At 47.2% G+C, this 72,089-nt stretch overlaps 2 protein-coding genes and 1 long non-coding RNA gene across 10 annotated transcripts in view; 1 reads left to right on the top strand and 2 right to left on the bottom strand.

Annotated features, from left to right (window-relative positions):
- LOC149340094 (uncharacterized) overlaps positions 1 to 28,086 on the bottom strand; it is a 95,955-nt gene extending 67,869 nt beyond the window's left edge. For 2 of the 8 annotated variants that reach the window (XM_089548849.1, XM_089548843.1), the window contains exon 1: positions 27,495 to 28,083. The gene's annotated coding sequence lies outside the window, so the exon portion shown is untranslated. Of the gene's footprint in view, positions 1 to 24,880; positions 25,539 to 27,494 lie in introns of those variants that run through there. The other 6 variants (XM_089548853.1, XM_089548850.1, XM_089548851.1 and 3 more) reach the window with 6 other exon arrangements.
- Positions 28,087 to 42,136: 14,050 nt separating this feature from the next.
- LOC149340093 (uncharacterized) lies at positions 42,137 to 43,621 on the bottom strand. Its single transcript, XR_016283834.1, has 2 exons — positions 43,288 to 43,621; positions 42,137 to 42,381 (listed from the first exon to the last, which is right to left on the bottom strand). It is a non-coding gene; the product is annotated as an uncharacterized LOC149340093 (long non-coding RNA).
- Positions 43,622 to 62,368: 18,747 nt separating this feature from the next.
- LOC149340092 (uncharacterized) lies at positions 62,369 to 71,132 on the top strand. The gene is made up of 2 exons (XM_089548833.1): positions 62,369 to 63,565; positions 63,656 to 71,132. The coding sequence occupies exons 1-2, from the start codon at positions 62,901 to 62,903 to the stop codon at positions 64,236 to 64,238; spliced, it is 1,248 nt and encodes a 415-aa protein (XP_089404959.1). The 5' UTR covers positions 62,369 to 62,900; the 3' UTR covers positions 64,239 to 71,132.
- The last annotated feature ends 957 nt before the right edge of the window (positions 71,133 to 72,089 follow it).

Here is a 72,089-nt window from a genome sequence, read left to right as displayed (position 1 = left end):
GATATTTTACACAGGTTCTCGAGTATGATAAATGCCGCCCTAATTCTTTCAGCGAATTGAAATTACTAGGCCCGACATTAAATGAAATGATGGAGCCGCGCAGTTTAGCGAAATATCTTAGATGCTCTTTTGCCCTTTTTGTCCTAACTTTTTAAAAGCGACATTGTTATTTAGTTCCTGCCGCAACCGTTTGGTTGTTATGTTTTCCTACGCAGTACTCTGTCTTTCAGCGGGACACCTACAACAAATTGTGTTACTGCGATCATTTGCTGATGATCGCTGCGTGCTATAGGTTAGGTTTTGTACCCACTGCGATGGACCTTTGTCAACGGCGTTCTGTTGCTACAGCGCGCGTCCATGATTATTGGCACCGAAGCGGGAAAGCGCGTCTGTATTGTGAGAGTGAGAGAGTGAGAAAAAAAAAAAACGTCATTTCGTGGCCCAGGTCAGGGTAGCTGTTTCAAGTTGATGGGTTGAGGCTGTCTGAGGTTTTATTTACGCGTATTAGTGAAATACGATCAGAATTAAAACGGCGCGTCCTGCCACGGAGGTATGGAGCGCAAAGCTGTATTTTTATGCGATGCGCAGCTGATTTACTGAAGTGCGATCTTTTACAACAGATTTCTGGTATCTGATTGAGGTGGAAACGCGAGATTTCCTTTGAAATCACTAACATTTATTGCCAGCACTGAACAGATCTAGCGTGTATAACAGTGGTTTCGTACTTGGACTGTAGCGCGCTATGCTATACATTGCTCGGCCGTAGGAGATTAGCCGCTAAAAACGACGACAGTTAACAACAAGAAAAAAAGAACTGCAGGCGCTCATAAAAATTATCACAATTCAATATCACACGTCTTTTACGCCTCATTTCTTTTTTATTCATTCACGTATTTATGATCTTCGATGAGGGCCCTGTTATGGATTTTTTTTTTATTCACCGACCAGTGCTTTGCCGATCCATTCTGCTGGGCACGAGTGCCGCCAGTACTAACGCCAAAACCAAAAGTCGACTCAACTGCTGCAGGAAAGATATTGCATGAATAAACATTCAACAACCCATCTACCAACTTGAGCCTGAGGTTACACTATCAACACCTGTGCATGCAAATTCCTTCCAGAACTGCATCCTCAAGCTCTACGCCTGCCTTTTGAGAAAACCACAGCTTCCAGCCTCGTGTAATGCGGCTGTCTTAGCCTATTTTGCTTTACAGGACTTACCATGGATCACTCTTCAAGACAATACTGCCTGGTTACAAGCACTCGACACGAAAACATTTCTTGGGCTTCCAAAGCAAGCGTGTTATCGTCGATCTGAAATAAAATTATCTTCATTCCCTCTGTTTACTTCTCCGGGTTCAGTGTTGCCTGTTCTTTTCCAGCGTATCCACCTCCCGCTGCCGATTATTATGTTTAATAATAAATCTGCCTTGCCTTATATTTTACAATTCCTCATGATACTTGTTAGAACAAGTAAAACCAATTACTGGGCTAGTTGCTGCATGCTGAATAAAGGAAGGGTTCCACAGCGCTAAAAAGGACGAGCACACAGAAGACGAGGGCAGAATCACCGCTGTGTGCTCGTTTTTTTTTTTTAGCTCAGTAGAACTCTTCCTTGCAAGAACATGTTTTCCTTGATAAAGATGCGAACGTCATTCGTAGCAATATCCTGGATAATGGCTCATGCAATAAAGTCGGGCATATGCAGAATGCCTCAAAGCTGAGTACTTTTATAGGAACCATCCTTCATGAAGTAGAATGCCACTACAAACAAGTAAGCACTCCTCATTTTGGTTTTCGTTAGGATTACAGCTTGTTTCATTCCAAACGTCTCATTTTTACACCAATTGTTTCTCCGTCGGGATCGTTTCGAACCTTAAAGGTAAGGAACATTAACAATCAGTGAAGTGCTCACCAGGACGCAAATAGCATGGCTCGTCCAGCCGCAACCTATGCTTTAAACGTAGTGTTCCGTTAAGGGTCACGTGTATTGCCATTATAGTTGTGAATAGATGTTCAGCTCTTCGAGGAAACAGTTGGTAAATCTCAAGGCACAGAGTATGTGTGCTTGGGCTCCATCCACTGTCAAGTTTCCCCTAAAGAACAGCGTCATTCATTGATCACTCCGCCGGTGTTGAATGAGACCCTTGTGACTGTTGTCCTTTATGTTATTGATAAGTAATATTGCTGTCAGAGGTGGGTTCTCACATTCGCTCCCGCTGCACAAAAACGTCAACGACAAGACACGCATACTGTCCCAGACCTTCACGCGCGTGCGACCTGTATATATTCATATTTATCATGTATATATGTAAATAGATTTATTGACAGTGTACCCCTCCCCCTGTCCTTTCTACTATCCCCTCACCTCTTTCTTTTCACTTCTACACACTGCCTGCTATCCTTTATTTCAGCTGCCCCAGCTCAGGTGCTTCCAGCCGCGATAGCAGATCCTCGGGTAGCAAAAATTCTTTTACCTTCCATATTCAATGCAAATAAAAGTCACTACTACTACTACTACTACACGCATCAAAAACATCATAAACCTTGGAGGACTACACCGAGTGCAAGATCTCTGCGGAAACGCGACGAGAATGAAGCTAAAATCTACACCTAAAGAATAAATCAGTTATATGCTCAGCTCAGAATAGAGCAACAAAAATATGGCGGGATTTCAACGCAGTTAAACCGAGTAGACGTGCTGAAGCATGTGCTTAGCCTGATTGGCTCAAGGTTTTGCTTTGCTGGGCCGTCAGTATGTCTGGCGGCGATATTACACTCATGCTAAGCTCCGATCGAGGTTAAGCTGATCTGATCTGTTCGCGCCGCGGATGGAAGCTGAAGTTGATGATGACGACGATGAGCGATGCAGCGCGTGCGAGTGTGCACGAGGCGTGGTCGACTTCTAACGGCTACAGTTAGCACAAAGCTAAGGCGTGCTGCCTCTCTACACGGGCCAACACAGCTGACACCAGCTCATGCAGCATGAATGGTCAGTGAATGCAAAGATGAGAATACGCAAAGACGGAGATGTGCACTCAACTCTACGTCGTTAGCACTCATGCTGAGCCCTCGAACATGAAGCCTTGAATATGTGATACTTCGCAGCGGGAAACCCACCATTCAACTGGTGACAGTGCTCCAACTCTCCAAAGCAGCTGATATCTTATGATTCAGTAGAAGCACGCTACTTCGCTTAAGGAATGAGCAAAGGAAAGAGAAAAGTATGGTCTCTTTTGACATTGTATCCATAGCTCTTCGTCGACCTCTGACGTGTGCACTCAGAACTATGGGCGAAATAAAGTATCATATGCATCGCTAAACGGCGAATTATTCAGAGCAGCAACAAGGCAGAAAAACTCGTTCCATTCGTAATGGTACTATGTCGATTATCATTAATGTAGTTACTCGTACCCGCGAAGTGAGAGGGTTCCCAATATTTTTATTGGCAAATCATATATTCACATGCACGTTACAGCCCAGCGCTACATGGCGGAAGGGATGCGTTCGCTTTTCGACTACCAGCTTTTGAAATGTTCCCCAAGAACAAAGCGTATACCCACAGCGCTGTGCTTTCCCTTTGTTCTCCATCCCTTGTATTTTGATGCGCCGTAAGTAAATGTAAATATGGACGAACAAACTCAAGTTCCGACCGACACAACTTCTCATCTTATGTCACGGTTGTCATTTAATACAGTACAACATAGCTCAAAGACTCGCATTGTCATTGCTGCCATCGATTTCTATTCGACCTTGGCACTACGCATTTCGTCCAGAAGACTCTGTAAGAAGTTTGCAATTATATATCCTCACAGTTGCTGACGGAGACGGTTGGTGAGAAGGTTCTAAGCTTTGGTATCCGTGTTACCTGATTAATGAATTTATTCAAATAAAAACGTCGCTCCACAATCTACACAGACCTCGCCTATATCTAGCCCAGTGAGATGCTAAATGTTGAATCCCTGCAAGGCAGGAGAGTGAGGCAGAAGGTTCTTCCTCTTTATTTCTTTTTTTAAGCTTTAATTTGTCGACATTCAAGGCAGACGACACGTCACCTTTTGAGCCAACCCAACGCTATTTTGCAAACAGTTCTTGTCTTTGTAATATTTTCAGTAGGGCCAACTAAACCGACATTAAAACAGTAACCTCCCTTCGCATACAAAAAACACCATTTCTCAACAAAAGTAACAATAAAAACTAGGTACAATTTTAAATGTACATAAAAAATTTAAGTGCCAAATTAAGTACAATGAAGTATAACTGGATCAAATTGTGACTGGCATCGATGAATAGAATAGGCTACACTGGAGGGTGCACTGAGGGATGGCGCTGGTTAAAGGTAAGAAACAGTGACTCAAGCTTAAAAGTTGCAATAGGAAAACGTCGTACATATATTCGCAAAAAGACATGTAGCACCGTGGTTCGTAGTGAACGCCCGAAATGCTTCATTTTAGCAAATGAATTCATTTGCGCCTTGCGCTCAACTCACAACAAATCTGGAGAATTTTGTGACCACAAACAAAGTCCTCTTTTTATAGTGTATCAGCAATGCAGGCAGGTATGAGCTGTCGAAGTGCTCCACGGGTTCCTCTTTCCTTTTACGCTGCCGCTCCTTATTGCATGCACTTCCTGGGCACAAAGTGTACTAAAGCCGTGAAAACTCTTCCATGATGCCAATGATGCCGTTACTACTTCTCATATGTTTTTTTTTTTTTTTACAGTGGCGAAACGATAACTCTCTAGTTCAATAGCTGTTGCCAACACCTCACCACTGCGCCTACCCACGTTTACGAAGCCCCTCGATGCAGTTTGCTCATATTTTCACTGCCCCCCCCCCTCCCTCCCCCCCCCCCCCCCAAAAAAAAAAAGCCCTCTACCCCGGACTTGAGCACAGGACCATGTTTGTACTGTATTATGTTGGGTTTAGTGGCGCACAAGCATCTAAAGCTATCATGCGCCAAGCTCACAGGACGATGAAAAACTAAGATAACTCTTCCAGCCGTATACTGAACGGGTGCCGAGCAGGCAGCCATGTGAAGAGGTACTACTCAAAGTAGCAAACCGACTGCTAAAATTCATTGTTCTTTCAGCGCCTAGCAATCAGGAGCACTATACTCCAAAAGGTAAGCTATAGATCTGTGTGTTTAAATCTGTCTCGGAACTCCCATGGCGAGCTTCGGTGTGGGCTCAGCGCCACACGAAGGGTCACACAGGACGTCCTCCAGAAGCGGCGACTGCATAAGGGTCCAGATACAGACATCAAACGGCCTTTCCCGCAGTCGCCCCCTCACTATTCGAGTAAATGACTTCTCCACGGAACGCATATAAAGCGTGGGCGTACGCAACGGGCAACATGCAAGTATCCTGCACACATTGAGCGCGGCCAAGGAAGGAGGAATTCGACTCGGCGGGCGGATGGGTCGTCTCCTCCTTGGACATCCGCGCGGCCGGTGGCCAGGATCCCGCTGCTCCGGATGCACGCGCGGTTCGCGTGAGTTTCCCAGAACGCGCCAAGCAGTGGGTCTCCGCCAGTGAGCGTGGTTATCGAGTCGTCGTCGTCGTGGGCAAGTGCTCGCGCGCGCGCCCCTCCGAACAATGGTCACTCACGACGTAATGGAAGGGTGCACGCAGCGGCGGCTCCGGCGGCCAGCTGCCTGCCCTCGCCACACTACGCGAGCACCACCGCCCTGAAACTCATTCATGCGGTGGCGGATGTCCACGCGCTCGTATTCTCCGCCGCTGATGGAGAGATAGGGCATTCCTGCCAGCCGCCGCTACACCTCTGGCCCTTTTCTTTGTGTGTGTTTGCATTCCGTCGATTCTAGAGAGAGAAAGCAGGCACTGAGGATCTGCATATCTCGGCATCAGGTGTAGACGCTGAGGCTGGGACTAAGACCATGTTTCATTTGAATACTAGGGTTGTTTTTTTGTTTTGTTTTGTTTTTGAAAGCCTCTGGTTTTCTTACTTAGGCGAGAACTGCCAGGAAAACGGTAAGAAACGTTTTTATGGGGCTTCGGTTTGGTTTGGTTTGGTTTATGGGGTTTAACGTCCCAAAGCGACTAAGGCTATGAGAGACGCCGTAGTGGAGGGCTCCGGAAATTTCGACCACCTGGGGTTCTTTAACGTGCACTGACATCGCACAGTACATGGGCCTCGAATTTCTCCTCCAAAGAAATTCAACCGCCGCGGCCGGGATCGAACCCGCGTCTTTCGGGACAGCAGCCGAGCACCATAGCCACTGAGCCACCGCGGCGGCATTTTTTTTATGGGGCTTCGTTCATATGGCCAGGGAAAGCGTGCATGGAGTGTCTTGAGGCTGAGATATGACTGCAAGGCATCGTTTCAAATGGATATTTTGAGGTCTTTCGGGAAAGTTTCTGACGCGCCTGCTTTTGACGACAACAGTTAGAAAAGGGGCGAGAAACACGTTCATACGGTCGCTGAGATCTCAGGTGCATTTACCGTTCACTCCTGGAGGGGTCGGTGCCATGTGAACCACGTATTTCTTGGACGTTTTTCGGAGAAAAAAGTGGGGTTCAACATGGCTTTCCTCTGTACAATGTCTAGCTTGCGGGGGGGGGGGGGGGGGGGGGGGGGGGGTGCTCTCCAACTGAAGGTGCTCTCCAACTTTACTGTTCACATCTGCAGGCTAAAGTTATTATTTATGCATTTAGAAAAATTATCATAATTACTACTCAATTATAGCAATACAAAAAAATTGACTAGATGCTCAAGCCGGCGGGTAGCTAGCTGTATGTAAGTGATTTCCCTGGTTTACCTCAAACATCTTACTTTTTGACCCTTGGCTAAAGTTATAACCTGGACACTATATGATACTAAAGAGCAGAAAGTGCAGAGGGATAAACTTAGATGAGGCCAATACAATTGCTCAGACGCAAGTTCACAAAAGAAGGATGCATGATATAGAATGAATAGTACATGCTAATTAACATTTAAAATGTCGACACTGCTGCGCTGTAAACTTCTATGGGCATAAAACATGTAATACCAACGCGAAGTAACGTGTATAATGCACATAAATCGCTTAAAACAGGTGCATATATCGGGAAAACGCTGCAGAGAAGAAGGCCCAAACCTGTCTAGTCGATGAGCTCAAATGTAGCTTCCTAAGTCGTCGTTTATATTTGTGTATTTCGCTTAGAGTGACTGCACTCTAAGAACAAACTCTACCATGCAAATACGTATTGCCCGCATAAGCCCATGCACACACACAAGAAACAAAGCAACTAGAGTATCAAAAAAGCGCAAGAACGCCAACGAGGGCGAATAAATCACTTACAAGATGTTATCACCTAAACGCGGTTACAATTTCAGCACAGCTGTTTCATTATGCATCAAGCGCAGGCTATCTGCATTCTAGGTCACGTAAACTTAAACAGACCTTAAGGCGAGCCGGGTCAACGGTTTAACCTTCACCGCGAAAGTCGCTACGCTTCGGTACGCAAACAAGTAATGCACCTACCCCGCACACTGCATGAATATTTCGACCAGCAATAAATAGAAAAGGAGAAAAAAGGGCCGTCACTGCGCGCAGAAACGGTACCGTGCGTGGGTAGCGGATGCCATTGCGGCACAGGAAATGCGCGCCACGCCGAATCTCGTTAATGGCGGTTTGAATGGACGCTCGTGTTTCTAGGCTCGATCAAGAGTCGCGGCAAAAATAACAGGAAAAAAGAAAAGAAAGGTCCGAAGGGGTTGTATATTTCAGCAAATAACACGAAGCGTTAGCAAATAAGAAAAAGAAGCCTGCGGGAACTGCCATTTAGGGCCCCATTTTTTTTCCGTCGCCGCTGACGCCGAAAAGAGCAGGGGTTTTCGAACCTGCAAGATATTATTGCACACACCCGCCTCAGACTCGCAGACCGCGTAAATGGTCTTCGCTAGCGCTGAGCGTGTCTGGAGCGATTCGAAGCGAGCAGGTCACGCCGCCGTTATCCACTGCTCGTTCGCGCTTTAAGCGAACGTTAATTCTGCGGGGTAAAAGCGCGATGTGGATGTCCGCACCGCCTGTTTAAACATTAAGTTAGCCCGCTCTGGATGTGTACGCAGGCCGTCGAGAAAATGGAGAGGTCGTTTTCGTCGTGCTCAGCGCAGATGCTCGTACGTGTCGTGAGCACGTCTGTACTTGTCCGCCGGTGCCTCCTGACTTGTCTGCTGGCCACAATTGCATCGAGCGTACTTTATCTCCAACCGTAAGAGGCCAACAGTCACTGAAAACAATGAAAGCACAGAGGAATTTTTTTATTTTATATTTAATGGTGGTGCCGATCTAAGTGAAGAACTAGTACCATAATCATATTTCAGGTGAAAGATAATCAAACAGACAGTAGCAGAAAAGATAACTGCAAGCCACCGATAGTTATCAAACCAACGACCCCGAGTGTCGCGTACGGTTCGCTACCATGCATACGAGTTTTAGAGACTTCAGCGGCATTCAGCGGCATGCGCCTGTATTTTCGGCAACCTTCTGTAAAATTATCTTCGATATAATAGATGATGGCGGTAACTCATCGTGGCACAAAAGATCGCCACCACACGTCCCAGACGCAGCTGGCCAAGACACCTGTTGAGGGCCCGCACGTGGGAACTGGCGAGGAATTAGCTAAGTCCGCATTCCTATAGCATTGTGTCCTGTTCACGTCACAGCCGCAGCTGCGCAGGCTTCCTCTGATTCGTTCCGGGTTTTTTTTTTTAGACGAGGGACACCGTTTTTTTTTTTTCCTGTCGTCGGTTGCTTCTCGAAGGGGAGGTCGTTTTCGCCGAGCCGAGTGTGGGAAGAGCCTCATATCGGCCACTTCCCAGAAAGTCACCCTTTTCTGTGAGGTCATCGTGGGGTCAAGTTGAAGTCAAACGACCCGTCAAAATCGCCGCTACGTTGAATCTCCCTCCGTTTCATCTCGGGTCTCAAGATGGGTCGTAAGAAAAAAAAGAATCCCCTATGCTTTCCTTGGTTGCATTACCCTGCTGGCATCCTTATATGCCCGTGAAAGAGAACTTCGTGCACCGTGCGTTCTTCAAATACCGTTTCCTCTTCGTCACATGTGCATAGAAATGTGTACGTAGGCGCGTAAAACTAGAAGCAGCGGCGTCTAAAATATCGTTCGCTCCCCTCGAATATGTACCGCTGTTCGAGATTACTGCGTGTATTTCTTCCATGGGCTAGCAAATATGATCTTGAAAAATATAATAGTCATATCTGACAAGGCCAGAGCATCTGTAAAACTGAAGTTCGAGTTAGGCGAGTTTGAATTAAAGTTCAAGCTCAAGGCAGTTAAAGAACCATGCCGTTAGTATGGTCTGTTAACTGACTTAGTTATGGAAACTGTTATTATTTAGCTATCGGAGGCCGATATCACGCGGTGAACCATGTGTTCTAATGTCTAAAGCACTATTTGAAAGAATAAAACGTGCAACTAAAATTAGGAGTGTGTGGTCCTTTTAATCGGGGTTTACAGCGGCTCAGAGGCAGCACGGAATAAGCGCCAGTGTACACACTCCCGACATTTTTAAGCTGTCACCCTTTGCGCCTTAAGCTACTTCCCGGGCAAGACAAAAAAAAAAAAAAAGGCTATCTGATCATCAGAGCACCCGGTCGCAGACATATGCGACTAGTTTTTCTACGCTATTATGAGCACAAGGCAAAACCAGAGCACAGCAATTGCTAAAAACGCGGCTGGCCATTTCATTGATATGATATTTCCGCCGTGCTTCACTTTTTTGTGAACGTGATATCGACTTCTTGCGGCCAACAGAGAGCTTATTGCTACCAAAGCCGAGGTTCTTTAAAATAATATCAGTTACACGAAGTATGCCCCCTCTGAGTCCTAGCGATGTAGCTATAGTTTACACTGCGCTGCAGTGCTCGAATTGTTTCTTGGGATAAATCTGAGGGGCGTTACAGTGTTTTCGTGCTGCAGAACCAGAAAAAAAAATGAATCCATCTTAATTTCTTGCTATTCTGTCTGACCACATACACCTTATATTCTTTGCAACTTCTACGATTATGACGGTTGGTGATTATAGGTTTCGGTGAACTGAAAACTTTTCATTCCAAGTCACTGTGAAGTCTTGGGTTGGGATTTTCGAAAACCACTTCGTGCTCAGAAGCTTCATTTTTTCGGTCAGTTGCAGTGCGATAGCTTATGAAAACTCAATGCAAACTACTGTGCAGCGCAAAACGTTTGATACGTGACTACTTTTGTGAAACAAAGAATAACACCAGCCTATCACAAAGCGACCTCCATGGTTAAGCCACCAAAGGAAAGAGCAGTAACTTCATACTGTTATTCCATTCACTTGACCATATTTCCATTTCTCATCAGTGGTTCAATATGGGGCTGATAAAACTAGCAAGTGTCATCACTCTGTGCCCGTTCGGACTGCAATAAACTGAATGAATCAAGTGTTCCTGCAAATCTGCTGATCTGACCTGGTCGGCAAAGTTTTATGCTTTCATGCATCGCTTCGGAGGCTGAAAAACTGGCGCAACGGTGTCGAACCGAGCTGGTGACTGGGCTCGGTGGTGTATACCCCAATCTAAAAGACACCGGACGATGATATAGTATACGACGACGTGAATAGAGTCTACCGGGGTATTATGGTGTTATGAGTTCAGGTCACAGTGAAGGCTTTAGCTTAAGCTGAGAGAAAATTGGCTTCCGATTAAAGGCAGAGGGGTAGGCGTTAGCCATGAGCTTCTGGCGGGCTGATCTGCACTGATGAAAGGACAGGACGGGAGTAAAAGAGTATTATCATTGGTAAAGGTATGATCCGAATAGAGGTACGAATATACATAACTGCATGACCAGGGTGGAGCTGATGACAGCCAACAGACGGAACCTGCCCTTCGTAAACACTCGTAACGTGTTGAAGTTAAAATGGCCATCATTAACGGCAGGGAATGAAGTGAGACAGTAGTTGCAGTGGCAAGGCAAAAAAAAAAAACACGAAAAAACGACTTCAGGAGGCAGCGAAATTGAAGGTATAGCAAAGAAAGCATTAAATTAGTGAGTAGTGTATCTGTGGTTGTAGCACCCTTTTCACTGCATCCGAAAGGTCACAATGAATGCATTAAGTAATGAGCCAGTCAGCAGAGCAGGAACACGATAACGGCGGGCGCAGCGATGATAAATATGAATGAATAGATGGATGCTCGGGCTCTTCCCATGGTAACAGGTTAGTGAGAGCTGGCTGTCACATTGTCTATAAGCATGAATCGGCACGTCACGTCACCCCGCCCCCTCTCCCCAACGTTAAGCTGCTGCCATCATATCCTTGAGCGATTCATTCTTCTCCCTATCTGCCAACATCCGCTTATATGCGGATGTATTATAGGCCTTATGTCTATTCTTGCACCTTAATTTGTTGTCGTCGCAAAGCGGGTCTGCTGATATATATGGAAAAGTGACGGGCATCCTATAACATATGCCAAGCAGCAAAGCCTCTGCAGCCTGGCACTTCGAAGTTTGTTTGCCTGAAGAAAATTTATCTTCGCGGGCCAATAATTTTTTAAATTCCGCTCTCTTCGGTAGATTCTAAACACGAATACGCCTATATGGGAGTAGAAATGGAGTAAGTTGTCCCCTAGTGCACACCCTTTTGTAAAAGGGTGGTCGCTAGAGGATATTTTACTCCATTTTTACTGCCTTCTGCTTAGAATGCGCAGTAAATTTATAAAAGAGTGGCAAAGTGGCATATTATGTAAGATTCTCACATACACATCGCGGCTTACTGTCAACGATTCCTTAGCTGTATTGTGAGCGACTATCTTAACATACAGTTGCGTTGTGATCATACTCTGAACATACGCTAATAGCAGCTGACAGAACTGCTGCTCGCACGGTGTGGGAGTTTCCCCCGACTGGGCAATCGCAGTTCATTTGATGAGCGAACAGTTTCGTCCTTTCTAAGGCGTTACGTCATTCAGTTTCATCTTCGCTGTTGGGAAATGACAGGCAAAAACGCAACACACGGATTAGCAAGAAATTGGCGCCAACAGTTCGGCGCTGTCAGACTGCCTTCTTCTCCGCCCCCGGCGGCGTCTGGCGGCGCGTCCGGCGCCAAGACATTGGACGCCGGCGCGGCGCCGCGATGCCAAGTTCGATAGACGCCGAATGGGCGGCCCTCGATGTAAGCTCCGTAAAACGAACGGCGCCGAGGCGACGAATCAGAGGGAGGGCCCCGACGTTCACCATCAATCACCCGCAGCGCGGCTACTCGAGCTGCCGCGTAACGGGGAAAAATCTCGTCTACGGCGCTTCTCGCACACGCTAGCATATCCTGAATATACTATAGAGACACTGCGCTCGCGCGCGCGGTGGCCCGAACAACGTGTGTAGCTAGCTTCTCAGTCGGTTATTCGGCAGCGCAGTCGTCAAAGCATGGCAGAGAGCGCGGGAATTCCCCGCTTGTCACCCTAACGGGCGGCCCCAATCAACCCTTCGAGCACACGTATGCCTACAGAAACAACGTCGGCTAAAAGCAGCGGACGCACGCAATGTCGCCCATCTCGTCGTCGGTATATAGGGGACGGGATTAGGCGCCAATACCATAGCGTGTCCGAGGCCACACTCCTCGCACAGCTACTCATACTGTACAATGTATATACCCTTTGGCGCCAATGCCGTATGGATTGTGGCATGTGCACTGCAACCCACACTCTCCGAGTGCTCCGCGATGCGTGCAAATTATCACTGGCGAGCCTCTTCTTCGCTGCGCACCTGGCCGAAATTGCCGCTGTAATGACGGGACAGCGAGCTAACGCTGACGTGGTCGTATACATACGAGAGTTGTACAAAGAAGACAATTGCTTTGCGGTTCTTTGAGTGAACCGCAAACAAACAAGCAAACAAAGGATGGAAACGCTTGACCGGAGTGGTTCATTAGGCAGGCGACCATCTGGTGCGCGCCTGAGAGTGAAAGGCACTTTGAAGCGCGCACTTCAAACTCGGGCATCAGGCCTCTGTCCTTGAAGGCGTCCGGTACTCTGACCCATTTTTCAGCAGAAAACAAGAGGGCGGTGGCGAGCCCGCACATAAAGCCTGCGCGGATCCGCTTCTAGTTTTTCTGAGCTGCCTGCACGCGATGCGGCCATTAGTAAAAAAAAAAAAGAAATTGTGGCTCGTACAAGGCTTTCATGAATTCACGTTTAGCGAGAAAACCGAATGATCGGTAGCGGTGGTCATCCGTACTGGCGTGTGGCTGCGGCTTTGAGGCGCATGTTTGACACGTGCCTGGCAGCGAACGAGACACGCGACCCGCGGCCAGCAAGAACTGTTTGTGGTTATATGATTAGGCTGAGGAGGGAGCTGATGCGTGACGGTTTCCTCAGAATCGGTGACTCGCCCCCTGGGTAAAATTTGTGAAGCATGCAGGGCTAGGGAGCATAAAGAGAAGGAGCTTGTTTGGCTTATGTATCGTGCACCATCGGGTAACGAAGACTACAGTCTACGGGTGACGAAGGGACAGTCTACTGCCAGAGACGAGAGTAAAAATATGTGAACAATTTTGTAGATATTTCCGTATGATAACAATAGCGAAGGCAGAACTTATGGCATCGGCAGGAATTTATATTCTAGTCAGATAAGGCCCAACAGTTGCACCGTGTTGTATAAAAACTTTGCAGCTCGCCATGTACTCGGGTAACGCTGCCCGGAGTTGATATACTGCACATGACTAATAGTGTCTTTTTTGCTGAAGAAACCTCAGCCAAATAATTTTTTTCTCCTTGAAATTTGCCACTGTTTCTTGCAAGCCTTAACCATACTTTTTCATCATCTCTTGTGATGTTTTCAAAACTATGCTGTCAGTGGCGCTGTCATTGGCGCTGACATCGGCAGCGCTGATGTCATTAAAAACGATTGCTCTGTGATAAACATCAGCAGAATTTTTTTAATTAATAGTATTTATAAAACCACCTTGGTCCTCCCAACTGCGGCCTTAATAAAACCTCTGCAGCTTGGTCAACGTCACGCTCATTATTGCCATTATTGTCCAAGTCGTCTCTCACTACCACCCGACGGGATGGCTCAGTGGTTTGGGCGCTCGGCTGCTGAACCCGAGGACAAAGTGTTTAATTACGACCGCCGCAGCCACTCTTCGTTAGAGGCGAAATGCAAGACGCCCGTGTATTGCGGGTTGTCAGTGCACATTAAAGAACCGAAGGTAGTCGAAATTCACCTGGAGCTAGATACTACGGCGCCTCGTTCTCAGTTCTTCCTTTCACTCCCTCGTTCCACCCTTTCACCACGGTGCGGTTGAGGTGTCCGCCGAAAAATGAGAAACTTACTGCGAATTCCTAAAAACCTGTTCTAAGCGGGCTCTCGCCAGTAGTTCGATCTACATTCTCCTTGAATGCCCTGCAGACCCTCCCCCGCGGGCCCGGAGTTCCTGGCTATACCTGGGAGCAAGAAGGAGGTCCTACCGCACTCGACGGACCCGGCCAGGGAGAATTTCGCCACTGACCGGGCCGCCCACGTCACGGAATTCCATGAACTCATGAACGTGTAGTGCAGTGGGGTCGTGCGGTGACCCGGGGACCTATGTGTCCCGACTCCCTTGGTCATTAAAGTTATTTCTCTCTCTCTCGATCTGGGGCGTTCACACAGAGTGAACACGCTTTGATAAATATAATGCGCCAACACGTCAGCTGGGCTGTCACCCTTGCAATAATCATATCACGTTTTCATTGCTCATGGTTGGCTGAAGCCCGCAGCCTTATTCCTCCGGCCACCTTTTTCGCCTTGCAAAGTTGCGAAATAAAGCTACATTGATTGATTGATTGAATAAATGATTGATTGATTGATTGATTGATTGATTGATTGATTGATTGATTGATTGATTGATTAATGAAGAATCCACATTTTAGAGGCCCACAAGTATTCAGGTGCGCTAGTACACTGATCGACAGTTGTTTCGAGCAGATTTTTATTCCTTTTCCAAAGCGGTCACAGAGGAAAAATCCTGCACATGCAAACGATTTTTCCATCCACTAGAGGGGGGGGGGGGAAGAAAGGTGGTTGAAAGCTGTCAGTTTCAAGGAACGAGGCAATGTAAAAGCATTCACTGAGTCTTTTTAGTCATGAGGAACCATACCTCGGCACCATGACAGGTGGCTCACTCACACTCACACTCATGACCACTCGCACTCACTGCTACTCACTCGCAATCACACTCATGTCCATTCACACTCACAACCACTCACTCGCACTCATGACCACTCACACTCACAACCACTCACTCACACTCATGTCCACTCACACTCACGACCACTCACACTCACAGCCACTCACTCACACTCGCACTCATGTCCACTCACACTCACAACCACTCACACTCACAGCCACTCACTCACACTCGCACTCACAACAACTCACTCACACTCATTACCACTCACAAACCCTCACTCGCACTCATGACAACTCACACTCACAACCACTCACTCGCACTCATGTCTGCTCACAACCACTTACTCACACTCATAACCACTCGCACTCACAACCACTCACTCACACTCATTTCCACTCACACTCATACTCATGTCCGCTCACTCTCATTCACGTTCAGTGTACTGTTTCTTTGTTTGCTGACAACGGAGGAGATGAGAGATTTACTGTCGCGGCTGACTGCCCTCGTGGCTCCCCTAACATCAGCCTGATTCGCAAAGATGAGGTGGTGAGCTGCCCAGGCTTTGTCGGGCTATTTGGCCAATTTGCACAGTTTCGATGCTTGGATTCTTGGATGGTGTCTAATTACCAAGATTTGGTCTTCCTTGACAATGACGGGTCCGTGACTTTGCATCAACTCATTGGAGTCAAGTGGCGATTATGAATACTTTTCGCGGCATGGAAAATAGGCGTGTTTTTCAAACAATCGAGTGATTTCCTCACGCAAAGGAAAATGGCTGGGATGGGTTGCAAGTAGAGGATTTTCCTGCGTAATAACGATGCTAGGGGAAGTTGCCATTATCAATCCATTTACAAAACCTACTAAGCTTACTATGTGTGACCGATCTGTGTACACGTCTGCAGAGCAGTACGTTTTCTGCATTGCACATATTTCCTGTCTGAAGGAAGTTTTACAAACCAGCGCGGTGTTTTTGAGGCCAGTGCATGCGGAGACCACGTGCGCATCCGCGTGGTAATAGGGGGGTTTACTTTGCACCCGATTTTTCTCCAACGTCGTTCTTAGAAGAATGCGTATGCAGCTAACTTGTAAGCCAATTTGAGCCAATCTGAAACGATATGACTTTACTGGGAAACAGCGCTATCCAGAAGTTCTTGGTTCAAAGGATACCTCAAATCTGGTTCAAAGGATACCTCATGCTGTCCAGATATCAGTTAGGGTAAGATTGCTGAAATTGGTGCGTGCATACAGAAGTTAATCCCCTTACTGTACTAAAACACGAAAAATGAACAAAATCGCATTTCACGAGCTCATTTCGGTTTCACTCGCCAAATGCCAAAGATTAGGCGACACAAATGAGAACCAAGCCTCGCATACATACAGCGGAAGCTTGTATGCAGTTGTTGACTTGCCAGCGCATTCCCCACCCGCTCATATTGCCAATGGCGTAGTTCTGCTTACATGATGCTGACGGGAGCCTAATTATGACCAAAGAAAAAACTTTTTTTTCGGACTCCGGGGAGAGCGTGGTGGAGCTTAATTTTCAACTATTTCCTGTTCTGCGAGCATAGTCCAATGTCGAATATGTCGACACCCTTCGACCTGTCTATGAAAAGCTCCTGGCCCCTCTTCCGACGGCCGCCCTCAGTTTTCTGTTCTCTTCTGGTCATATTTTTGGCTGTGGCGTCGTATGTTTTTTTCTTCAGTGCCTTAGCAGCGCTAGCTTGCACGATACTTTTAAGCGAAACGAAAACTGTCGCCCTAGCTTGATTCTTATTAACTTTCAGTCGCGTGTAGTGCTTTTCTTTTGTAGTTTTTTTTCTCGAGTGAAACGGTGACAATACTCAGAGACATTCTATTTTATATCCCTTTCCCGAGTATATAAAAATTAAGTTCGAACTGTACGTCCAAACAATCAAAAAAGGTCCGGCAATTTGGTTGCCACCTCATATCCACTGCCGAAAATCTCTGCAACGTTTCATCACAGTTGAGTTTCCCTCTCAATCTTGTGGAGGTAAATTACGTTGATGATGATTATTGAAGGGTGCTTGACGTCTCGAAGATTCGATATTGCTCGATCGCGTTGCCGGAGGATACTTCTGGAGAGGTTAACTTTTTATTACCAATTAATAAAACAAAGAAAGATACAAGCAATGAGAAAACTTGTTTACATTTGACTGCCTAATAGCTTTACGTGACGAAACCAGCCCTCGGTCCCGCCCAAACACCTGATTTTAAACCCTATGACCCTGCCCTCGGTGGGGACAGTAACCAATCAGGTAACTCCACAAAGATCAACCCAATAAATCATTGGGAAAGGAAAATGTCACAAATCAACAACTGTAAAAGGACAACACAGCCAATCAGTGATTTTGGAAAGAAGATAATACCCCTGTCAGACGAGCAAGTTTAGTGTCATTTTCAACGAGTGACACTCGCCTGTAGTGTCATTCGCATCGTGTCACACGATGAACTTTAATGACACTCGCTGCTGAACGCACTCGGCAAGAAGTGAATTTGGAGAACTCACTTCACTTTTCCCGAGGGGCGAAGTGTATAGCCTCGGTAGCAGCGTTTAGAAATTAGAATACAACGTCGGCAATAAAAATGGCGTTTTATTGAACGCAGCTAATTTTTTTTCCCTCTTGTTCATGTAAACTTATTTGTGTTGCCACTAAATATATATACTGCACATATTCCGACATTCTTGTTTTCAGCTGCAATAATTTTTTAGGCAGCCGCAGCGGTATGGCTATGGCGGCTAGCATGGCGACCATGGCGACCGTAGCAACCATCTGCAACCGTTTCGGTGTGACGGTGCAACACTGCAGGGTTTGCAATCCAAGGAGGTGCTCGAATGCACATGTATGTCGCCACCACTTTTTGCCAATCAGATTGTGTCAGCTGCGCAGAAACGTTATCGCCGTGGATCGCCATGATGCTTCAAAAAGTGAAGTACTGCTCCTGGCTTGTCTCGTCTTGCGAAGCCTTTTTTGTAATCGCCAATACTGCACAAAGATCGTTGATAATCATAAAAAAGAGCTTGCAGTTTGCAATCTACTCTACATTAACTGTACATTAAAGCTTTGAAGCGCGAAAAGTAATATTTTTTGTGCCTTACTTGAAAAGCCATCGTCACCACCATCAATTCCGAATGACACTTTATTTTTCCGTGTAGCAGCACGCCCCGAAAGTGTCACTCGTTCTGGAGAAGTGCACTTCGTGAAAGTGCCACTAAACTTGCGCGTGTGACAGGGGTATAACTCACCTTCACAAACACTGCACAAATATGTACATTTTCCACCATCAAGATTTTGGAGGTTTCTCCCTTCCTCCCGCGAGCTTCGCAAACATTCTCGATTTCCCACGGTGCAGGTTGTTTCAACCTCCGGTAAACTCAGGTTCGGGGAAAGTCACCTCAAGGCCCATCTGTTCAGTACCGTCACTTACAAATTGTCTTCATGCCTACAGCTAGCGTTAGTGTACAAAGCTCTACCCTGTCCTTTCTCACTGTCGCTCCCCTCTATACTTCTCCTCACTATCCTCTTCCTTTCCCTTTCGTTTCCGCCGGCTGCAGCTCGGGTGCTTAAGATATTAGATAGCAATTGCCGCGGCCGGCAACACTCTTTTGCTTCACTTTTTTTTTTTAAATAAACCACTACCACCACCACAGCTAGCGTGGCAATGTCCTGTTGACCGCGCCTCAAGCTGTCAACGCGTGCTGCCATAGACATGGGACAAAAGCCACACGACGAGGCTGTGCACGTTCTTGCCTTTCCGCAAGAACGTGCACAGTGGAATGCGACCTGACGTATACGTTCCCGGAGGGTGTTTGACCTTTCCCTTATTCTGGGAATCCGTCGCTATCCGGCTCCCCTTATACCGCTGGGGAGCCAGTGTGACTCATCCCCTTCCCTGCAGTTGTGCCGAGAGCAGAAAAAAAAAAAACTCAATTACATTCCTTTATCGCAAACCCGGACGCGGCAAACAATGCACAGGACCGCGAACTTCACTATCACCATGAGCACGAAACAATAATTTTTGGCGCAAATTAAAACATAAAATATTGCCGTTTTGGATATCTCTTTGGGCGTCAAAGGCATCACCATGCCTGATGCTATGCATACAAAAAATAAATTATAAAAACCTATAAAACCACAAGCTTGATTTCCGACGCTGGGCTCTTTCAAGTACATGATAGAAACAAGAATCCTCTGGCGTTACCGAAAAGCGCACTTGGTTTTCGCGTCGTTTCCGGGCTTGAGCCGGGTTTGTGCAGTTCAAGAGCTGGGCCAAGGAGGGCGGGTTACCGCGTAGGTCAGAGCCTATGAACAAATTACGGCCAGAGGAGAGCTCTGCAATGCGCACACCTGGGCAAAGAAAAAAAACCTAAGTCCACTGCAGCACACGAGGTCCCAACTTACGGTAGTTATTGCCGAGAAGCGGACAGTCGTTGTTTCAGCAGTAAGCTATAACTCATATGTATACGAGATCGAGCCATGCGAGGAGCGTGGCAAGAGACATATATCTATATTTTCAGGTCTGACAATTCGAAATTCGATAAAGGGTCTCACAAAACTCGTAGCGGCTCACTGCATGCGCGAAGGGCCTGCGCCCGTGCCAGCGGTGAACTACAAAAGCAACGAAAGATTGGCGTTCCTGTGTCAGCGGAATCCTTTCCTTCGGTTGTCCAAAGACACCGGTATGATGCCTTATGCTGCCTCGAGCGCCTTCAGTAGTGAATATTTGCTTCCCGCAGCTGTCAACAACACGAAAATAGCTAAGCGGGTATCAGCGTCGCGAAGCATAGGCGACCGACTTCGCTGTCGCGTCCACCCACCACTCATATCCACTCACAACCGCTCATTGCCACTCATATCAACTCACAACCAGTCACGCCCACTCACATCCACTCATCAATCATCCTCACTCACCTCTATTCACACTCACATCCGCTCAATCGCATTCGCACTCACGTCCACTCACACTCATGACCACCCCCACTCACATCCACTCACTCGCACTCACACTCACCGCCACTCGCACTCACGACCATTCACTCACACTCACACTCATGACAACCCACACTCATATCCACTCACTTGCACTCATACTCACGTCCACTCGAACTCACGACCACTCACTCGCACTCACACTCATGACCACCCACATTCACTCGCACTCACGACCACTCACTCACACTCACACTCACAGACGTGAGTGTGAGTGTGAGTGAGGCGATATGAGTGCACTCATGAGTGAGTGTGCCGACCTATGTGAGGAACTTACGCTGCAGTTAATTTGCATCGAAGGTATGCAAGCTAAGAAATATAGGCTGATTTACATTCCAAACTGTCCATTGTTAAACACGCTCGCTATTTCTAACGGACTGAAAATCCTTCTCTATAGGTGTGTATTCATTTTTTAAACTGAGCTAAACTTCCTCGTGTATGTGGATCCGGCGCAGTTTATCACCACAAAGTGCGCCTGCGTGCCAACCATGTAAATTATTTCGAACAGGAAAACCGCAAACGTGACGAATGTGAGATCAGGAAGGGAGCTCGCATAGCAGGCGCTTCTAGTGCACTCGCCGTCTCAAGACGCTCACCGCGTCCGGTCTGAGCCCGAATAGAGGCGGAAAAATGGAGCCCGCATGTCCATACTCTTTACGCTCGAATGTGCATCCTGTTTGCGCGCAGCCTTGGCGAATTCGGCGGAGAAGTACAGAACCGAATTGACGTTAGCCCAACCAATACAAATGTCGCTAGCATTGCGATCTTCTAAGGTCCGGCATGCTCAGCCTTAGTGAAAAGTTTTCGGGCTATATCGTGCTTGAGCGGACTCCCTGTAGTGATACTTGGCTCCCGCTCTTACACTCTGCGCCAGGAACATCAGAGGCACGAAAACGCTTTGTCCCAAAGAACGCTTCAGCCACGTATTCTGCGGCTCGTGCACTTTTTACGAGGCCTGCACGACTCGTGTTTAACATTCAACGTTCGTGACCCATCAACGCATGCTATATATATGTACACAGTCGTTTGCATTCCTCAATCAATTGCCCTGATGAATTCCGCGCCTGAGACCGCAGGCCAATTCAGCCAGGGGGCATTTTAGCTTTCCTTTGGGACATGTAGCATTGACCGTACTACGACGCTTGAAATATGTGTGTGTGCTTGATCATTGTACCGTTGCAGAGCTAACGTCGCCAATTGTCTCAAAAATAGGTACATGTCTCTCAGAAGCTCTGGGCGCTTTAAAACATGCGTTTTCGGTGACGTATGTTTTAACCCGAGCTTATACCATGAAGGCCGGAACTTACTTCAGCGATAACGCCATTCTGCCAGCATTTGGGTTGTAATTTGATTTCTTTTTTGATGCTGTACTACATGGCCAGGTCAATTATTTTTATAATTTCTTCATTAATGGAAATAACGTTCATTTCGCACAGATCATTGAGACGAGGAAAACTGCGGCAAGCAAAATTGGTAGACGAGCTCATTTGCGTAAAGCGGCATCGCTGAATTTTGGAAGCATCACCGGGTTTACTTGTTCCACATTATTGTTGTTCCACATTACATAACCATAAGGGAAACACTGCGTCTAAATAAATGCGTCTAAATATCCCGCGGTTGTAAGGCGTGCATTAGCGTCTGCCGAGCAGCTTTCGCAGCGACCCCTGGTCATGCCCTCGGAATGCAGTTAATTAATTGGCTTATATCAACTTAGTGAAAAAATGAATAACTTAGTAACTGAGCTTTAATACATTTAGTCATGAAATCAAGCTCCATATTTATCAATGGTCATTAAGTAAGCCTCTTCATGCCTAGCTATTCCTCACACCTTAAAGCCTTCAAACGCCTCTTAACAAGGAAGCTTGTTCCGCAGTCGCGGACAAAACTTTACGGGATGCTGATTCATAAAAAGCAATTAATTCTGCCCTGCCTCGCACGCATGTCTCCTCATGGTTCTATGCTTTCCATCGCCCTGCTTTTACTGAGCACGTAGAAATAATTTTATTCTTCTGAGAACCCGTATCTCGTAAACTTATGCTCATTACTGTATACCTTGTGCAGGAAAGTCTTGGTTCACCTGCCGGGCCCGTCAGGCAGAACTCTGGTTTGTTCTCAGTGCAGGATAGATAACAGCACTTAATGTTAGCATTTTCACCTTATTTTCTCATGACTCTCCATCCATCCTTTTATTTTTTAGTCATAAACAGTTGATGCACAAATGCTTTAGTTCTTAATAGGCACAATAGATATTGAAATAACACTGAAATAAGACAAAGTTAACTAGGTTTTAGGGGGAACCCCATAGGTGCAGGTTAACAGCTATAAAGATCGGCCTTGTGCCTTTGACAGCAAATATCTTAGCAAATCGCTGAATCAGCTCATTTTTAGAAAATTTGGCGTTTGTTCTCTTTCATTGTCAATGAACGCTCCAACGACACCTCCAAAAACTTACTAACTGACAAACCTTACTCCCTTTACCAAAATGGACACTGTCTTTCCACTGAGGTAGCGTTGGCTTCTTACAGACAATACAGCTATTCAACAAAAACGCAATGCTGCTCATTATTTTCAAGGTGGTGTCAGGAAACTATTATAAAACTTCGGTCAACACATTTTTTGCTGACTAATTTCTGTTAAATTTATGTTGAATCGTACCTAATGGCAGTATATGTAGCTAAGTCTAAGTTAAATAAATCAGGCTTAACCTAGATATGGCCGGTGTAACCACAGTCTTACTACTTGACCGCAACGCCTGTATAGACTCCAGTACGGCGCTCAAACTTTCCGTTTCACGTGAGAAAGGTACTGATACTACAATTCACTCACAGGCCTATGTTTTGTGTAGGATTCGTACGTGCGCTCATACAAAAACCACTCTTACTTTTGACTTGAATTTTGGTTTCAGAGAGGAATCAAGGTCTTCAACTAATAGAACACCCCTCGTTAACCTGATTAGTTGGACTGCACACAGAATAATTAAATAGCCGCAAGAATGATTGAGATAACTTTGGTGATCGGCAGTTCATCACATGCACCCATCGCGACACCCTTGTGGAAGAGTATATAAAGGTGACGTTGGGATGAAAAGACGGGATTAATTTTGGGTCATTCCATATTGTAGTCTCGCTGTAAAACTGTTGCATGTTTTGTGTGTGTATAAGGCACGCCATGACAGGGTGCTGGCCACACCACGTTAACGCAAGGTTGCAGCAACGAAGTGTGAACACTCGTTAGTTTTTACTTCTATGTGCAGTTAACCAGTCAACAAAAAGAGTTAACTAAACAAAAAATAAACAGTCAGCAGGTAATCAACAATTCGGAGTGCCACTTTTCAATAACTGGTAACAAGAATTCTGACGTTTCGTTTCGGATTAGCCGATCGTGTTGAGGAAAGTCAACGAAACAGAAACAAGAAAGGAAAGATTTTCATAAGAGCTGATAGCTATTGGCGGATCACGACATATGAAAAAACGCTCTAGCGCGAATATAACTTGCGCAAGAAATTAATAGTTATCTCTACGAGATTATGGGATGACAATAACGAGCCCGACCGAGGAAAAAATGGGATACATGAAGTAAGAAGTGTTTTCCCCGTTCTTTTTTTTCCCCCTATGTGTTATTAGGTATCTACCGCCTGTGACATCATAGCAGATAGCTACAGTCGTGTTCAGTAACAGCCTTGGGGGGAGCTCCGCCCGCATTCATGACCGCCACACAGAGTGCCTTCGCTACAAGGAAACAGGGCGTTGTTAAGACTTTTCTTTTTACTTGAACAAAAGGCTAACAAAAGACGAAGCTATGATCACAAGCATATTGGTGCTTCTGAAACTGGTTTAATGGAGCAAAATATTACAATGTTGAATTTGTTGCTGTGACTGGTTGGAGGAGCAATAATGCAGTACCCGGCAGGCCATGGGCTATTGTTACTAAACGCCATATTTTTTTCACTTGCATTCTTCTATACCAAGCACCGTGTGTCATCGGCTCTGGTATTAAGTGCGGGGCAGATAAATTACAAAGAACCAAAAGAATGAATAAGGAAAGAATGATTTGAAAGCATCACAATTAGAACTGTATTTTGCAGCAATTTCTTTCTCTGAAATTTATCTTCTTGCCTTTGGCATAGATCAAACCCGATTTTAATGCCAGGGCCGGCAAAACACAGTGTCTGTTAGCGATCTGTCCTGAAGTAAAAGGTGACAAATACAAAATGGCCGAATGGGAAAAAATAGACAGCAAAAACACTTGTCACAACCCAGGGCCTCTGCACTGGTGTCAAACTGCCACAAAGACAAAACTGCATTGCGTTAAAATGTGTCTTTCAGGTAATATAACACCCATATTTAGTGCACCCAAAACTTTACACCATGCTTAGACGCTCGCAAGAACTACTCACCATCGGGCAAGAAACATCTGTTGTATGTACGGTAGACACGAGAATGATCTTGCGAACACGTCTAGCGGACAGCCTTTGACCGCCAAAAGCATCCTTGACAAACGCATGCCGCGAAAGGTGCATCTCTCACACCGACATCGCTAAATCACGCACTGCCTGGCGCATCGTCGTTTCCCACTAAACTCTTTAGACAGCTTTCCGACAACTCAATTGAGCGCTCTCCAGCGACACTCAACGAACCAACCGGGACTCTTCTCGAGAATTGTGCCGAAGCAAGAAAGCGATTTCGCCGTCAGCAAAGCAAGATGGATGGGGGACGCGACTTACCGCCGGCAAATCCGACGCACCTTTTCAAACTTGCCGCCGTCTCAGCCGCCGCCGCCGCCACGTGGGTGTCCAGTTACGAAGAAGTCCCGAGAAACAAGTGTCTCGACAAGCGCGCTCACAAACGCAAGTGACGCGCACGTAAGTAAACAAACAAACGAACAACGAGAGAAGCCAGTCGACGAGGCGCAGCCACGGCGGCACAATTGTCCACGCGGAGTTCAAGAAGTCAGCAGTGGACAGGAATCACCGCCACTACTGCGTACGGACGCTCCTTGCGAATGAATGAATGGACTGCCCGCGGCTCCCGACCGGTAGGAGTGACGGTGCGGCGTGGTGTCGGAGAGGAGGCAGAGTTGCCCCGACGACGGCAGCAGGGGGGCATAGGCGGTGTCCGGCCGGCCGCTCCGGTGCAAGAGTTCGGAGGATACGCGTCCCCCTCCCCTCTCTTTTGACTGCAGTGAGGCAAAGAAGCACACTGCGTCCGGCTGCCAAGCTTCGACCATTAGCCGCGGCTCACTTTTTTGTCTCGGGGCGAAGAAGCTTTGCTGGCCGCCCTTTTTACAAGGCGCCCCGAATGAGAGACGAAGAAAAAAAATATAAAAGCGTAAGGCCAGCAGCGACACCTGCATGTAACCCCCGAATTCCTGCGCTGTTTTCATAATGTTGTTGTTCTTTCGTCTCCCTCTCTTATGTTCTCTCTCATGAGGGAAGCACAGCGTGCGAGTCATTCACGTGAAGCGGTCACTTTCGCTCGGAGGCGGAGGGTGACGAGCTGGTAACGCAATAACTGTAAAGCTTGTCTTCATATCGCCGCCTTGCTTTCTCACCTTCCCCTCTCTCACCTCCTCCTCTCCACTTTTGATAACGCGCACAGATGGCGAGCTGTCTTCGAGGCCCGTGTATTTATTTGCGAGGTGGGAAAGGGGGCGAAGAGATGAGTTTGGCGGAGGTGAGAACGCGGGAAACGACACCCCGCTGCAACAATCGCTATCGCGCTGACGTATTCGAATGCCAGGCAACGCTTAATTGGCGCGGCAAGGAGATGGAAATGTGAGGCGAAGGGGAACGGCGGTGTTGATTAGACGAGCTAAGGTAAGCGGCTCTTTCGGGCGATAGTGGCGGGAAATGCCCCCGACTTCTGAGATACTGTTGGAACCCCAAGGTGCGTGGTTTAAGCGGGACAGCTTGATAACAACAAGGGCAACCCGACGGATTGCACACATATTTCTGCACGGAAGATTCTCACTAGAAGTTTAGATGGAGAGTTAGGGAACAAATGTCTACTTAAGAGCACCTCGTTCCCCGAACCACAGAAGAGGGCTTAGTCACGTGGTCAATAAACCTTTTCTAGCCTTAACCTCCTTCTTTAAACATTTAGCAGACGATTGCTCTCCGTACCGAACATCACAGCAAGCGAGTTAAAAAAAAAAAAAAAGAACTCATTCAAATCAAGAGCCCGAGCTCAGAAATATTCGTTGCTTAGTTGAGAGAGCCTACAGGGTGTACGTATTATACTGTATGACGGCCTGGAATAAATTTCCTGCGTGATGGATTTTGCTTACTGTGTTAATTTACTAATTCTTTTGTTCTCAGCTTGCCCGGAGTCAAGCAACCCGACAGGATAAATAAATATATAAACAAAATCTTGTCACGTAGTTAGTAACGTTGGTGAGGAACCTCAGTGTCAAGAACTAATCGGTGGTCAACTGGCGTTGTGGTAAGCAACGTGAGAGCGCGTCGTGTAAAGCTTACGAACTATGACAAACACCACGGAACCCCTTCTTATCTGTGTCAAGCTTTTGCTGAGACAGGGGACGCCACCAGTGCCTCAAACACCATCCTTTCTTCGAACACGTGTTATCACTGTTTGCTGCTTCAAACCCCAAAGGCTGCCGTGTGAGATAACGCTTGCGCTCCTAAGTAGCAAGTCTGCATGCGTTGCCAGCAAGAAGTCTTCGTTTGAGAAAAAAAGATACTTCCTCTTGCTGGTATACGTACTTTAAAACAAATAACATTTCCTGAGTATTGTATTGTTATATAGCGGACAAGTTAAATGGCTTTTCAGAAAAAATGCTGGAAATAAATGTGCCATGGTTTTAGAAAACGAGAGACTACGCAAATAAACATGACTGAATCTCTTATAAAACAGCTGGCCAGAATAAAAATAGTTGGAGCAATAATTATAATGATCTTACAGGCACCATGAAAAAGTAAATGTGGGCGTTTCAACAGTTATAACAGTTATGTGATTAATAGTTATATGATTCGCAGAAGTTAAAATTTGGCAACTTAGCCTGAACATATAATGAGGTAACAATGTTGGCGCTGTGCGCACTGTCGGGGCCTGGTCAAAATGCAGAGCACGTCGCCAGTTCTGTAGCAAATGAGTAGCAAAAAAAAAAAAAAAAGCCTATTCAAGAGTCTTAAAGTGCGGTTATTACGATAATGGCTAAATCACAATAATCGATCACAAGTTGCTTCTGAAACACAAAATATGTAGATATAATTTTTGACTTTAAGAAGCAAAGCCCTAACGTCAGCGCATTTCTTAACGCAACAGAAATAGGATTTTGCTTAGTAAGAGAAAATGAAGAAAAATTGTAGCAAAGCTCACCGTGAAGCATGAGCGCATGGCGCCATCAGACAAGTCTTCGACGATGAGCGATCGGAGCCAAACCATCACCGCGCTTAGCGCAAACAACATTCGTTCCTCCCGCACTCCGCGACCCATAAGTCCGCTCCAATGCAACTAAGGAAACGATCAAAGCGATGCCTTGCGAAGTACCAACGTGACGAAACAACCGCGCGCTTGGTACACAGGGGGTCCTGCCCGCCAAAAGCCCAGTCCTCCTCGGTGATGATGGCTGGCAAGAGGACGACACACACACACACACACACACACATGGCGGTCACAGAAGGACCCTCGGCGGCCCGGGACCGCTAAAATTAGCTCCGCCCTTGTTGCATTGCACGCGCACTTGTAATCGGGAAAAACGAGCGGCGCGCCGCGAAGAGCCCAGCGCGATTGCCTATTCGCGTTGACACTAACGCGCCGACGCCGAGCGGCGATGGAGAAAACGGTTATAGCGAAGAACCGCGTCACCTCTCCTCCCCCCTCACGGCACAAACAACCGCTGTTCCAGCGCTCGCGCGCTAGCGCTAAACCAGTTTCGAAGCCCACATCGGCACCGCGTACTGTGTACACACTCTGTATAGCGTACAACGCGCTGGATGATCGCACGCCTCCCTCGCGACGCTAGACTGCCCTTATCCCACCACCAATCTTCCTTTGAACCTGGCCCACCTGGTCGGAAAAAAAGTGACAACAAAGAGAATGCGTGCTACGTACTACGGAGGCAAAAGAAACGAGAGGAGTGCGTAGTAAGCGCATAGCTGAGGAAGTGCGTGTTCTTACCGCACGCACTACTACCACGCGTTCACGCCGTGCGTAGACGGGGCCGAGATAGACCCCCCCCCCCCCCCCCACCCCCCTTCCCGCCGTTCCACCTTCTTCCACTTTGCATTACGTGGTGCGGCATTCTTCCGCGCTGACTCACCCGAAGAGCGCCATCCTTTATCCTTTCTCCTCCTTCTTCTCGAACAAGGGTCGCGCCGCCGACACAGCGGCGAGCGGAGGAGCCGGGTTTAATGGCCTGGCCCGGCTTCCTGGAAGTCGCGGCTCGGTATTGACAATGTCGGAGTACGGTCACACCGACGACGGACCCACCCGTAGAACGGCGGCGACGACACATCACCCATGCATTATTTACGGACAAAAACGGAATGGGAATCAGTGTCGGCAGCGCTTTGTGACATCCGAAAACATACGGCGTCGAAGGATTGTCCACCTGTTTTAAGGCCACGGGCAGCTCATCCCTTCTAAGCAATTTTTTTTGTATGTGTGGCTTTTGATGTGGTCACTTACTGGGATGACCGCTGCCCTTCGCTATGTTCTTCGGCTCACTGAAAGTGACGCACGCGATATGCTGTGTGGCATCAGCATTATATGCGCTGAGTGATTCCTGCAGACAACGAAGAGTTCAACGCAGAAAGTGTCCAACGTCCATTACGAATGATCGTGTATCCGTCTTGACCCTTGTATCTGTGTAGGAATGGCCGCGTATACTATAGCATCCTGAAAAGTTGAGAAATTTAGAAAGCTTGATGCTAGAAATTCGTTCCGCTGTCCCACGTTCAGTTAAACCTTTCGGTGAGCTGCCATAAACTCAAACTCAGTGTTTATTTTCGCAAACATGCTGCAAGGTTTTCCGGGCTAAAAGCTGCTTTGGGTAGCTTGACGTAATGACTGAAACCTTCACTTGGCTTTAAAAAAAAACGATAAGGCAATGTAAATACAATATAGATATCAAAAAGACAAAATCAGACATATCTTATTTTTACTGCACACTGGACTACATTTGAGCTCAACAATTTGCATACATAACACAAACCAGAAGGCAGATGTGATACAAAACATAATATAACTGAAAACAATTTTCGTGCCGTAGTTTGTAATGAAAAGTACCCAGCCTGTATACAAAAATTAAAACAGGAAAACCTATTTTGAACAAAATGTAATAAAAGAAGGTATGTGGCACTCAATTTAATCAGATAGCCTAAAACGACAGGAAGTTATATGACACACAGAGATCCTTTAAATATTTACATAATACTGTCGCAACTGTTTAATGGCGAGAATTTCTGTTTCCTGATGCTTGTTAAGAATGGCAGGAACAGTAAACTGTAATGTTTGCTCTTTGAAGTTAGTGCTGAAAAGGGGCACCGACCACGGGTCTGTGCTGCGTTTACGTGCATCAGTGGTATTAGCTGTAACTTGTAAGATACCCGGTACATAATAACAATATTTTAGCGCCGTAGAAGTGGAATGAAATTATGACAAAATGAGACACTTGTGCTAGTGTTAAATCTTAACAAACCAGTATTTTTGAAATGAGACATGTGACAATACGGAATGTTTGCCATTATGCGAACAATTTTCTTCTTCACAGTAGTTATTCTGTGGACGTTTTCTTTAGCTGCTGCAATGCAGACTCGGCTACAATAATTGACACATGATGAAAACAACGTGTAATAAATTTGCACTTTGATTTGCGCGGGCAGGAAGGCTCTGCATCGTGACAATGCTCTAATAACTGAGGAAAGTTTGCTACATACCTAAGTTATGTGCAGGTCCCAAGAAAGGGGTGAGAAAAAGGTTATGACAATTATTTTATGATCTTCAACGATATCATATAGTGTTCCCTCACGTCTAATAGTAGTTTGCAGATTAAGAGGCTTATTTCTAGATCTGAAAAATTATTATTTTTGAATTTTTTTGCATTGTTGATGATTTGATTGTCTTACCAGAACAAAGGTCTGAGAAAGGAAAGATTTCAGCATTTAATGTTTTAGGCATTTCATCCAAGTTTTCTGGAATTGTTCCCTATAAAATATTCTTCCCGATATGACAAAGCAATTTGTTTACCTGAATAATCCTGGATTTCGAGCACAATTTGTAGACTGTTGTTCCATACCACAGTGCATTCCCCAAGGTTCTGAAATCTAGTTTACGCTGCCTAAATTGGCAGCTAAACCTTAACTACTAAAGCTGGGTAGAAATGCTCGATATTCTCGGCTTATTAGAGATGTTTATCAAAATGAAAGAAAATGTATTTCACACAAGACGAGAATAATAACGGCTCACATTGATATCCAGAGCATGTAGTTTCATACAGAGCTGATTTAATGTTACGTCTTAGTGGGAAAAGGGGGGAGGGGGGCTCTTGAAGCACAATAAGGTTTTTTTCTTTCTCATCTTATATATTTGATTTCACGCAAAACTTTCGATTATACGACACATACAGTATGAAGCTGTGATATGTAGGGCGTATTCACAACAACGATGAAACAAAAATAATTAGGCCCGCATCATTTGCATATTGAGTTGTTTTATTGAAGCGAAAGCTTCACTACGGGACCTCGGGCTTCACTCGCGGACCATGTAAATTTTACCTTCAGCGTGGTTAGAGGTCAAACCATGAAAAAGAGAAAAAGAAACTGAACCAAGTCCAGGGCCGCATTTGTTTTCTTCTTTAATGCATGGAAATAGGGCTGAAAAGAAAAATCTACGTATGCTTACGCCACAAAACACTAGGCCACCATACCCCCGCATGACCCCACCTTCCAAAACATCAAAAGTATGGGAGGCACACACATACATCCAGATAGGGGAGCCAGCTAGGCGGCTCTTGCAGGGCAGCATATATACTCCCCGCACCAAAGCGCATTGTTCACGAAACAAAGATTTAGACGACCGTGGTGATTTGGCATGGCGGTCAATCATGCGGCTCTTCCAGAGGCTAAATAGTCCCAGTAACATAAATAGATCACATGGCACAGCAGTTTTGCTCCACAGGCAAAAAACTGATGCTGTAGGGTGTGATGTCAATGTCCTTCTTAATTGTTCGTTGTAATATGTCCCAGAAGAACACAGCATCAATGCACTGAATAAAACAATGGTCAATTGTCTCTGGTGCACTGCACAGGCGGCAATTCACCGCCCATGGCGCAAGCTTCTACTTAACATGAAGCCATGCCTTCACAGGCAGCGTAGATGTGTGCAGTTTAAAGAAGAATGTTTTTGCAGCAGAAGAAATTCACATTCGCCTGACACGTATTAAAACACTGGTGTCAAGGAACTCCAGAAAAGGTTGCCGATATAACTGCACAGGAAAAACTCTGTAAGTGCCTGAGTCATCTGCCTTCTGGAGAGTCTATACAGCTACTCTAAAGAAAAGCGCACAGTGAGGAAATTGAAGGTATCAGCAACTTCCTTAAGGAATTCCCATAAAGGCCCGTCACGACTGCGGCTAGTCGGTGCTGAAAGGAAAGGCAAGGAAAGGCAATGTCAGACTGACCTTGCCAAGGCCTTTGATAAAGTTCGCCACGATTTCTTGTTTGCTGTTTTAGAGCATGCAAATATTGGAGATGTTTTGCTAAGGGAATAAGTCTGTGCTATAAGAAGTCCTATACAAGGCTAATTATTAACCAAGAGCTAACCAAACCTTTCCCTTGAAATTACCTGTTCTCCAAGGCTGTCCATTATCGCCTTTGTTGTTTGCACTACGCTATCGCCGCAACCAACACGCTTCGTGTTAAACTGGTACACTCCCGCGATGTGCATTAGAAAGCTCTTCACCTCGCGCCGGCCGGGAGGGCTTGGCGCGCGCTCATAAAACGTCGGAAATAAAACCATCCGCTGAAAAATATGCGAAGTGATGACTAGATTTCGGTGTAATCGCATTCTGAGAATCTATTTTCAGTGTTTTTGTTCAATTTTCAGATTTTGCTTCAGCATCCCCTTAACGGCCCCAAGATTAGGTGTTAAATAAGGGGCGGCAAGAAATAACAAAACGTGGTCAAAAAGCAGGAAATGTTTTACGTTTTCAACCAATTGTGACGAGCAGGGGATGATATCAGTGTTCCTTGGATTCCCGTTACAGTCTGCACCTATGCGAGGAAAAAAAGGAATTTGAGAACGTAACAGTGCCGGGGCGTGGACGGACAGCTAGTAGCTGACGGTTGGTGCAATGTGACATGTATGCGGTGCTCTTAGGGCTCTGGAAACATTTGTGAAATACAGATAAACTGCTGCAGGCTGCTGCAGTCCCCCCTCCCACCGAAGACATCATGTGCCCATTGGACGTTTGTGTAGAAACTTTTTTCCCCATCTAGGGACCTAGGGATAAGGCGGGCTTTAAAAAGAGCAGTATTGTGTGTGCTAAGAAGTACCATCGGGGACAAAATTTTGCGGGACGTCGGAGCGGCGTTTTCAAGCTGCCTCTGCGCCACTAGGCGGCGCAGTGGCCGCGTCGAGGCTGTGATTGCCGATGATTAGGCGCATGCGCGTCCTATATTCTTCCGCTTGCCTGTCTGATAGCTCGTTTCGCGTGAGTAGCTGGGTTTTCTGAGCTTGGCCGCGGGCGGCCGCTTTTCGCCGCTTGCGCTCGTCAGCCACCACATGGCCGCCGTACTCGGCGCTCTTCCCGGCGACAGCGATGACGGTGCGCATTCACGGCGCCCGTCGCATTAATGTAACTTTTTTCTTATGGAGAGAAATAAAGCGCTGTTTTTTCCTTCATTTAAGGAATCGTTTGTAACTTCGTGCCTACGTTGGAGGACGGGTTTGTTCTGCTGCGTGTTAGAACCACTTTATGACGCACCTTAACGGCGAGCGTGCATCGTAACCACTTCATAAATATTCTGCCCCTGTAAAGTGCAAAGGTGGGAATTCTTTCACAACAAATTTATTGCCACAAAAGAAAAAAAGTGGACTTAAACAAAACCGCAATCCAGGAGTCCATCGCAGAAGTCACGCTTATGAAACGCCGCAGCATCTATTTGTATAAAGACCTGTAAAGCACGAAGCCTTTCCTACTGTCTTGATGGCCGCCTGTTAATTATCCGCGTTGGTTGGCATTCCCAAAGTGCGACCCCAAATGGTAAGCTTTTATTAAGCCCCATGCATTTTCTAGGGTGTCCGTCTGGCCTTCCGGTGACCGTGCTAGCTGCCGCACACCACGACTTCCAAGAGCAACCCTCACTCTCTGCGAAGTGTGCGCAGGACCTCTGTCCCGCTGAAATAGAAAGCATTTAACCCACAATAGTCCGCCAAGGACGCAGGGCAGGACACGTTCTCAATATTGTTCGCGTAACAAGGCAAGGGTCCGTCGATTGTCACTATACAGGTCTCAGCCCTCTCATTGACTTGCGGCTCAGACAGCCTCTCCTTAAAAAAAAAAAGTTACATTAATGCGACGGGCGCCGTGAATGCGCACCGTCATCGCTGTCGCCGGGCAGCGCGCCGGCTACGGCGGCCATGTGGCGGCTGACGAGCGGAAGCAGCGAAAAGCGGCCGCCCGCGGCCAAGCTCAGAAAAACCAGTTGCTCACGCGAAACGAGCTATCAGACAGGCAAGCGGACGAATATAGGACGCGCATGCGCTTAATCATCGGCCATCACAGCCTCGACGCGGCCACTGCGCCACGTAGTGGCGCAGAGGCAGCTTGAAAACGCCGCTCCGACGTCCCGCAAAATTTTGTCCTCGATGGTACCTCTCGGGGCTCTCTTTCCCAGCTCATCTTTCTCCTCTCATTTTGACTTGCAAACTAACCATCATGTAAATAGTTCATATAAAGTTTTCTCGTCGCCTCATTCGTATCATTGTCTCCGGCCCGAGCACGCTACATGCGTCCCAAAAATACTCAACAACAAAGGGCCAAGTATTGTTCCTTGTGGGACCCATTTCTGACCGGCACCAGTTCACTGCAGACACTCTTATATTAGCCTGTTTCCTTGCGTAATAAGTTCTATATTTCCAAGGATGGACTAAAATATAAGGAGCTGCGCAAGACGTACCTTGTGGGTTCAGGAGCAACTATTGTTCCATCTGAACGAAGCCAACAGTCCTTTGTTTCGGTGACGGTTGACTTCCTTCGTCAATATCATAACGAGCCTCTCTATTACCTTTCCTTGTCTGCTCAATTTGTGTGTGATTTGTTACCCCCAAGCTCATTAACCCGTCACACAGCCGAGATTGAAACCCCAAAACAAAATGTCCGCCATGGTGTGCATTTCGTATAGGTGTTGGAGAGCCTGATTCTGCCTGCTTTTCTTTTCCCTTTTCATAGTTTTTCAACTGGCATCATTTGGATTAGTGTTAGCGAAAAGGCAAGATAGCTGGCTTCATCGCTCAGAGCTGGTGTGTGACGACTCTGCTTCTGCCACTGGCCGCAAAATTTCGAGCAAGCGGCTAAGGGAAAGGTTCAGGTTGTTGAGTTTAAGTGCCACGTGACTGCGATGACAGGTGCGGACACAGAGGTGTCTTTCCGGCAATAGTTAACTTCAGAGAATTCATTCATTCATTCATTCATTCATTCATTCATTCATTCATTCATTCATTCATTCATTCATTCATTCACGATGAAGCTTATGGCAAATAAAGTGAGTTAGGGCTCATCGATGCTGCTCAGTTCAGTTCATGGGCATTCGTATATTCTGAACTGGCTTGTGGAAGTAGCGCTGTTGCCAAACCAGCCTTTCTCCTCGGCGTGTTCAACAGCAAAACAAGCAAGCCGTCACCGTGCTGCCGCGCAGCCATGCGCTGCCTACAGTACCAGGGGCTTTACCGTGAAAACTTCTGCAACAGGGGCGCTCACAGTCATAACAAGTGCAACAAGCGCGTACCAGCCGATGTACAAATGCTCAATTTTTTTTCGCCAACACCGGCAATGTGATGAGAGCGCTCTTTCTTATTAGATACTTTCTTATTTACTCGTTTATTTATTTAAGGAAAGAAAAGAACAAAAAAGGCGCAGATAAATAACTTAAAATATTACTGGAAGGAGTTAGTTCGTGATTAGGATAGCAGCATGGGAATGAGGAAGGAGTACGTCACTTATTAAGAAGAAGCTGGACCGAAGCAGCGGAGGCTGTGACATGTCGTAAGAGACAAGCGTCGGGGAAGAGGGCCTTGGTTTTCATTAAACGACTACGCCGGCGTCGTACGGAGACACGCCCTCGTGGCAGACTTCCAGATGTGCACTCCCTTTCCTGCGAAACGAAAACACCTCTTCGTAACTCGTTTCCCACTGTTTACTAACAAGCGTTGACTATTACCGTATTCCAGGCGACCCCCGGACACGGAGTGCTCTTTTTTTTTTTTTTCGCTTTGCTCACTGTTTCTACCTTTCCTCGTCGCTTCTCGCCGGTTTTGCAACGCCGCTAAAGGGAAATTACCTGGCGGCCGTTTGCTACGCATTTACAGACTTACTATTCTTAGGTTACCGGAACTGGTTCTACTGACGTGGGCAGATAGTTACGTTGAATCCAGTGACCTCCTGTTTTGATGCAACTTTCTGCGTGAAAAAAGAAAGGACAGACAGACAGACAGACAGACAGACGGACGGACGAATGGACGGACGGACGAATGGACGGACGGACGGATGGATGGATGGATGGATTATCAATAAAGAATATCGAATCTCTGAACAGGTAATAAAGCTCTTTAAGGATGCCAGAGCAATGAAATAGTGTATATATCCCTCAAATGGGGTATGGAATCGTATGAAAAGTTTGATGTCCCGAAGCTGTACGTTGACTATGCCGGCCGGCGCAGTGTAAGTTTCCGGACTAACTGCTACCACCGGGGATCCCTTGAAGTGCACTTATATTACACACGAATCGGGCGCATTTGCGGTTTGCTTCCTTCGAAATGAGGCCGTCTCGGCGGGATTACTGAAGAATGCTAGCAAGAAAATTTTAGTTTATCGACTAGACACACAAATTACCAAGCATAAAGACTACGTATAAAAAGAAAATAACGCCGAGGATGCGACCCATTCAACCGCAACTTAGGCATAGAAAACAGCGATGACCGAGGTTACATCAGCCGATATAATGTGCCGGCTAACTCTGAGCCCTAGAAAGAGACATTACGGGGGGGTGAGGGAAAGGACTGGGCCGTGCTTTCACGGTCCTTAGACAACAAAGCAAAAAAAAAAAAAGCGGCCTTGAACCAAGCCGTTGGCTCTTTCTGCGGAGTCCCTTCTTTCCGAACGTGTCACAACGTGTAAAAGAAAAAGCTGAACAAACGCAGCGGACAGGCTCACGCAAGTCGGGCACACGCTCAAAGGTCGCCCGGCCCCCTGTTCGCGCCGTCTCCTCACCGCGAACACACAAAGAGGTGGTGGTGGGCGCCAATTACGCGTGCGACGATTCACCATGTCACTAATACCGTGCAGTGATGCGCAACTTTGGGAGCTGGCTTGCATGAGTTGGTGACAGTTCGAAAGCAGAGACACAAGCAATATGGGTAAGGTAACATTCCGCTTGTACTCATAAACAGATTTTTTTGTTAATTCTGCATTGAAGTTGAAAATGTCTCTAGGATACTATTGGTCTCCAGTAACGCAATTCAGAAAAAAAAGCGTACTTTTCATTTATATTCATGGATGATCTAAAGCATGTTTGATGATTCGAATCCTCCCCCCCCCCCCCCCTCCCCCTTCGGCCTTTGGTTGTAATTTCTTCCACTTCTTATAAGATTATCCCATACTACAATGATTGCGCAAGTTATTTTTAACCCTATCAACAACGGCCACAAAAATATAACATTGCCTTATGCTTCCTTTTTTTTGTCTCTTCGAATAACTGCTGGCTTTTTTCGCATAAAAGTGTACCTGTGGAATAATCGTTGCTTGAATGCTCATGATGTTATACGCATCATATTCAGCTGGCCCGTAAAAGTCGTTCGCGATAAGCCGTAGAGCGTGCGCGTGGCTGCCACGGTAGATAACGCCACGGTAGCCAGGCCAGCGTCAATCACGAAGCGTTCTCGATTTCATGCCTCCGTGATTTCGTGCCAGCGTGACTTCGTGCCTTGATTATATGACGGCAGGCATGCGCAGCTCACAAAACGCTGCATGGTTTTACAGGAACACGGCATATGCCCAGTCAGTGCACACGCCGGCAGACACGTGCGGCGAGCGCGTAAACTCGGGGCTCCCCGTCTCCGCCGCCGCTGCACACACGCTGCCCGCGGCGAAGCGGTAAGCAGCAGCAGCGGCGCATCGCTTGAGCGACGCGGAGGAAAATAAAGCGCGCCGCCAAATTGCGGGAGCACGCCCACTTCCGCCTGAATCACGCAGGGAGTCACGATTCGCGACGCGACGACGCCGCTCGCGCAACCCGGGGACCGCCGTCGCCGCCGCCGGTTCCGTTGGCGCCGGATTCGAATCACTGCTGTCCCGGCCGGGGGCGAAAACAAACTTAAGCGCGGCGCATCGCGGTAGGTCGCTATCTGTGAGTGCCGCATGACAAGGCTTTTTTGTTGTACTTTGCCCCAATGTGGCGATAATACAGAATTGCTAAGTTCTACCATAAGTTCAAAAATCAGGTTTCCACTGGTCTGATGCTCGATTTCTCTAGGGAGAAGTGCTTGGAAAGTGGGTCCTTGACCTCACCTTGAGCTGGTCTGACACGGTAGTTAAAGGTATACTGAAGCAAAATCTTAAAACTGGACAAAAACGCTGAAAATAGATTCTCGGAATGTGACTACAGCGAAATCTAGTCGTCACTTCGCATATTTTTCAGCGGATGGTTTTATTTTCGATATTTTATGAGCGCGCGCCGGCGCGAGGTGAAGAGTGTGGCGTCATGACCCTCGATCGTCCGACAGGCAACAGGTCGTGTCACTCGAAGCGCGATGTCGCACTGCAGTTTGGGCAGTGTTACGACCCATCTTGAGACCCGAGATGAAACGGAGGGAGATTCAACGTAGCGGCAATTTTGACGGGTCGTTTGACTTCAACTTGACCCCACGATGACCTCACAGAAAAGGGTGACTTTCTGGGAAGTGGCCGACGAGGCTCTTCCCACACTCGGCTCGGCGAAAACGACCTCCCCTTCGAGAAGCAACCGACGACAGGAGAAGAAAGGGTGTCCATCGTCTTAAAAAAAAACCCGGAACGAATCAGAGGAAGCCTGCGCAGCTGCGGCTGTGACGTCAACAGGACACAATGCTATAGGAATGCGGACTTAGCTACTTCCTCGCCAGTTCCCACGTGCGGGCTCTCAACAGGTGTCTTGACCAGCTGCGTCTGTGACGTGAGGTGGCGATCTTTTGTGCCACGATGGCGAAGGGATGCGAAGGGATGGCGTCTGCTAGCGGCTGCCGCTGTTCGTGGAGGCGGGATTTCGACCTATTCTTTCATGAGGCTGAAAAATTCTTTCGAAGAGCGAACGTCAGGAAAGGAACGAAGCTTTTTGAAGCATGCCATGTACACAATGTGAAACAGGTGGTGTCGTGCGACGGGAGCGAATCTAGCTCTCCGGTGCATTGCGCAGACAAGCATCACTGCGCCACTGAAAACGATCAGATCAACGCTAAGAAATATTTCTATCTAATACCTGTCAGCTATCATGTAGCTATCTTCCCGTAGACAGCGTGTAGCCGCCAGCTGCAGTTGCAAGGCAGGCAAATGTAAACACGCTGCTGCCGTTGCCGTGCTTTTGGAGCGGTGTAAAACGCTCTCCAAAACGAGCCACCTGCAAGCCTGGGGTGTTCCTGCAATGCTTAGGCAGATGCTGCCCCCTTGAATCTTCTAAGGAATTTGTGTGCTCTAATAACCTAATGTTGACGCAGCGGCCAGTTTGCCCTATGTAGAACCTACCACAACTCAGGGGAATCTGGTAAATTACATTGCATGTACACTGGACGAACTTATTCCTGTGGTTAATGCCACACTCAACCTTCTTTTGCTTATCTTTTCTCGCCAAATTGCACAAACGCGAAAACTTGCAAGGTGCAGAAAAAATGACGTCAACGCCGAATTTTCCGGCGACTCTCTTGAGGCCGTGCGAGACCCTGTGAACATAGGGCATAACTTCATACTTCCGCCTCTCCTGTGCATCCGCCCCCAGAGGTTTTGAGTTTGGGCGGAAGGACTTCAACAGGGACTCAGCGACAGCCTGAAGAAGGGCCAGCGGAAAACCAGCAGACCTAAGGCGATCAACCTGAGCCTCAAAGCTAATCTGAACTTTATGTGGACAGGACTTGGCTAATGAAGCCCTGAGGCAAGTTGATGCAATACCCCTCTTGACCAGCTTCGAATGGCACGAGTTAAAGGGTAAGAGTGCCTTTTTCGACCTAGGCATGTACGCCCAGCAGAGGTGGTCAGGATCGTTAAAAAATAATTTTAAATCTAAGAATTGCAAACAAGAGTTTTCAGGAAGTTCAATGGTAAAATTAAAACTCGGAAAGGCTGACTTAAAAGATGCTAAAACCTCCATTGCCACCTGGGCCAAGTCGTCGTTGTGGTCAATATTTAAAAGGATTAAAAAGTCATCCACGTATCGGAAAACTCGAACGATACGGTCGTCAGATAGTACCCGCGATAGCGAGCGGTCAATTTCAGCTAAAAGGATTTCCGATAAAACTGGGGCTACACATGACCCGATGCAAATTCCGCGTTTCTGCACGTAAAATTTTTCCTGAAAACTCACAATCGTTGAAGTAAGATAAACCTTAAGCAATTCCAAAAACCCTTCAACAGAAATACCGCACGCATTCTGGAAAGACACAGCACCAGAACGTTCGATACAGTTCCGGACTGCACGGAACAGGTCATCGTGGGGAAGGGAGTAGAACAACTCTTCGATGTCAACCGAGAAGCCCGAGTTAACATCGCAGAGGCTATCCCCTAACATTTCGGCCACTCGGTCTGAGCTGCTGACCTTGTACGGATCGTCGGGTGCCAGACTTCCCAGATGGCGCTGAAGGTAGCGACTGACCACAGCTTGCCAGGATCCAGTTTCTGTAACAATGGCTCTAAAAGGGCATTCTATCTTGTGGCTCTTGGCACTGAAGAACACAGTGAGCACTAGGACCTTGTTTTTCCCCACTTCACTTTTTAGCTTGTCGAGTTTCAAATCCCTTAACAGTGCAACCGCCTTTGCCTTTGTTTTAGACGGCTTTAGATCTGTTCTCTCAAAGTTCTTTAAGACAGATGTCATGGCCTTGTCACTAAAAAGCTTCTGAGGCATAACCACAAAGCCTCCTTCTTTGTCGGCCATCATCAAAGCGAGGTCAGAGTTCCTAAAATAGCTTGCCACAGATCTCACCATGGAGTGTTCTTTCTTCTTGCCTTTGAAAGTGTTGCGGATCGAATCAACACATTCTAAATGTTCCTGCATTTAGAAAGGCTTACCCTGAACTTTCAAAGACGACCAGGCGGCATAGCATTGAAGGTAATTATAAAACTCCAGTTTCTGAGCGAACGGCGCAAACCTGACTTCATAACATTCTCGTTTGCCGCACCTCCGGTGTTCGATGTGGAATACCCTGTCCAAACTACGCCTTGAAATGATGTGCCAATTGCGTAATCTGCCACTCATATTTTCTCTTTTTTTCAGCAACTGCCAGGCCATTATCGCTACAACACGTGCGTCAGTATTTTGGTTATATGAACTGTACAATGAACGATCTTTTGCAAGCAGAAGAGAATGCAAGCTGCGGCGAAGCGCCTGCGCGCACTGAAACTCCTGCGGGGAACATAAAGCTTTTTGACTGGGATTCTGCAAAAAAGGGGTATCCTGGCCATATCATGCAGGATTCTTGCAGAAAGTTTGTGCTCAAAAAGCAGAATTTCATTGCAAGGTTTGTTTAATTTCTACGCATTTAGTACAAGTGCCCTGATTCTTCGACGTTAGGATTTATGATTATTGTACAAAATTATCACCCAGTCGTTCAAACGTGGAGGCAAAGATTTATCAGGAGCATGTTGCCGGTGACCCTGAAAACGTCCCTTTACAGTCGAAAAAGACGCTGGACGACAAGGCGCGGTAGAAGTGAGCAAGGATTCCGCGCATAGCTGAAACTAATGTAAACGATTCTTTGCAGCGCAAAATTTGGGCTTCTTCCTAACGTGTGACTGCGGGCGAGTTTCGGCGTGGCTTTTTGAGCCCACATATTGTTTACAGCCATGCATGAGTCAAGTAAGCTTCTGCACGGGTTTGACCACTGCTAGACCAGAAACCGCACGTGCGTGTTGCCCGTCACGAAGGGCGGGCAGTCTCCCAATGTCGCGTCGGCCCAGGCAGCACAACAACATTGGCCGAAGGTCGGTCAACTGTTGGCAAAAATTGGCACGAACATCGGTCCTACACTGGCATTTGGGCCGAGCGCTACCACATCACACATTGGACCTACTTTCATGCCAGTTTTGGGCCAATGTTCAGACGATCAAACGGCCAACGCAGTACCAATGTTCGTTCTGCAGCATGGGCCAGCAAGGGTCTCATACTGGTATCCAACTTTCAAACATTGGTAGCCAGCTTTCAAACATTGGTAGCCAACTTTCAAACATTGGTAGCCAGCTTTCGAATAATGGTTTCCAGCTTTCGAATAATGGCATCTAGCTTTCGAATAATGGTTTCCAGCTTTCGAATAATGGCATCCAGCTTTCGAACGCTGGCACATGCAATTAACCCACTAGCCAATGACCGGCACTGTGGATGGATGTACATACCATTCTACCTAGCAAATATTCATAATAGAGGGTGCGAAAGAATTCCAGAAAAAAGACCCGTTTATTGCTTTGAGTTACAAGAATCAGGCTTTTAGCCCGCACAGGATGGTTTGCGCTACCACCAGCCACCCTGGGGAGTAAAGAAAGGGGGCCCAAGAGCATGGTGGTAGAGGCTGTGGGAAAACAATTTATTTTCAAGTTTGGTGCGTGCCGATCAGGTTGGGCAAAGCATCTGGGCAAGCTGCTGCAGCACGGCTAAGGCATCCATAAAATGCTCAATGGAGCTGTCCTCCAGTGAACTGATTAGTCATATCCGAAGTAATCGTTGCACTCCACTTGCAAGAGGGCTGCTGGACTGCATTCAAACAAATTCCTCGTCCAGCTCTTGCACGATGGCCTCACGATGCGCCAAGCCTGCAACGATCGAGATGCATGATGTCATGGAATTATAGCTATCACAGAACAAAAACAAAAATGATTAAATAACACCGAATTTTGTGAAACACAGTCATCGTGAAGACACTAGCAACATATTTTACAGGATAATTTTAAATTTATTCCTAAGAACCAGCACCGCATTAGTTGCACAAAGTGGAATTTAATTTACTAAACTTCCCTTATACCAAATGGTTTAATTTAGTCCAATGCGTCGTGTCGCACTCCCAGTAAATATATTCAATGCGAGATAAGCAAATTAATGTGATATTGAAAACAGATTAATGTATTATTTTGTTTTAATATCATAACTCGTATCTCTAAATTGCGAGCTAATTTTTTATTCAAGTAAATATGCACAGGTTGTAGCGTCTCTTCCACATGGACGTCAAAACAACATTTTTGATTAGTTTTTTTTAATAGGGTTAAAAATACGGCTTGCGATTTCTTGCGAAATACGCTGAACGCAAGGAACTCAGGGCACCTTTGTTTTACCTTAGTCGCTTCGCATGCATGCTATAATTGGATTCGAAACTGCGACTTGCAAACCACACAAAAATACTAGTCTGATAGTCCAGAGTAATGCCCTTTTTCATTGCGAGAGAACTTGGGCAAAAGCTTTAACCAGAAATTGCGGATTTTCTATTGAGTCTGCAAGTGTAGAAGGCAAAAAGAAACAGTACGGAAGTATTACACATATTCTTACCAACTTGTCTGCAGTGAAAAATTAATTAAACGGTTCTGATTTCCGTCGTGCATAAGCGGTAAAGGACATATTCCCGAATGCATCCCATATCAGGTCATATGAGTTCAAACCCGCTGTTAGCCAAAGTAGTGAATCTTCAGTGAGTTCATCTCACCAAAGACGAAAAATTAAATTCTCACCATTCGGCCACAATTCCACTGCGCACGACGTCAAGCAAGCCATTTCGCAATGAGAGTGGGTACACAGAAGTCGTCCTCGTGCTTATTGGCTCGCTCTGTTTTCCTGCCGAAAAAATAAAGGCGCATGTAGTCAAAGCAACGTTTACTACAAAAACCACTTTAACTTCCAGACGTATATCAAGATAAAAGAGTTTTAGTACTTACAAATAAGATCTTGCAGGCGGTACGAACAGCGTCGGAGCTCTCCTAATATATGAGCGTGGCTTTTCGCGTGCACAGACTATGAACGGTGCATGCATTTTCGTCGTGTTGGTTGTGCACGTGGTTGGGCTCCGCCGTGGAGTCAAGAATGTCTTAGGCGCGGTTCCAAGACGAGCAGTGGAGACGATGGTGGGGGGAGGGGGGGGGGGGGTTGGCTGGAGGGGAGAGAGTCGTTTTCCTTTACACAGGTTTTATGGTTCCGAGAAAAGTTCTCGAGCTGAAAGGTGGAGACAGGGAGATCGTGGAAGGGTGCACGAACAGCGAAGCGCGTAGCTGCGCGCGAGGGAAAATAGCTTTGAGGAAGTGACAACCAAAAAGAAAAAAAAGCGCTTCGCGGGGTGGGGGGCGGGGGGGGGGGGGGGGGGGTTAGCCCGCTACCTAAAGAAAGGGCGCGGCCGGGAGAACAGGTAGGGAGCTATGGGAATACTTGAAAGAGAGAGGGAAAGGGGCCAAAACACGTGAAAAGTGTTTGGAATTTTTGGAGAATGAGTCCCATGGCCACAGGCAGTACGGAAAGCAATACCTACAAGGAACAAGTGGATGGGAAACACGGAAGCGCCAAAGTATTGCTACAAAGCTGCAGCAAAAGCCCGAAAATTTTGAAGTGAAAAACTTGGAGCTTCAAGATGAATTTCGCCAAAACGAGTTCAGACACTCGCGTATTTTGTGGGGCCGTATGATGTGGCTTCTGTTAGTTCAAGATAGCTTAAAATGTTACCACATAATAACAAAAATATAAAGCAAAAAAAATATCCAAGCAGAATGCGTGCTCTTTCATAGTTTCATGTACCGTACATACGCCAAACAAGCTAGGTTAACATGCGTCTAACGCCAGTTGTCAGTTCATTTATTCAGTGGTCGTCGAGGAATCCTCAAATTGTTTGTTGGTGTGGAAGTTTCGCGCAAAAAAAGCAAAAACAAACAAAGGCATGTTGAATTGTGGTTCGCAACTACTTTCGATGGTTTTCATCAATAAAGGTCATGTTCGAAAGAAAAAAAAAACTTGCGAGTAAATATGCAAGGACGTGAGCAAGAGCTATATTGCCACCAATGCAAATTACGCAACAGAAGAATAAAATGGTCAAAAACAACAATTTCCAACACTACGATTTGCAGAAAGGGAAGGAAATAGCAAATCAGAAAACACGGGAAAGGCGCGATCACAGGGCACTAGGTAGGGAAGCGTAGGAATCGCTTAGCACGTGTCCGCGTGCGTTTATGAAGCACCCGCCTAATATTTCACGAGCGCAACGCATAATTCGAAATTACGAGGCGACTGCTTCGTTTCTGGACGTTGCCAAAACTGAGCACAATTTCTGTTTAGCGAATGCACTTGCGCTAATCTATTACGTTTGTATCGCGATCTCCATGAAGCAGACACCAGCTGCGCACTGCGGCAGTGAATTCCTAGAGCGAATAAAAAAAAGTGATTTTTTTATTCCAAAAATTTAATCAAATCAAACTTATTTGATTTTTGTTGAAGGCGCCTGTTGACAATTTTTGTTGAAGGCGTCTCGGGTGTAATCAGAACGTTAATTCTGATCAACAGGACTTCGATCGCAATTCTCCTAAATGTATTATTGCTGCTCACTGCGCAACCAGAGTGCAGCTTTTCCAACGGAATCATGGGTAGCTTTGCTCACAAACTGCAAAAGTGTTCGGTTAAAATATAATAATAAATAAAAACAAATCTTTGAACTCGCATGTTTTAACGCGTTCGAGAATTATGAACTGCCGATATGGTACTCGACAATAAAAATAATTTTGAACCCATTTTATTGGATGACACAATGTTTACCAACGTTTGCCAGTATACTTTGAACACTGGATAAGCGGTGGCAATCCTAGGCCAATATAGCCAGCTCCCGGAAATGGCATAGCCAATTCTGGCAAAGAGTGGAACAACACTGGCTAACATGGCCCATGATAGCCAGGATTCGATGATGGCACAGCCAGCAATGGCAAATAGTGGGGCAATCCTGGCTAACCTGGCCCATGATAGCCAGGATCTAATTACGGCTCAGCCAATACTGGTAAAGCGACGGACAACCAGGGCCATTGTTGGATGTGCTAAGGAGTGGCACAACCAATATCGGATGCTCACTGGCAACTCTGGGCCTAGTTAGGGCCACGCTTTGCCAGTGGATTTCCAATATTGGCCCGCTGCCGTGTGCTACCTGGGGGAAATCCACAAAACCTTGTCCCAGGCGAATTTATATACGCATTATTGCATCCTGTAACACAGCAGTGTGTCCTGCTGTTGTTATGTGCCATTTTTTGCTCGGTAAGGACGCCCAAAACTGCTTCGGGACGGCGCGCGCAGCGCAGCGGGAGCTGTCGGACTGCCCCCGCCTTCCTGACAGGGACGCGCGCGCCGCCGCCAGTGGCGCGCGCGTCGCGCTGGAGTTAGATGCGCAGGGTGCCTATATAACCTGCGACCAAAGTGGGCACGAACGCTCTGGACCTTCGGTAATAGGTTCATCCAGTGGCTCTGGGCCCTGGGTAAAAGGCTCATCCAGTCATTCGACGTCATGAACTCTTAAATTTTGATTCCTTGTTCTTTTTGTATATAAGTGTCTCAGCTTCTTGCCATAAAGTCTGCTTGTTTTTGTAATCTCCAACTTCGAAGTTCAGACTGTTCCTCATCCTGTACGAGCCACCATGGTGCAACAACAACTGGCCACGCTACCTTGCGTCACAACAGCAGACCAATCTATAAGGCTCCCAACGTCCGACGCTGCCGACGCAAAACTGGCAAAGCCGGCCAGTAGCGATGGCAATCGTGCTCCTGCGGGAACAGTGGCCGCGCGGGTGTTATGACGTCTAGTCGCAGCTTCCACAGGCGGCCGCCAGGTGCAACGAGACGGCAATAAATCGCGAAAAAAAAAACGTGCTATCCGCCTTTTCTCGCTAAAATGCTTGTCACATTTGTCAAGTTTAGCAGTCAAGCTCTTGTTTACATGTAAAAGAGCAGCTCCAAAAGTTTTGTTCAGTTTTCCTTTAAGGCGCTGTTTGGCCAAGTTGCCATTGCGCCATTTCAACCATATCGCCATTTGGTCAGCTCGAGATGAGCATATATGTGGTTGGATGCCGGAGTTTATACGAGGGGACGCCCGTTCGCTGGATGCCCTGATGTCAGCGCCATTGTTGGCATCAGTACATCCTATAGATGGCAACCGATGGACGCACCAGCACCGGTGTTCCTATATCTGGTTGTCGTCGGAGCTCGTATTCACATTTCGTCCCCTATTTGATATAGGCGACGCCCATCCGGAGTCACCTGAAGCGAAGAAAATCAAACAGACTTTAACAATCGGAGAAAAATATTTGTCTGCCTAGATACTTGGCACGCTGCACCAGATAACGAGGAAGAAAGATGAAGAAATGCGCGCGCTGCTATCGTATGAAGAGCGTCTTGCTCAATGCTGGCTCGCTTATCAGCTGTCTACAGGAAGCGAGCACAGCCTTTAGCGTACGGAATGCTTACGCTTAATAGTTGGGAAGGAAGGAGGCATCGGTACCCTCTTCCTGCTGTAAAATCGCAAGGATTAGCATTGCTATGAGTAGCCGATGTAAGCGGTCTCCATCGTCTTATTTTACAACATTACAAATCAATGGCAGCTATAAAGAAATGAAATTGAAAATCAGTCAGGCGCCACATGACCAAATTCTCAGTTTTATATTATTTTTCTTTGGACAGCATACATGGCTGGACAGCTCTCACCTTTCACAGAGACGATACTTGCCTTCTGAACCAAGGTTGAATTACCTATACCAGAGAAGCTGCAAAATTCGGCTGTGCGTATAAGACCGCCATTTTTAATTATGACGCAAGACTGACACTTCTTGCGGTTCTGCATGCATTAGTACGCCAATGTTCGTCCACGAAATACATTAGAAGCTCATGTTTCCAAGCGTTATGTACTTATGTTAGAGAACCTTGCGGAAGGTGCAAACGCAGTGGGTAGAAATAACCGTGCTGTATCCGCATCATTTATACTACAAAGGTGTCAAGACGGATTTCTGCTGACCTTTAGTAACGTTTCCTAAGACAGCGCATAGCTGTTCAAAGCTGCCCGATAACAATAGCGATGAATGGTATTCGCGCATGATCAACTGCACTCTTGTTCCGGAACCATTGTTCGCGCTGGCCGAAACTGAACGACCATTTTACGGGTGACGTTGTCCATCCAAGTTGTTGCCGAAGCGAAAACGAGCGCCTGCCGACGTCAGCGGGGTAACAAGGCCAAAAGCGCGGCCGGTCGTAGACTTTCCCCGTAGGCCGTGACCTTATACGCCTCGCACTCGTACACAGACGCCCGACGCTTCGCCTCAATGGCGCCTCTTTCTCACGCAGAGAGCTGAAGAGTGGCGCCTCTGGGTCGCCGCCGGACGTTTCCTGATAATTGCTCTTCCTTGTGATCAGGCGCTAATAACGTTGTTTCAGCCGCAACTGCACCTGCATCTGTAAGCTTTGTCTGCGTGGAAGGAACACAGCTTTATCGCGCTCACTTGGGCAGGCGGGCAGGCCAACTTCTCCCAGATTATGCAATGCTAGCCTGGCTTTTCATGGTTATGGGAAACAGAACGTTAAAGCGAGGGAAGTACTCGAAAATTAAATTACCATAAATACCACCCTAAGGGTGCCCATAGAGCACTCGGAGAATGTAAAATGGAGGCGCCACTTCCTCCACTGCGTTTTCGTTTTTAGGCAATGAAGGCCGAATAAATTACAACCGTAGCGTGATACCATTTCGGTGGCTACTTCTCTACAGCTTGGAATTGCGTTTTGAGGCAAGCAGACGACCGTAAAGAGCCGTTGGTTTCGAACTTTTAAAGTTGAAAGTTCTTCATTGTGATCGAATAGGTGCTCAAAATGTGCCACAGGCTAAAAGCTAAAAAATTAGCTTGAAAGTGGCCGTGGCCTTTATAAAACAAAAAAAAAAATCGCACGGAGGCATCACACACACGAGCACACATTTTAACAAAGAATATCGCACAATGGGCGGCAAATAATAGTAAGAATAGCAAAAGAATGTTCATACTGCTATATTCACAAAAAGATATGAAATTTTGTTTAAGAAAACATAGTATAAAATTTTGTCGTGGGAAGAGGCTACACACACTAGGCTTGTTAGATGGATATCTATTTAGACTATCAGATATCGGGAAGTGAAATATTTGTTTACCATGATTGGTTCGGGTGCGAGGAACTGACCATTTATAAGTCGATCGAGTTTGGACATACTTTCTTCATTTGGTTTTAGTATTTCGATGTTAAGAAAAAAATAGAAATCGATGGTGAAGAAATCTTCAGTTAATCAACTATACTCAAGGCAAGCATTCACATCAATTATTTCAGTTAGGTAAAGAGAACTGCTGCATAGGCGACAAAACTAGCGCCTGCGATAAGCCCGATTGCTTTCTTATGAGGTTTAATATTTTCTGAAGATTGGTTGTAGATATAGTGCCCAAACTAAGTGGCAGTAGTTGATGTGTAACTGAAATAAGGGAAAATAAGTTGCTAGCTTTAGGGCGCGGGAGAATTCAGTTCTGAACCAAGCAGAAATATTGTTACGAGGTGGCAAGCCTAGAAAAAGGACGACATGATGACAGATGATAATATGATTTAATGGCTGTGGGCCCAGCGCGAGCGCTCCGTCCCGCGCCACTGCCCTCTTCTTCTTCGTAACATGACCCGGGTCCTCCGAGCGATCGTCCCGATCGATTGCTTAAATTTTCAGTAATGAGGTGGCGATGACCATGATCACAAAGGATAGAAGAAGATGAAAGGCTTGCCACCAAGATGAACGAGATATGATCTTGTGAACGGTTGTCCCCGGAGCATCAGGTCCAGCGGTCGGTCGCCCACAGCCGAAGGTCAGGGATTAAGGGACTCGACTTGCGAGTATGTTTTTGCAGGCTAGTTGGTGCCTAAGCATTCTGGGTTTTTTGCGCAAAAGACACGACACAAAAGATGCGCTTGTCCTGTCTACCTCGTTTCTTTTGTGTCGTGTCTTTTGCGCAAAAAACCCAGAATGATTAAGGGACTCGCCGGACAGCTTGGGCGGGGGTGCCGTCTTGATTTGGGTCGTCGTCGGGTCACGCTGCGTCTGGTCCTGGTCGTCGTGTCTTGTGGTCGGGGCTGGGGACGGGGCGGGGGGGAAAGCGGCTGGTCGGTTCTGGTCTGGTCGGGCTCGGGTTGAGCCGGCGGCGGAGTCCAGGTCCCCTCGGCCAACGACGAAGGCGAGCAGAAGGTGGCGATGCTCCAGGGACCAGGTGACGATGTACCCAGCACCTCACACCAAATGTTACGAGGTGGCAAGCCTAGAAAAAGGACGACATGATGACAGATGATAATATGATTTAATGGCTGTGGGCCCAGCGCGAGCGCTCCGTCCCGCGCCACTGCCCTCTTCTTCTCCGTAACAATATCAACACATGATGCTGTTTCCTTAAATGTAAGTTGCACGTTCGATCCACCTTATACAGGCGGCGTCAAATACTACACGCATTGATTTGAAGCTAGCTATCTACTATTTCTGTTTCGTGGCTCCCAAGTAAGACACATTTGAGGTAGTTTTGAGATTCTTTGGTATGGAAAAAAAAACACCTTTTGATTTGCTGGTATCAATAAATAAACCATTTGCCGAGGACCATATATACAAATCATTAGGAACACAGTTGCTGTTATTTATTAAGTCGCCTGTGGAGAAGCCCGTAAGAAAAGTGTCATCTGCGCACAAAATGTATTTCACCTGATTAGCCATGCTTACAAGGTGATTTATATGTGCATTAAAAGGAAGGGACCTAAAGGGCAACCCTGAAGCACAGCGCAATTGATGGCCTGAAGATTGAATCCACACTCATCACAGAACAACACTTGTTTTCGATCAGTTAGTTAAGAGCGCTAGAAGATTGTTGTGTCCCCTTAGTGCTTTTGTGTGTGTGCGCCTCCTCCTAACGACCACTCAATCCTCCTCCTAACGACCACTCGCATCCTCCTCCTAACGACCGCTTGCCCCTCGTCGCACGCTGTCGCCGGATGCCCCCCCACGGTGCGCCCCCGCACCCTCCTCCTGTTCTGGGAAGCCACTCCCTGCCGTGGACGCTTCTCCACTCCCTCCTTTCTTCGGGCGGCCAGTTCGGCTCCTGCCTCGGTCGACGCTGGTCGCACCCTCATCGGCTTTAAATAAACGAAGTCTTAAAGTACCGTGTGCGTCTTCGCTGCATTCAACACAGCGACCGGACACGACAAAGATTGAGACGTCCTTGAACACCGTATTTTTATAATGTACCTATCAAAATATTGTGCTAAAGAAAGCCAGATGTCTCATCGAAATCAGCGAAGTTGCCGGGAGTTAGATACCATATGCTTTAAAATTTTGCGATATAAGCTCTTTCTGTGACAGAAAAGCAGATTTAGCGTAGGGGGGCCCTTAGCTGTTAACTTGGCAAACTGCGTTCAGCAAAACATTTGTCCATTCTTTTGAGTATTACCTTCTCAGTTACGTTTAAAGAAACCGGAAGGACGGAAATTGGGCGACAGTTGGCTAATACATGTTCCTCATACCTCCTTGAAGACAACTGTAGCTTGAGCATTCCTAATTTAATTAGCAAAAACAGCGGACGACAGGGACATTTTAAATATGAAAGCTACAAGTTACATGTAAGAACTTCATTCAGCGGCGTCATGATCGATCAATCGACGATCGATGACTGTGTAGGACTCACTCACTCACTCACTCACTCACTCACTCACTCACTCACTCACTCACTCACTCACTCACTCACTCACTCACTCACTCACTCACTCACTCACTCACTCACTCACTCACTCACTCACTCACTCACTCACTCACTCACTCACTCACTCACTCACTCCACACACTAAATTGTTTAGTCAATCAATAAGTCAATCAATCGACCAGTCGATCCATCAACAAGCCATTATTTTGTGATATGGCCATCAACTTGAGCATTTACAGCAATAGCTGTACTGATATGAAGTTCAGCATTCGAGTGTTCAAACGGTGTAGCTGAGAGATTAACTTCGCTGCACTGTGACTTCTCGCTAACTGACAACATTGAACAGCTTACAAAAAAAGCTAAAGGAAATACCTCTGTCTCTAGCTCTCAACGCACTCTTGGATTCTCCCAGAAGTACCTAGAGAGAGATGGAGGGTCACCATCCCCAAATCCCTCTCCTCAATTTAGGTCGAAACCAGCACACCTCGCGCGCAGTCTGGCTCACTATAGCGCGTCCACTTCTCCGCACATAAGAGGAAGACCCGATTAGAACAGCTCTGTACGTGGACTCAATGGATGAGTAATGACTTAATGTTCCGCAGCCGTTGACGTCATTCCTTGAGACGCAGTTGCGAGGGTTTGCTATTTCAAAGGTTCCTATAACGCGCCTGACTTCCTTAAACATGTAGAACAAGCAATACCGACAATCTGATGATTCACTGAAAATTAATCAGTGAAAATACGTCATTAGTGATTCTGTATGGTTGGTTAAATGGTACACGGGACTAGTCTAGTTGAATAACCTCAATGTTTAGAAAGGTCACGCTAAGATTGACAGGTGGCTGGAAGCCTAGCCGGCCACTGTGCATTAATTGGAGGGCAAGACACTGCGGCTGCACCATGCGAAGGTGCACAAAGAAGCCGGACTGCCGCAACTTTGCTGCGCCTTCGTTTTTCCGCAAAAAGTCATCTTCTGCCTTTGGTAAAACAAGTACTTTTACTTCCCCTTGTTAAGTCCATTTTTATTTCTATTGTTCTTTTATTTCCATTTTTACAACAACCGCTCTAACTACGTCGCTGTAGGCACCTACTACTGATCTCGGATTAACCCTGTCCTACGACTGCACCGGCCACAATACCCCTGCAAACTTCTTAATCTCATCCGCCCACTAGACTCTGCCACTCTCTGCTACAGTTGCTTTATCTTGGAATCCACTGCGATATGCCAAGGGACCACCTGTTATCTTCCCTTCGTATTACAGGCCCGGCTTATGCCCATTTCTTCTTGATTTCAGCTAGGATATCTTTAACTCACGTTTCTTGTCTGGCCCACTGTGCTCTCTTCCAGTCCCTCGACGTTTCTCCTATCGTTTTCCTTTCCATAGATTGCTGGGCTGTCATCAACTTTCACAATCCTTTTCATTAGCCTCGAAGTTTCTTCCCCACATGTGAATGCTGCAAGATACCACTAGTATATACGATCCTCTTTAGTGATACTGGTATGCTGCTATTCATGACCTGAGAGAGACTACCTGCCAAATGCACTCCACCCCATTCTTATTCCCCTCACTAATTCCAATTAGTAGTCTGGATCTGCTGTCACTAGCTGCCTTAAGTTGATGTAGTCGTCTACCGCGTCCAATGCTTCGCCATCCATTGCAAGCTGTTGTTCTCTTTCCATACTTCTGAATATTAGTTTTGCTTTAATCACACTAATATATGGACCATTTGGCTCTGTCTCTTTAGGCCCTTGAATTTATCCTCTGCCGTTCCTCCAGAGAATTACTTATTTCGTCAACATCATGAGCAAATGAAGATTTCTGATGACGATCAGAAATCGGAGATTTTTGATTAAGATTATTCTCCAATAAATGTGCTCATTTATGGTGTTTCCTGTTTTATTGTATGTATTGGAACTTTAGCTTCGTTTTCTACAACGTACTGATATAATGATTTTATTACTGCTTCGCTTGATATCACATTTGTATATCTGCGCTAAAAACATATTAAACTCCTCGATTAGGAACAAATTATTGTATTAAGGTACCATGCTGCTGTCATTATTGCCTTTCACCGACTCCCTCACCTTGTCAAGCTGTCTTTAAAGCTTTTCGTCAAGGAGTGTGTCAACATTACGGATGTTGAAAGAAAAGGTGAACTGAACCCCTCCCGATCCAGTTCTTTGAATACCTCCTGTAAACACGCGGTGAATAGTAGTGGAGAGATGGTGTCTCAGAACGTGTCCCGATCTGAGGTATAGACAATGAGCATCAACGCAAAACAAAGCCGAAGGAAGCCATTTTCAAACTAACTGCAACAGAGTGCAGTGATATATAGTACGCGTTACGCAGTACTCATGCATGCTGGCAGGACTGCCATGTGCATAAAGGCCGTATAATGCAGCATCTCTCTGCTCAAGATCTTTAGCTTATAAAGTTGGCTTAGAGACCTGCGTCATATTAGAGGTTTATATTGATTGGTACGTGAAGTAAAAGCAGCATTGGAGAAAACAACATCCTTGGGAGAAACACTATGTTGCATTTTAAATCTGGACATATCCGTCGACCACTGCCGGAGGTAGCTTGACTTTCATCCGGGTCCACGTTGTTTTTCACTTTTCCTCCCTTCATTGGCAAGAAGCCATGTGCTGGTGAGAGTAGCTTTCGCCAGGTTTTAAGCTATGTGCTAGTACCTATCAATTATCCAATACGTCATAGCGGACCTAATTTTGGCGCTGCGACCCGAAGCCGTAGCGGCCGCAACACCTGCGAGCTACTCCAGCGAGGAATCCGAACGTGCACAGCCCACGCTGATATCGCCGACGGCATGCAGACTGCAGATATGACGCAGATATAACGAGAGGAAGCAAAACAAAATCAAAGAAGGACGAGCTCATTCTTGAGGAACGCATGGCCATGAAGCAGCGCAAGTGTGGCGTCTACAAAAAAAGTAAAAATAATAACAGAACGGCGAAGAAGCGACAAGGTGCACCGGCTGAACAGCAGCGGCAGAAAAAACAACAGCCGCGCATTCCAATAGCGCGACGCACGAAGGAAAAGACAAAAGAATCCGCGGCCCGCGCGAGCCCCCGGGTGGCTTTTTTTTATTGAAGGAAGCCGCTATGGTCGCCATAAATACCGGCATTTCTTCGCCCGCCGCAAGCTCGCGTGGGCGTCCCAATTGCGACTCTGCGAGAGGAAGCCACACGGGTGTTGCCGCCGTTGCATAGCCGGGCAGAACGGCAGTTGCGTACGCCGAGGCATGCACGGATTAGGAAAGTCCCTGTGCCGCAATCTTTACAATGGCCGCGGCTTCCTCAGCGCCATCGCAGATGCCGCCGGGGGCTATCTCGCGCGCGCTCCACATTTGGATCGCCCCACGAAGATATTTAAATTAGCCTCCCTCACCCATCTCCCTCCGGCCCCCTCACCGTGTGCAAGGGTTGTACAGCGGGCTTTCGGTACGCGGTGGACATTCCTGGCATACGCGGACTCGATAAGCAGCACCGGAAGACGAGTGGCTGCCTTGGACACGCTCGAGCGGCGGCGTTCAGTGCTGGTTAGCCGCGCCGTACACGCGCTGAAATATACGAAAGTGCACACGCCGGCGGGAACGCAATGGAGGTTTGTATTTCCTGCTTCTCGTATTTATAAACAACCAGCCGACAGCTCGTTCACCACGAAACACGTGTAGCGATGAAGAGAAAGGATTGCGTCGAACGAATCCGAATAAAATGTTATCTCAATTAGAACGCGTTGTTTGGAAACAAATTGAGCTTGGGGGTTTCTCTTTCGTAATGAGACTGCTGTAGGGTGTGTTCTTTATGAGTACACTAAAAAGGAACAGGACAAAGGATAGAGCAGGTTTAAGAATTGGAGGTGACGAGCGGCAGGCTTCTTTTTCCGACAGCCATGACCATTACAAAGCCATAAAAAATATTTTTTTTTTTCGAAGAAAGAAATTCAATGAATGCATTACACACATAGTACTACTATTTTAGAATCAACCTATCAAACACTCACCCATTAATCATCTCCTGGTACATCGAAAATGCGTGTACAGCCGTATATAGCTGCATCCTCCACGTCCTGTCGCATTTTGATCTCTTCGGTGAACATAGCCCAGCAGCAAAAAAAAAAAAAAAATGCTATTCAGTAATTTATATTCAACGTCGATTAGAGTGTATTCAATCCATGCCGCCGGAAATGCAGCGTATGCTTACAGTTCTATACCTGTATTTCACCGCGTAAAAATCACCCGCCGCGTTGGCTCAGTGGTGAGGGCGGTCGGCTGCCGAGCCGGAGGACATGGGATCAATCCTGGCCGTGCCGGCCACATTTTAATGGAGCTGAAACGCAAAAGGTGCTTGTGTGCTGTGCGATGTTAGCGCACGTTCAAGGTGGTCTCGATTCATCCGGAGCCCTCCACTACGGCGTCGCTCACAACCCACGCGTCGCTTCGGAACATTAAAACCCAGAATTTATAATTTACATAAAAATCATAAAAATAGCTGCACTGGGGCCTGCTTAGCCGGCGTTGACTATGTAATAACCTCGAATTAATTTGCCGTATCCTACTTGAGAAAAACTACGTTGCCTTTGACATTTCCTTACTAAATATGAATATCGAACCCAAAATACGCGGGACATAATCAGAAGAAATGATGTTTAAATTTTTATGCACTTTGTGGAATGAAACAAAGTCCCCATGTAACACTGCTGAGAGTTCAGGTCAGGAGCTATACTCCGTAGGTTTCAGTCAAATATTTTGATTATTTGGTTTTTAGAGCGGTACTTCGCCTATTGTGCTCCGTATTCTTGTGCGTTCCCCCATGCAGTAATAAATTCTGGGCGCAGCAAAAATTACAAATAATTTTGATATTTACTTTTGGGTTCGGGGTAAGTTGCGCCCGAAGCACATTTCAACAAGCAATACACGTAGAAATAGTGGCTAGTCTGTTTTTTTCTTTCTTCCTATTTTTTCTCGTATTTCACTAACAATGTGTTTCTAGGAGTTTCTAGGGGAAGTCATTTCATGACTTCCAGTCACCTGGAAGTCATGAAATGGCCTCATGGCCCAGGCTACCAAGATGAAGCCTTCAGGACATTTTCAGGGCAAGATGTGCCCTTCTATCTCGTTACACGACTGCAAACGCCGAAATCTGAATGAATTTAGTAAAAGCGAGAAGAACAAATCTTCATCAGAGTTTCACACATCCGCCGAATGTTATTAATATTGGACAGCAACTGTACTGAAAGTGAAGTCTGTCGTTCACTAATCGGTCATGGACATAATTTTTTATTCATAAAAACGGCATTCACGTCACTCGAGCCGCTCACCGGCATCTTCCTAGTCCATGATGTTTAACAAGACGATGTCATGCCGAGTTGACTGTGCTCATACAAAGCGAAAAGGGCCACCTTTTTTTACTGAGTGCCTAACTTGGTTAGTGGGGAAATAATTTAAATCAGTGGTTGCCAAAGAATGTTTGACAGAAGAACCCGGCTAAGGGCAAGTGAACGCAGCACATGGTGGCCTGACCCGCTGCGTTAGATCAATGGCCATGGCGTTCGCTTTCCGAGCACGAGGTCTCGGGATCGAATCCCGGTTGCGTCGCATTCCCATGGAGGCGAAATGCAAAAGCTCCCCGGGGCTGTTCGATCTCAGTACAGGTTGAAATATTCTAGGTGTTCGAAATTATTCTTGATGCGTCTGCTACTGCGCCCCTTTATCTCTTCTTTCTTTCACTCCCTCCATCATCCGTGTAGTTTAGGATTCGACAAAATTCGCCTGGTCAGGCATTTTTTGTCTAGTCCTTGACTACACGGATGAAGGGGGGAAATTCCTCTGGTCAGGCATTAAAGCAAAAGGCGCCCGTATGTTGTGTGATGTCAGTGCACGTTAAAGATCTCCAGGTGGTCGAAATTATTCCGGAGACCTCCATTACCGCGCCTCTTTCCCTTTCTTCTTTCTTTTCCACCTTCCTCCCTTCCCTCACGGCGCGGTTGAGCTGCCCACGAAGAAGTTACTGCGCGCTTCATTTCCTCAAAACCATTTTTTTTTTTCAATTTTGTGTGGGTACCGGGGCACACGGGAGTGGCAGGGAACCAAGAGGCCGACAGGATAGCTCGAGGATACATTACTTTCCGAGCATCCGACGAGACCGCGGAACTCGCGCCAGCACCCAGGGAATACTCAGCCATACTACAAAACTATAGAGGCAGAAGAATGCGATATCCCCCACCGCACAAATCTCTCAGCAGAGAGGAAGCTGTCACTTGGAGACAATTACAAACAGGCTCTTTCCCAAACCTACATATACTAAACAAAATGCACCCTACGATATACACGGACAAATGTCCCTGGTGCGACGAAAAACCTACTTTATACCACATCACATGGGCCTGCCAAAACATACACGTGGTCCCCAAAATACAAAACCCGAGTGCGGAGCAGTGGGAGACTCTGCTGTCCAGCGACCGCTATGAAGACCAACAAGGTCTGGTACAGCGAGCTCAACGGGCGGCAGTGGCCAGCGGAGCCCTGGACTGAGGGCAACCGACCACTGATTAGAGGCGGACGACTTCGACAGAGAAGGCTCCTGGGGGTAGAACCAAGACGTCTCTGAAGATGCCCCCAAACCGCAGGAAAACCCTTTGGTGTAAATAAAGTTTTCCCTCCCCTTCCTTCAATTATTAGTAGGGAAAAAATACAAGATTTATAATCACTGGCCAAGTCGAATGACGAAAGGCGTTTCGGAGCCCGATCCTTGGTCGCAGTGAGGCGTACAAGACGAGATGAAAATTTAAAGGCGAAGTCTGTGACGTAATGACCGTGTGTGATTAGTGGCGGGCTTCCTTCCGTGTCGTTCATGGTCTCGGTCGTCGTTTTGAAGAAGGATGATTGAACCAGAAGCCACGTTGCCAGATTTCGTTCTCATACTGATTATGTCGCGTTGTCCAATTCAGTCTGACGTCCGAACGTGTGGTTCATGGTTGCGGCGACTGAGACTATGAATTCGGACGGAGAGAGGCATGCCATCAAACTACATTACATGACAAACTCCGCATTTAAATTTTCACCTACTCGTCTCGTCCGCCTCATTGTGATCAAGGAACCGGCACAGTTTACGAAACGATCTTTTATCTGTAAACCTGATCAGCGACAGCAAATCTTACATTTTTGCCCTTCTCCCTCGTTTCCTCAAGGCGCGCTTTAGGTGTCCGCCGAGAGTGCAGCAATCACTTCGCCTGTAAAAAGGTGACTTTGCTGCCCAGCATCACTTTATAGTAACTTGAAATGAGTTCGCAAAGGCAGCAGCGATTGTGTTTCACCTCAACAGGCGGACTTTCAAGTTCAACGAAGTTTAAGGGGACTTCACTGGTTGCAAACTGTATGTAATTGCAGCCATTCTGCTACAACTTTTGATTCAAAAATTTGTTTCAAAAGCTTTCCAAGCGTAAGAAACATCCGACGTGACACTCCGTTTGCCCGAATTTATTTCAAGATCTTGAAATATTGACGAATTTTTTTTTCGCTGATTGCCGCCCAGAGTTTAAAGCATTATACTTCATTTTACTCATACCTTGTGGATTTCCCCTTTCATTTGTTCAATTTACACAAAGAATTAAGTTACCTGAGTTGAATGTCAAATGCAGAAGGGAAATGCCAGAAGAAGTAGATTATTCTAAAGTCTGCGCGCCCATTATTTGGTCTGCTTCACGAGGTTGTTCACAGTAAGTGTGAACCTTTTCAGTTATTTAAGCGCACTACAAAAAGTAAACACTAGAGTCCAATTACTTTTCTTAATCTGGTCACACAACGTTAATTCATATACACTGCATTATTTACGTAAAGCAACCGCTTTTACGCTTCTTCAAGGCTGTAATCACGCTGTTGGTGCCCCAAAACGTAGTTCTCCTGAACGTCAAGTCAAGCACAGTCATCAGGCCAGGAAACATGGCTGTGTGAAAGACCGACTGCCCTAGCTTCTAATAAATGCTTAAGTAAGTCGTTAGAGCCTCCTCTGTGAAAGCGACGCCGCCCACGAAATGAATTCTGAGAGGGAAAGGATTTAGAAATAAATAAAAATAAACCGGCAGCGTACGGCACGTGTCTGGACCGCTTCGTACACGGTCTACATACATCGATCCGGTCGGTGTGACACTCGTCAAACTTGGGCATGGGCCCGTATACATTAGACGTACACACTACGCAGTTCAAATGTTTCGCACAGTTCCTCGCCCCAGCAAAAGAAAAATAAAAGATAAAGAAAAGCCAAAGACAGCGACGGGTTCGGGGGCAAACCCAAACACGTTCCCGGGGCAGAACCTGCTGCGGGACGCCCGGTACGCATACCCGCCCCGCAGACCCCGGCACTCCCAACGGGCGCGCGAGAAAATCGGAGTCGTTGACATCAGAAGGCGCCCGCCGCGGCGCCCAAGAGTCGCCGGCGAAAAACGACGCGAACGGGGCTTTCGATTTTTTCCGCTTAGCGGGCGCAACCCAACCACGTCGGGCGCGATGTGTGATGCAAAGGAGGCGGCTGAGAGAAAGGAAAACAGGGGGGAAGGGGAGGGTACGTAGGCGCTTGGCGGGGCGGCTAGGCTCGCGAAACGCCGCGGCGCCGGAACCTCAAAGCACCCGGGACAAGGTGAAGAGCGCGCCGAACGTGGAGAGTTGAGGTGGAGGCGGTTTTGCCAGCCTCGGGATATAACAGAGCATACAGAGACGCTCGGGATAGGAAAGAGGACTAGACATAAGCTCGCAGTGAGAAAAAATTGTCTTCCCCTTTATGCCGGCTAAGTAAAAGTGTTCAGTGCCCTGGAAGTTGTTCCTGGCTTCTGCTCATCATTAGCCGGTGCCTCAAAGCCGGTCTTAGGTAAGAACACCCGGTGACCGGCTATCATCTTGGCTATCATATCGTAGGGTATCACGATTGTAATCAACGCATAGGTGACAGCTTGCCCAAACCTTATGCACGTCTGAACGGCCTTCGGCTGACGCAACGTAAACAGCTTTCTCAGCGCTGCACGCTATTAGAGAGACGGACGATAGCTTAATAGCTCGCGCAAGACTTGAACGAGGTTCGCCGGTCAGGAGCAGTGGACTGAAGGCGCCCAGTACCCTCTCACACCTCAGAGAGGCCCCCGTTAAAACTCCTGGAAACAAGAAGACGAGGAAGGGCAGCGCGCGGTCAGTGTTGAAGGCGGGTGATTAAACGATCAAATGTCTAAAACGGGCTGTCGCGACGGGGCGTCACGGCGGCGCCGGCGTGAGGTGTGCTCTCACCCAAACATTGCGCTCTCTGCGGGAAATGACGCGGTTAGCGGCGCGCGACCTTAATACGTGCGCGCGTGGTGGTGCTCTTCGGGCCATGTTCATGGAAGTTGGGTCTGGCGTTCTCTGAATGAACGGCCGCGCGTGCTGCTGCTTGTCTCGGTCCCCCAGGGGCTTGGGAGACCTTGTGTACCGGGAATGAACCCCTTGAGCCGACAAGGGATCCTTTTGTGTCGAAAGCCCCGTAATGCGTGTTCCGTTTGTCTTGCATGGGTGGCGCCTGCAGTCAGGAAAAATGAAAAACAGATAGAGCGGATGCCTAATTGCTTGACGTAGAAATGGCAGGAAGGGAAGTACAGGCCCTTTAGAAAGAAATGGATGGAAATAGGCGGTAATGAGAAGTGCATTGCATAACTGCGGAGAAGTTTTATATGAGAGGCGGTCATCTTTACGGGGCGTGCGCCGATTCTCGCGGCGAACTCATGAGAGCAAAAGCCGGTTTTCTGGTAGTTACCCCACTGGTAGCAACGATTCAGTAACGTGTTTCAGCATGTACTCGAAGCTTATGTATTGCTGTCGTGGAAAGTACGCTGAATTAAGAGAGCATTAGCAACATGCCACAATAAAGCTACTGTTTAAATATTCTCATCACTCCTCATCAATGCTTTAGGCCACCGCGGTGGTTGAGTAGTTATGGCGCTTGGCTGCTGAACCGAAAGACGCGGATTCGATCCAGGCCGCGGTGGTCCAATTTCGATGGAGGCGAAATTCAAGAGGCCCTTGTACTGGGCGATGTCAGTGCACGCTAATGAACCCCAAGTGGTCGAAATTTTCGGAGCCCGTCACTACGGCATTCCTCATCGCCTGAGTTGCTTCGGTGGGGTTAAGCCCCCCAAAACCAAACCATAAACCATCATCACTTCACTCTCAATCAGCAACTTTTGCATAGATTTAAATGAATTTATAGAATTTTAAAGCAAAACGCAAAATTCAGGAACTCTGAATGCATAATGTATATTTATACTCTAAATTATTTCCAAAATTGAAACAAATTGCAGTTTTGTCATTAATAAACTTTATTTTTCTAATTTCACCGCGTCGTAAAGAACATATATGCGTCGAAATACCGCAAACTAAACCTCTTAGAGCAGTTAGCGTGAACCACATTTGCACCTGAAATTACCGTGTAGGTGAACGCATGTCGGTAATATGAGTTTTGGAACCTTCTTAACACGTAAAATAAGGGTGCGAGGCAAACTGTGAAATCTGGGCTGCCATTTCATTCCCTTTAAACGCCGCTTAGTGTTTGATCTGCAGGAAGCGGCATGGCACCGCGCCGTTTCGGTTAAGAGCTAAAAATTTGTGATAGTAAATGCTACAAATGATTGCAATTTGCAACTCTCGGCGTGATTTGTTCACAAAAATTTGTGCCCTTATTTATGTCTTTCATTACCCTTCCTAAGCCATCAGGCATTCCCTTGCTTTCTTGAAAGCAAGAGGTGCTGTCAAGATGTTTTCAGTGTCTGTTGTACACAGCCTCTCCATTATTGTGTGCTTATACAACATTCCTCGATGTAAAGCTTTTCCTAGGATATGAATGCTGATAGAAAGTAACGCAAAAATTCGAACCACGAAGCTCACTAATGCGGCTGTAAAACATTGCCCGCGCGCACACGGATGCCGAAAATTAACACACAAAGGGTTATAACAGCCATGGGTTGCCTTGTTGGCGCTCCCAATGCTCTTTTCTCTGATGTTCAAAAGGGAAGAGTATCGACGACAAGTGTAATACCCCTGTCACACAGGCACCATAAAGCTCCTTTATTATAAAGGCGAGCGAGCCGGTAAAGGTAGCATTATCTTAAAGTACCGGTGTCGGTGCTACACGGCGCAGAGCCGGCCTTTAGCTGCTTTCTTCTCGTGCCACCAGGGGGCCAGCACTTTCGGTTTTGTTTGCATGTTTGCGACAAAATATTACGTTCAGTTAGCATTTTTGTTTTTGTATTAGTTATTTTTGCACCCAGAACGTTTTTTTTTTTTGCAAACTCAGGCAGCGGCCTAGTAGCACAATTTATAAAACGACGTGTTTTAGGTAAATGTAGCCTTGTTCGCGTCTATCCCAGCCACCATGGACCGTTTTGCTTGTTTTGTTATTCATGCGCCTATCCGCCAGTGTCTGCGGTGACATCGTGCCAGATTTCCACAGTTCTAACTTTCATGTGCGTATTCAGCAAGACACTGCTAGTTTCTAGTTAACAGAGTGTCTCGCCTGTGCCTGTTGTGTGTTGAATTGTGTTTGTTGCGAGTGTTGTACGAGTGCCGCCATGAGTGACGAACGCGAGCAAGTGCGACGAAAATGCGAGATCGCGCTCGCTGTTGCAGCCATTGTGCCATCGCAACTAGATATCGAAGCTGCACGTGCGCAAGTGCGTGCTATTGAGGAGCGGCTCATCGCAAACAACGCGATACTAACTATGCTCGCAGCGTTGCCACCCCCTATGCCTTGTGAAGTCTGGGCGTACCCGAGAATCGGACGGTGGTTCGAGAACACGTTGCCAAATCTGGGAAGCCGGAATTTCCGGCAGTCGTTTAGAGTTTCGGAGACTACATTCCGGTACTTAGTTGATGCTTGCCGGCCAGAAATGGAGCGCCAACATACAGCCATGCGCGAGGCGATTCCAATCGAAAAGCGTGTTGCAGTGGGGCTCTACAAGCTTTGTTCTTCGGCAGAGGACAGGACTGTTGCCCACTTGTTTGACATTGGGAGGTCCACAGCCAACATCATATACCGAGAGTTCTGCGAAACGGTAGTGAAGGTGCTGGACAGGCAGTGGATAAAGATGGTGGCGGAGGATGACATGCCGGAACATATTATGGAGTTTCAGGCTGTGTGTGAATTTCCCCAAGCTATTGGAGCTTTGGATGGATGCCATTTTCCAGTCTCTCCACCTAAAGAACACGCCAGCGATTACTACAACTACAAGGGCTGGTAAGTGCTGAAAGCATAGAATAAATATGGATGTGTATTCATAACTTGCGATAGAGCATGTTTTTTTCATAATTGAAATTATATTTGCAGGTACAGTGTCATCCTGCTGGCCCTTGTCGACCACAAATACGCCTTCAGATTCATCAGCGTTGGCTCTCCAGGGCGTTGCCACGACTCCCATGTGTACCAAGAATCGGCCTTGGCGAAGGCTGTTTCCAGCTCCATGTTTAGAGCACCCACCGCTGTTATTAGTGGCACTGCAGTACCCCCGTTGATACTATGTGATCAGGCCTTCCCACTAACGCCAAACCTCATAAAGCCTTTCCCCAGTTCAAGCACATTACCAGACCACAAGAATTTCAATTACCATCTTTCCAAATCCCGAAGAATAGTTGAGAATGCCTTTGGGAGGCTTAAGGCTCGATTCCGCTTCACAATGAAGAGGATGGAGTGTGACATTACAAATGTACCGACTGCAATACATGCAAGCTGTGTGCTTCATAACATCTGTGAGCATTTAAAGGACTCCGTCTCGCAGCAGTGGTTGCGTGAAACCGAGATGTATAATGGTATTTTTGAGCAGCCGACACATGCTACGGATGTCCAGATTGGGACAGGAAAAGAAGTTCGAGATGCGGTTGTTCAGTTCTATAAACAACTGGGACACAGCTAAGCAGGGCACAAAAATGTTGCGCAGCTATATTCCATCTCATAAGATGTTTGTAGCAGTACGAAAGGTAGAGCTCTCTCGTCAAATCGGAATGGAGCGCACTATGTTAGTGTATTCCTACGCGCTGTCGCACTGCCAATTACTGATCGGTGGCTCGATCCATGTGAAAGAAAGCGTACTAATAGCTTCTTTCTACCTCTAGCAGGTGGGGCTTGATGTCTTTTTATTCTTTCATTTGTTTGTTTTTGGACATGCGGACGCCCGTTACGAAGGGTTTGGCCCCACTTTTTTGTCGCCACCTGTTCGTATCAGTCCCTCGGTTGTCACGTCACAGTTATTTTCAATGTTCCTGTCATGTGTTTATGAATTTATTTATTCCAGCATGGTCACTACACTATTAAGCTGGGTCGAATGCAGGCCAGGGCAGCCGAATGTCGATGGTGGCGAAATGCAAAACAACCCCATGCGCTGCGCCAAAGCCAACGCACAAGCGGTCAACATTAATTTGGAGCCGTCCACTGCGGTGTCTGCCATATCTTATGAGAGACGATTTACTCACTGCGACAGTACTGAATGGTCCCGACTTTCGTGCGCACATTAGCACGTTAATGGGGCTCATCTCATCGTCCTCATCACAACTCCATTCAGCACTGCTGGTTGGTTGTGTCGTCCTCCAGGTTGACAACTGTCACAGACCATTGGAATGTGTCTCGTCAGGAATTCTCTCGGGGCTCGGCTATCGGCGAACGAAGCCGACTGGAATTCCAGGAGGAGTGGAAAGTTCTACAGCGGGTGGGCACAGTCGGGAGGAAATAGGCAGCTGAAGAGGTTGGGTGGTGTGTTTGCGGGCGTGGAGGGCCGAGTTACCGCGCCGAGGCACGCGTTCCATCGCACAAGGCCCGCCGCCGTCGAGCCATCGTCGCATCCACAACCACCCGAACCAGAGTCATCGCCGCAGCCCCCGTATGTGAATTGTCCGTCGGACTTTCTGCTTTTCTAGCTCTAACTTTTTGTATATTACTTCTTTTCATGCCCTGTACGCCTTCTTGTTCTCTGTAGTTGGATTTGTGTGTTCTTTATATTGTCTCTCTCTTGCTTGTCGCGTTTCGTGTTTTGTATAGCTTTTCGGCTACTCCTTTGTTCGTTTTACTCGTTTTTGTGTTTTCCTGCATTCGAGTAAATATTTCTTCTAAACCCGCAACCCCTTGAGTTCCTTTGGAGGACTGACGCACCGACACACGTGCACCTCGCACGGGCTGACCGACCTCAACAAATAAATGTTGCACAACGCTCGCTTTTAGGCCACAGGGGAGCGTAAAGCGGCCCCTGTGCCTCGACGGCTTGCACCAGGCAGCCGGTTGGTGGGCGATAGTTGTGACAATAATTGGCGTCCGCGCAACAGGACAGGTCAGCCGCGTGTCGGGGCTGAGGCTCCGAAGGGACTAAGGAGAGGGTCGTGCTAGTGGTTAGATATCCACTTTTTCCTGAGCACGATGGCAGAGGTCGAGTTTGACAAACTGGTCGAGCAGGGAAGAAGCTTCGGCTTCGACGGGAAAGAACTGTTCTCGTGGATTGAACAGGAGCGTGCTAGGCGCCGAGAGGAGAGAAATGCAGAACGCACTTGGCGCAAGGAGGAAACCGAACGCGAAGCACGTATGAGAGATGAGGAGTTGGAGAGGCAACGAGAAGAATCCAATATAAGAATGGCTTTGCTAGAAAAGGAAAAGGAGGTGGTGTTGTTGAGGCGGGAACCCGCTAGTGTCTCTGAAACGGACTCCAGGTCCGGCTCGGAAGAGAGAGGGGCGGTTAAAGGGAACAAAGTGAACCCGCACAAAGTTATGCCTGTTTTCGATGAGCAGCGCGATGACCTCGATGCCTATTTGAGGCGTTTTGAGCGCGTGGCAGAGATTCAAGGTTGGCCACGGGACCATTGGGCCACTTATTTGAGCCTGTGTTTGAGCGGCGGGGCTCTAAACGTTTTCAGTCGAATGTCCGCGCCCGATTGCACGCGCTACGACAAGCTGAAGCAAGCTCTGATGCTGCGATTTCGGCTGACGGAGGAAGGATTCCGAGAGAAGTTTAAGGGGGCATCGCCCATGAATGGAGAAACGTGCTCCCAGTTTGTGACTCGGCTTAGGAACTTCCTCGAGCGGTGGGTAGAGCTGTCCAGCACCAAGAAGGAATATGAGGCTTTGTTTGAGCTGATGGTGAAAGACCAGCTCCTTTCAAGCTGTGCGGCACCGCTGGAGCTCTTTCTTAAAGAGAGAAAGGACGCTACCCTTGAAGGAATGATGGAAAGAGCGGAGCAGTACGTGGACGCTCACGCATGGGCGAATTTTTCAAAACTTGAAGCGCCAAAGAGGGAGCTGTCAGTTAGAGCCAGCTCCAAACAAAGAGGCGAAATGAAAGACGGGAGCAAGTCGGTTGCGAAGCCGAATGATTGGAAAGTTCAAAAATGTTTCATTTGCTCACGCCTCGGACACCGACCCGAAAATTGCCACGTGGGCAGAATGGAGGGCAACAGACCACCTCCGAAGTGTTTCAAGTGCGGGCGAACAGGCCACACTAGCTGGAAGTGTTGGCAGAAGAGCTCGACGAAGCCAAAAGACGGCGCTGAAGAATCATCATCAGTATGTATCGAGGATGGATACATTGAATTGAAAAATGGGACAAAGGTTCCCGTTGTTGGCGCCGCTCTGTCTAACAAGGCTTTAACTATGAGTGAGAAGCTTCCTGTAGTCACCGGTTTGGTTGGCAACCAAAGGGTTCGCGTACTTAGAGACACCGGGTGCAACACGGTGGTAGTGAGGAGGAGCCTGGTCGAAGATGCCGATCTCACAGGATTCAAATCTCCCGTTTACCTCCTCGATCGGTCGGTTCTCATGCTTCCGGAGGCTTGGGTCGACGTTGACACCCCATACATCAAGGGACGGCTCCGTGCGAAGTGCGTGGAAGATCCCCTTTACGACCTCGTATTAGGCAACGTTGAAGGAGCCAGACATGCCGCTGACCCAGATCCCGGTTGGAAATTAGAAACGATGGCTGCGAAGATGCCGTCGTCAAAAGGGTCAGAGCCACCAGGGAGTGGTAGCGCTGCGGAGGTGGACGCCACCGGGGAAAATGGGAAAGCAGCTTCCGCAGACAGATGATGACCGGGCAAACGCCGTGCTGACGAGGGGGCAGGCCCGGGAGAATGGAAAACTACGAGGACTGAGAGTGTCGGTCAACTCTGAAAACGTAAGCAGCGAAGTCCTATGCCAAGAGCAGAAGCGTGACCCCACGCTGCGGGCATGCTTTGACCGAGTGGATCGGGTGGTACACAGCAGAAAAGGAGACAGCTACCAGTTTTTCCTCCAAGGCGGAGTTCTCCAACGCAAATTCACGTCTATATTTGGACGGGATTACATTCAAGTAGTTGTTCCCACGAAATTTCGGACAGCTGTGCTCGAAAACGCTCACAGCGGTGTAATGGGAGGACATCAGGGCCCCAGAAAAACAGTGCTCAAAGTTCGAAACGAATTTTTCTGGCCGGGACTGCAGGCCGACGCGAAACGTTTTGTCATGTCCTGCGGCTCCTGCCAGCGGACTACTCCCAGAGGCCACACATGGAAGGCACCCCGTGCGAATGTTCGTCATTGAGGCGCCCCTTGCAGAGAGTGATAACGTCGGGGCAGACTACACGAGTCAGGTAGACTAATTGGCCGAGGTGGGTTGTTTAGATTGCGGTCACATCTTTCTAGTGTCAGTTTTTGTGTGTGTGTGTGTGTGTCCGCTGTCTTGATTACATGCAGTGATCTTTTGTATACCCTTGACTGTGTCCACTGTGATGACGTTGTGTCGTAATATAAATGTAAGCTGTATGCTGTTACGATGACACGTGTCATGTGATGCCCGGATTGGACTTCATGTGGACGTCGACAGTGAGTGCAGTGCGGTGCGCGTGAACTGACGAGCGTACGCGAGATCGAGTGCAGATACTCTTGCGTGTGTGAAGAGACTGTCGTGACTGTGCGGTGGTCAAATGATTGAATAGCCGCTTGTATGGCTGTAGGTTGTAACATGTACGCCACTTTTGAGTGCTCATTGCTTTTTGTGTGTGTGTGTGACACGGAACTGTTAAAACCTTTTTTTTCATGTTCTCGTTGTTGATAGCGATTTGGCGTTGGTCTGTGCCTGGCAAAATATTATGGTATAATATTCTTTAGTGGGGGGCTGTGTCACAGACCAGTGGAATGTGTCTCGTCAGGAATTCTCTCGGGGCTCGGCTATCGGCGAACGAAGCCGACTGGAATTCCAGGAGGAGTGGAAAGTTCTACAGCGGGTGGGCACAGTCGGGACGAAATAGGCAGCTGAAGAGGTTGGGTGGTGTGTTTGCGGGCGTGGAGGGCCGAGTTACCGCGCCGAGGCACGCGTTCCATCGCACAAGGCCCGCCGCCGTCGAGCCATCGTCGCATCCACAACCACCCGAACCAGTCATCGCCGCAGCCCCCGTATGTGAATTGTCCGTCGGACTTTCTGCTTTTCTAGCTCTAACTTTTTGTATATTACTTCTTTTCATGCCCTGTACGCCTTCTTGTTCTCTGTAGTTGGATTTGTGTGTTCTTTGTATTGTCTCTCTCTTGCTTGTCGCGTTTTGTATAGCTTTCCGGCTACTCCTCTTTTCGTTTTACTCGTTTTGTGTTTTCCTGCATTCGAGTAAATATTTCTTCTAAACCCGCAACCCCTTGAGTTCCTTTGGAGGACTGACGCACCGACACACGTGCACCTCGCACGGGCTGACCGACCTCAACAAATAAATGTTGCACAACGCTCGCTTTTAGGCCACAGGGGAGCGTAAAGCGGCCCCTGTGCCTCGACGGCTTGCACCAGGCAGCCGGTTGGTGGGCGATAGTTGTGACAACAACAATAGCCGGTCCTTGGCAAACAACATCATCGATGACGTGTTCCAGTTTGCTCATCACATCTTCCTCACTATTAACATACTGCACGTAATTCTTCCATTTCTCAGCAGTCACTTGCATGATGTCTTGTTTTGACTGGCAACGAAACCCTTGACATCGCTCCAAACAGTCTTTATCGGGTTCAGTTGGCAATGGTAGGGTGGCAGGCACACGACGAGACGGCCAGCAGCTTTGGCGATGCAGTCCACACGGCATTGGTCCCCACCTGTGTTCACATCATTGACAAGCTTCATGAGCTCGGCCTTCACGTGTCGTACTCCACGCGACATCTTTTCTGGACAGCCAAGTCTGTACGTCCTTTTTTGACGCTACTCATCCGCTGCACTTTATCCTGCTTCACAGAATGATATGGCGCGTTGTCCATCACTGTAACGCTGCCGGCTTCTTCGGGGACAACATTCGGCCCGCCTTCAACAACTGCGTTGTCCACTGGTAAAGCGTTTGCTCTCTCACCTGGGTGAGTTTTGCCATCCTCTTGGTGAGCGCATTCGTACTTGAACTGCCCCCGTTCTTGACACGAAGCACTTCAAGAAGCCAACTGCGATCGCTTGCTTGGAGAAACAGCTCACTTTCGTTGTAGGGCACACAGGCGACTCAACCTATTCGGGCGGCACCATGTTGGAAAATGGCGACGCATCATTACCTCACAGCAAGACTCCGCAGAGCTGTGTTCGCACGGGCTTTGTCTGTTAATTTCACCAGTGACTGAAGCACTCTATACCATCGAAATCTACAAGTCCAAACTGTGTGTTCATTTGCTGTGCTTATTGTTTGATTCATAGTCCTACACTGCTCAGATATTCGAGAGACTATTTTTTGTGTTCCTGCAGCCCTGATTGGACGACAGAGCTCTGCTTTCCATAGTGCTGCAAACATATTGCGAGACGAAGTATGGAAGCAAGCTTTTTCAATTATTGTTTATTGAGAAATTGACCCAGCAGGTCGAAAAGCTTCTCCTGGGCTGCAACCTGGCGCTCCCGGAAAGCTGCTTCTTCTTTTCTGGCAGCCTCCAGGTGCTCCCGTAGCAGACGCTGCTCTTCAAGTACCCCTTTCTGGAAGGCCTGGTTTGCAGACATCCGCTTTCTTTTTTGTGGGCGGTTCATGCCTCTGGGTGCACTCGTGCTCGGTGCTTGTCTCACTTCATCAGCACTGTCATGGTCTGTGAGATCTGATGGCTCCATTACTGGCAGCGGTTCTGCCTCACCTGGGCTCGGCGAATCCACTGGTGTGTGGCTGCTGCTGGTGTTTCGGCTGCTGGAGCCTGATTCCATGCTGGAGATCAGCTGCAATAAAGGAATTTATTCTGCATCATGTCGGCTCCGTGTTTTTGTACCAAATGCATTGACACCTATTCAAAAGTATAAAAGCACACAATCTGAGAAGTATTCTATCCTTGCAGTACTTGCTGCCTCTTTTGTTAGTGAGTTGTATTACCATCCAACACCTGTGGCAAAATGTGTTTTGCAGTGAAAGTAAGGACAGGGACAAAGCGATGATGTAGTAAGCAAACACAGTTTGTAGTCTGCTTTTTTGTTGTACTTGTTTGCACTGCAAAACATATCTTCAGTTGTGTACAAACTAGCACGTGTCAGAGTTTTGCTCTTGACATATATGAAGTGGAAGCAACACATCTTGAAGCCACTGTAACTGCACATATTCAAAATTCATCTCATCTGACTTGGTAGTGAAACCTGTTTTATCTCGAGCACTATTAAAGCAGTGCAGTTTAGTTAATAAACAATAAGATCAGTTGTGTTTCAAGAACCACACCGCTCCTGAAACTGACAACATCCTTACGGAAGGGTGCATGCGCTCAGTGAGCAAAAAGCATATCGCTTGACCCATTGAGGGCACAAGTTGACTCACCTCTTCAACTGTTTCTGCTGGTGGCATGCAGACACTCTCCTGCACCAGAGACCTATTATTAATAGGTAGGCTCCCAAGGAAGCGGTTCAGTTCAAAGAAAAAGGGCCAAGTCTTAGCACCTGACCCTGTGGTCTGTTCCCGTGCTTCTTTTCTGTAGAAAGAGAACACAAGAGCCAGTCTATCAATCGTTCATTTCCAACATAAGGTTGACAGTCCCCAGGTGGAAAAGCTGCACGAATTAAGCTTTAGGTGTCCAGGGCCAGCACATGGAGCAGAATTCTCCAAAATTACATAAAGTACAAAACACACTGACACCTGCCGCACTTACAGCACTTTATGTTGCATTCAAGTAAAAAATGTATTATATTTGACAGCGAAAGGTAAGGAAAAAAGAACATGTAACTTAACGTCATACAAGCGTGGGAACTACAAGAAACCGATTAATTGCTGAACACTACTGTCGCAGTTTCCGCGAGAAGTTCGTAATACCTCGCTCTTCACGCGCGTCACGTCACGCGCTCGTCCAAATCGCAGTTGCTACACTTCATCTCGCAAGCCGTTCGCGGTGGAGTGGAAGCTACGAGCGCGAGGCGGCAGCGTCAAGTGCGCTGCGCTCACGAGCCAAACTGGTAAGGCAGTCGCCCGGCGCTTGTAGCCTCCCTTCTACTGCGAAAAACTTGCGCGATATATATATATATATATATATATATATATATATATATATATATATATATATATATATATATATATATATATATATATATATATATATATATATATATATATATATATAGCTCTATTTAGCGCAATAATCCCGCTAGTGCGCTTCATGCAGCAAGACACAACAGAGAATGACTGTGCCCGCCCCGCACTCCCTGCGCGTAGTGCATGCTCACATTATTTTGCTAGCGGTACTTACCGGTATCGTTGAGTCAGGTTGTCAATCTTTGATTGCACCTGCTGCCTAATGCGAGGTATCCCCATTTCACAGAGGGCATCGGCGATTTCGGTGTAAACACCAGCGTTG

This window comes from Amblyomma mixtum, chromosome 6, assembly GCF_055824585.1.
Source record: "Amblyomma mixtum isolate Tamu chromosome 6, ASM5582458v1, whole genome shotgun sequence".
Lineage (NCBI taxonomy): Eukaryota > Metazoa > Arthropoda > Arachnida > Ixodida > Ixodidae > Amblyomma > Amblyomma mixtum.
Note: the sequence above shows the minus strand (reverse complement) of the source record. Positions and strands in the feature narration are given on the sequence as shown.

Excerpts from the sequence above, each read along its gene's own strand:
- LOC149340092 (XM_089548833.1), top strand. The coding sequence starts at position 62,901 with ATGAGTGACGAACGCGAGCAAGTGCGACGAAAATGCGAGATCGCGCTC. Across the intron at positions 63,566-63,655 it reads TACTACAACTACAAGGGCTG|GTACAGTGTCATCCTGCTGG; the intron begins GTAAGTGCTGAA and ends TTATATTTGCAG.